The sequence below is a fragment of the Antechinus flavipes genome, chromosome 5 (genome assembly GCF_016432865.1).
Source record: "Antechinus flavipes isolate AdamAnt ecotype Samford, QLD, Australia chromosome 5, AdamAnt_v2, whole genome shotgun sequence".
NCBI classification, from domain to species: domain Eukaryota; kingdom Metazoa; phylum Chordata; class Mammalia; order Dasyuromorphia; family Dasyuridae; genus Antechinus; species Antechinus flavipes.
Genome location: NC_067402.1, coordinates 222,906,770 through 222,976,826, shown reverse-complemented (window position 1 = coordinate 222,976,826; position 70,057 = coordinate 222,906,770). Strand labels below are relative to the sequence as shown.

The window sequence follows — 70,057 nt, the reverse complement described above, 5'->3', positions numbered from 1 at the left end:
AATGGGAAGGGCTGAAGAAGAAAGGAATGAGTCTCCTTTCAAAATCAGCTAGTTCCTGTTGTATTGGGAAAGGATGTTATTAAAGAATGGATGTATTCCTATTCTGGAGTCCCTTTTACCTCTCCAAAAGAAAAGTCTCAAAAGATCAGACTTTTGGGGATTAGCTTTAAGGATGAGGTTTTAAAGTTGAGAAAAATGGCCAAGAGATGAGAGATAGGAAAGGAGAGGGAGGGACAGAGGATAGGCCCCTTGCCCCCTTATAGAAGAACAGAAAGGACAAACCACCTGCAAAAAGGCATTAAAGTACAGTCCAGTAGTCTAGCTTATTCTCCACCAATTCTTTTCAGTGTTGTTCATACATTTGTATATGTGATGGGGGGGGGGGGGTGGAGCAGCATCTATAATAAACAAGCTATCTATCTACCTACTTTCTCCACTTTCTCTGGCTTTTCCCTGGACACCATGTCCTTTGGATGAGGAGAGTTCAAAATAAGTTTTTTTTTTTTTTAACATAAAAAAAAAAAAAAGAACACCCAGCACTCCTTGTGACCAAGCAAAGGGACCTCCATGTTTCACCCTTGGAAATAGTCTTACTGATCTTCCCTTTACAAAGGGTCCCAGCCCTTTGAGAGAGAAGGAAAGAGCTCAACATTGCACATGACCAGGGGATGCAGGGTGTGTATGTCAGGGATAGGGAGAATTGAATGTTGTAGTCACTGCTTTCTCCCTATAGTTACCCTGTTTAGGGGATCATCTCTTTAGGACTGGGGGGGAGTTGGCTTCCATCTCCTGGTGACCTGTTTATTCCCTCCCAAAGCTTCTGTACCTGTTGAGGTTGCCTAAACTGACCTGGTGACATACATGTATTTCTCTGTCCCCGGGAAGAAGCTGAAGGGAAAGGAGAAAAGGGGTGGAGGGAAAGGCACCTTCAACTAGGAAATCGCACCTTGAAGCATCAACCCCTTGCTGCTAGCTCTGGTTTGCTCCCCCCCCCCCAACACACACACACACACTCACACGTCTCCCCATCCGTCCTCCACCCCTCCCTTCCTCCCTCCCCTTCCTCCTTCTAGGTCCCCCCAACCACGAACCCCCAACTCTCTCTCTCTCTCTCTCTCTCTCTCTCTCTCTCTCTCTCTCTCTCTCTCTCTCTCTCTCTCTTTCTCTCTCGCTCTCTCTTGCTCTCTCTCTCTCCCTCGCTCTCGCCTGTCTTCATGTCGTGGATTGATGAACGCGAATCGCGTGTAAGCGCCGCCACCGCCGGGAGTCTGAGGAATTCGCCTGGGCTGTTAAAGGAAAGAGCGAAGTGAGAGAGAGCGAGAGCTCTACCTACCGACAGTAAGGAGAGACGCCGGCAGCAGCCAGCCAGCTTAGCTCCTCGCCTTGCTCTCCCCTTTAGCCTATGGAGCTGCCCTGAACGAGGGCAGAGGCAGACAGAGACAGGCACCCAGGCGCGTCCCCAATCCTCCCCTAACCCCCAGCTCAGCCTAGCCCAACTTAGGGGAGCCAGTCAGCCTGGGGTTTGCATCTGCGGGGGCGGTGATTCGGGGTATCTGGCAGGGGGTGTCAGGAGCCATAGGAGAGGGGGCCGTGGGGTTTTCATGCTCCCAGCATGAGCTCCTACTTTGTCAACCCCCTGTTCTCCAAATACAAAGGCGGTGAGTCCTTGGAGCCGGCGTATTACGACTGCCGGTTCCCTCAAAGTGTGGGTAGGAGCCATGCCTTAGTATACGGCCCGGGCAGCACGGCGCCCAGCTTTCAGCACGCCTCGCACCACGTCCAAGACTTCTTCCACCACGGGACTTCGAGCATCTCCAACTCCGGCTACCAGCAGAACCCGTGTTCCCTCAGCTGCCACGGAGACGCCTCCAAATTCTATGGCTACGAGGCGCTCCCCAGACAGCCTCTTTATGGGGCTCAGCAAGAGGCGAGCGTCGTGCAATATCCCGACTGTAAATCCTCCGCCAACAGTAACAGTAACGAAGGACAAGGGCACCTAAATCAAAACTCGTCTCCCAGTCTCATGTTTCCATGGATGAGACCCCACGGTGAGAAGTCTTTTCTCTTCCCCTCTCTGTCCCTTTCTCCGTCTATCTCTGTCTCTTCCTGGGTCTCTCCCCCCCCCCACTTTCTTTTTGTTTGCACTCCTTTTTTTTTTCTCCTGGTTTTGGGTCTTCCCCCAAACCCCTTTCGCTTTCCCCACCCCGCCCCATTTGTTTGGGTGGGTATTCGTTCTTTTTCTCTGGGCCTGGGAGTAGAGGAGATTTGCTGGGAGGGTTTGGAGACGATGGAAGGGGGAGGAGTGGGGGAAGTGGTGTCTGGGTGAAAAGGGTTAAAAATCCCCCCCACATACACACACATATACCAATCTATAAAATAAAAGTTGGTTTTAGGGCAGAAGGTAAAAAGACTAAACTCCTCGGAGATTATTAGCATTGAGAAAAGCTCTAGCTCTCTATACCGCTTAGGGCCCAACTCAGGACGGGAGAGACACAGGGAGACCAACAATGTTGTCTGAGGAAGGAGGTAAAGGGAAGTATCCTTCCAATACCGCCCCCCGCCCCCAGCTCAGAAGAGCAAGGGAGATCCCAATGATCAGGATTCGGACTTACAGAGTCCCACTTCTCCCCCTTTCAAAAGGGTCTACAAAAGGACTTCTCTCAACTTGGTTCAACTTAATGCAATTGACAGAAGAAGAAAGGAGAAAGGGATGCCCAAATAAAAATTTCATTTTACAGGGATGTCTTCATCTCATCAAACACACAAGCAAAGAATCTGTCTAGCTCCTCTTTCACAGTATTTGTCCCGTACCACCACCCCCATTGGTGAGAAGTACTGTACTCTCCCTCCGACAAGAAATAGTTGAAGAATGAGCCATAAAGTTATCTCAAGATTTTAGTTCTAAGCAGTTCTAAGCTTTGGTATCTAAGCAGGAATAATGAGTCTCATTATCCCATTTCGAAGCAAAAGGGAAAAAGAGATAGAAAAGTTATTGACAGGGAGAGGCTGTGACTGATCTGCTGGTCTCCAGTTAGCAGTAATTTCGAGCCATAATACATTTTAGTTAGATCAATTATTTTCCTTATTGGAAAAGCATTAGGTAAAAAGAGAAAGGATGTAGGGTGATACACAAATCTTGCCACCCCCCCAACTTCCCTTTAGTCCTCTGGTTTCCTTTCTTTTGGGGATGATTATCTCCCCAGTCCTCCTCTCCAAAAGCTAATATACAACAACAAAGCTTCTGAGGTCACAGAGAGAAAAAGCTTGGAGATAGTAATGGTGGAGAGAAGCTTGCCTGGTTCCCCTTTCTCTTAAAAACCCCAGTTATCAAATACTCGGTGCCTCCTGGCCCTACTCCCCACCTCCGTCTCCGCCTTCCAAGTGAAAACAAACGAGACCAAAACAAAACAAAACAAAACCCCAAACTTTCCTTCTTCCTAGTTGCTTTTTCCCATTTCCTTTTCAAGTAGAGGGAGAGCAGCTGGGAGGATAAGAGGGGGAACCTTTTGAGAGCAATAGGAAAGAGACACCCATCCCCCTCCCTCCCGACTCCTAGAATAACAGGTTTGGGGTTTTGTTCTGTTCAGCTCCTGGGCGGCGCAGCGGACGACAAACTTACAGCCGGTATCAGACCTTGGAACTAGAAAAGGAGTTTCTCTTTAATCCATATTTGACACGAAAGCGACGGATTGAGGTCTCTCACGCCCTGGGACTGACTGAAAGACAAGTGAAGATTTGGTTCCAGAACCGGAGGATGAAGTGGAAAAAGGAGAACAACAAGGATAAACTTCCTGGAGCCCGAGATGAGGAGAAAACAGAAGAAGAAGGGAATGAGGAAGAGGAGAAAGAAGAGGAAGAAAAAGAAGAGAACAAGGACTAAAAGGGGGGAAAGATTTTTTTTTTCTTTTAGCAACTCCCTTGAAGTTTCGTTTTATGGTAGAGGATAAATTGAGAAGTTTACGACTGTCATTCGCTTTTATAGAGAATAGAATGAGACTCACAACTGTAACTACCTGTCAAATACTTGTAACTCTGGTTTTACGATCATTGGACTTCCCCTAGCTTTATTTTTTGGGGGCTGGGGAGGGGAGATGAGGGTGCTGGGATGATTCTGGGTGGAGGCGGGAGGAGGAATCTCAGACACAGAAAAGTTTTGGCTCCTGTCTCAACAAGCTCCCCACCACCCTACACACACACACACACACACACACACACACACACACACACACACACAAGCTCCTCCAGCCTCTCTCCTCTCTCCTAGTATCTCAGATTTGCCCTTCTCCCTCTTTTCTCTCCCTTTGGATATAAACTATAGTCCCACTTCACTGCTTCTTTGGTATTTATTTTTATAGGGGAGTCCTTCCCTCTAGTCTCTGAAAGAGTTGAGGGGAAGGAGAGAAAGGGAATTCCTTACTTTTTCTTCTGTGCTATGATTATATTATTGAATTTTCCCCTCAAATTTATTGTTCCTTTTGGGGGAGAAGGAAGATCCCTATTTAGAGTGACTCTCTTGGCTTTTTCCTGGAACCTTAGGGAGACCTGACTTTTTGCTGCCCCGAACCCCTAGGAAGCAGAGATCAGTATGTAGCCTCTCTCTATAGAGTTCCTTCTAGCCAGGCCACGGTCAGTCCCCCGCCAGTGATCTGTGGTTTCTGTTGTCCAAAAAGACAACAGCTCTGTGTCCAGTTTCCCCAGTCCCTATATGTGTTAGCTCTCTGAAATAATAATAATAATAATGATAATAATAAATCTTTAATGTACTACCTAAAGGGAACCTGCAATAATCTTGAAGAAGAAAAAAAAAAAAGAAAAAAATCCCCATCCCAGAAGGGAGGGGGAAAAAAAGGGGAAAAAGAAAAAAAGAAAAAAAAACCGTTATAAGCCTCCAGCGTATTGTATCACTACCTATAGAAGGAAGCCCTGCTTTGAGAGTATTCGTATTGCGGTTTTGTTGTCGTTTGTCGCTGCTTATTTCATGAAGAAGGTGCCCAACAACTAAAACTGCCTAGCTCACCAGTACTGTGTGTTCCTTTATTGTGCTTTGATATCCAGTAGAGTAGGAACTAAATTGCACTGAATGTATAGTTAACTGTCTTGAACTATCTGTTTATGCAACGTGCTCGAAAGAAAAGGAAAAAAAAAGATAAAAAAATATATCTATAATAATAATTTCTGGTCATTCGTCTTTATGTCGAGCTATGAATGTAGATTTTGTGTGGCCACAGCCCTGTTTCTGGTCCAAGTACTTTGTATTGTATACGTGAATCATAATAAAAACAAAAAACAAACAAAGAAGAAAAGCAAAGATTTGGAGCCCCAAATGAGTCTTCTTCACTTCTCTCATGTGTTCTCTCTTCTCTCCATCCTTTACAATTTCTCTTCTCTCTCTAGTCAGCTTGGGGTGAGGGTGGAGGGAGGTATTTCTGTAAGTTCTTCATGGGTCTGGCTTATGGTGGGAATAAGGATGTCAGATCAAGCAGGTCTTCAGAACTGGGAGACAGAATTCTCAGGTAAATCTGAAGAGGACAGGTGAAAAGAGGTACAGTGTGGGATAAGGGGACCTTACACCTGGGGATGTATGGATAAGTCAATCTAGTGTATGTTCCTTGGACATAGGTAATGATTCATTGCTCGAGTTAGGAGTTCTTTCCTCAGGCCTTGTCTCAGAATCCATGTCCCCTCCAGCCTCTAGCTCATTTCTCCTATCTCTTCCCAAGCCAGACAAAAAAAAAAGTATCTTGTTTTCCTTCACTTTTCTAAGTGAATTGAAGGTAAATTATCAGAGGGAAGAGAGACAGAAGGAGAGAAATGAAGTGTTTTTTGAAAACGCTCCTAGAACACCTCTTCTCATAACCTCCCTCCCCAGAATCTCTTTAATATAACTCTCTGGCATCTGGGAGGATAAAGGATAGTTTTTCTGTAGTTTGATTTTTTTAGAAAGAGTTCTGGGGTTGAAACAATCCCGATTTTATAAAAGGGGTATAGGATTCCTGGGTAGTGTCAGAATGGGATGGAGGAGTTAGAAAGGGATGGGGGGGGGGAAGAATTGTCTAAATCAAAGGTTGATGAAAGTCATAGGTAAGATGGGATAAGGCTTCCTTTCTATCATTCGATGGTGAGCAGGATAAGTCACATCATTTGTGGGGTTGTGTGATCATAACTCCATTTACGGCTTCACTTTGGCAATTGGGCAACCAAGCCTTGATCCCACTTTAAAGTGGAATCTAAACCTTGATGAGGAAGTCTCTTTACCCAACTGTCTGTCATGAACTTTCAGTTCTAGTCCTGAAATGACTCCATGAAATTTGGGGAAATCTCCTGTCCCCTCTTTAATTTCCTGACGATAAAGGGGAGACAGAAGCAAGCCAAAAAAAAAAAAAAAAAAAAAAAAAGGAAAGGGAGAGGGTAACTTAAAGACTCTTGGATCGAGATTTCTGTTTATAACTATAGACTTCTGGTCAAACAATCCCAAATTCCAGAGATACAGCTAGTCTGACTCAGCTGGTACTCAGGGACAGGGGAGACTAGACCCTCCTGGATTTAGAGACCAGATCCCAAACACTGAAATATTTCTAAGTCTTGGAATGGTTTTCTCTTTGTTTTTCCTACTTTCCTTTCTTCCTTCCCTCCCTTCCTCCTCCTCCTTCTCCTTCTTCTTCTCCTTCTCCTCCTTTTTCTTCTTCTTCTTCTTCTCCTTCTTCTCCTTCTTCTTCTTCTTCTTCTTCTTCTTCTTCTTCTTCTTCTTCTTCTTCTTCTTCTTCTTCTTCTTCTTCTTCTTCTTCTTCTTCTTCTTCTTCTTCTTCTTCTTCTTCTTCTTCTTCTTCTTCTCTCTCTCTCTCTCTCTCTCTCATTGGTCGATCATTTTCCTCAGGACAAATTTCCCAGCACAATTTCTGTCAAGGATCTTCTCTAGTCTCTGGTTTGGTGCGTAAAGCGCTTTGATGGGTTAAGGGTTTTTAGATTCATATTCAAAGGGTTTTGCTACTGTTGTTATTGTTATTGTCCCCCACCCTCCCTTTTTTGATAGCACTAAGATCTGGGCTGTTGAAAATGAGATGGTATTATTGGTTATGGAGAGTGGGAATGAGTAGGGAGTTATTATCCCAAATCGCACATGTCTTGGAAATCCCATTCATGCTCTCTTTCCTCCGTTGCAGCCCATTCCCGCATGAAGCCAGGTAATCAGCTCCTTGTGCTTTCGAGTGCGTCTTCCCTTAGGAAAGAATCTTTTTCTCCAATCTGGAATCCTTCCCCAAAATCGGGTGCTCTCTCCAGAAGACTAGGCGGGAGGCATAGTATTTTGGTAAATTTTATTTATTTTTAATGGCAAGGATAATTTAAAATGTTAAGCACCCACAACGAAATCAAGAAAAAGACCAAAAACCCGCATTAAATAGTCTCGGCCCTCACTCACATGGCCTTTAGGAACGACTTTTTCTTTTACAACCCACTCTCCGGTTACCGCCCCGGCCCAAGCACAGCCAGAGTCCTGGAGAGTGCCTTGGGCAGGCAAAGTACCCCTAGGGTGCTCTGGTCCACGGCGTCTTTTCTAGGGGGCCCGTGGGAATGAAGCACCAGTTCTCAGGCTACAACCAGGAGGAACACCTCTCTTCAGTCCCCCTCCCGTCTATCTCCCCCCACTTTCTTGTAGGGAGCTAAAAGGAATCGGATCCAGTTTTATGGGGGAAAAGTAATTGGGAGCGCAGTGCGCTCGCTGTCTTTAGAGCGCCGTCTCGCAAACACTCATTGCCGCTGTATTACCGGAATGGGGACCATTCCGCCGCCTGGAGAAAGGACTCTCCCTCATCCTTTACTTTTTTATTAGCCAATCAAATTTGCTTCGGAGAGCTATTTGTGATTTGTGAAAAATAGTATCTTTCAAAATGCTGAGTTGTAGCATCTTGTTCATTTCGCCCTGAATTTATTATTCTAATCTCCGCTGCCGAGACAGGATAATGCAGCTATTAAGTTGGGGGAAAATTCGTTTTTTCTTTATTATTATTATTATTTTTTAAAGAAAACTCTCCCCTGATTTCTCTGTCTTTCTCGCCCCACTCAAGGAGGAAATTGAGTGGCAAGTGAATGTGCGTGTGCATTTGGTGGGGTGGGAGAGAAGGGGTGAAGATGAAGGTGTGGGTGGGGGAGGGGAGAATGTTGAGGATGGTGAGTTATAGAATTTCGATATCTGGGGTCCGTCTTCACATTTGACCCAGCGCGACTTGGATTCCGCTGGTCTGTGTCTGTCCCTCAGATAACCATCCTGGGGGTTTTAAAGCTCCAAGTCTTTGCCCGTCTGGGACAGATTCCCCTCTACCCCCCATCCCCCAAAAGAGAGAGGCAAAGGGACAGGTTGTGCCCTGGACGGAGGAGCGAAATTTCCGGTGAGCTCCAGGCATTGCTCCCCCATTCTTCGCTCTGTCTATTGTGAGAAGCTGGGCTGGCCGCTTCCTCCTCGTAACTTTTAACTACCTGTTATAAAATTTATGGGTGGGTTTGTAAAGCGAACAAGGTACCGCATCCGGCTGAAAGGGTTGGTCGCCTAGTAGGAAAAGAGTTTGGGGAGGCAGCCAACTCCCCTGTTGCTTGGGGAGCAACAGGAACCCTCTCTCTTCTGCAGAAACAAGGGGAAACCAGAATGAATCCTAGAGAGAAGATCTCCCAAAGTATCCCAAACTAGGCAAAATAGGGAAGAAAAAATCTTCCCCTTCTTCAAGAGGAGAAGATGCGGTTTAGGTAGAGTAATGAGAGATTAAAGAGCACTTTCTCCTCTTTTCTTTAAATGGGGATCAAATACGTTGTGAATTCGCTTTGCAATAAATGACGGGAATCAGGGAGAGAAAAAGATAACATTTTCCCCCCCCAGAGCTGAGCTAGGCCTTACTAATCTTAAACTTTCTCTTAAATAACGAAAGGCAGAAAATTTTTAGTGATAGAGGCAAGAAAGGATGAGTGAGTGAGACTGAGACACGGTACCAGATTCTTCGAATCGTAAGGCCTGGGATGGAGAGGAAATGGAAATTTGGTCTTTATTGGTGATTGGAGGTGGGGGAGAGGGCTTAAAAAAAAAGAAACAAAAAGATGAAAATGAGTTTTGGGGAAGAGAAAGACTCGCTGTTTCGGGATGAGAAACGCTTTTCATCAAAGGATGATGTGGAAGAATTTAGCGAGGGGTTGGGAGTTAAAGAAAAAAGTAGAGTGATCGGAGGCCTCTTTGAGGCGCTCGAATTTGGGGGGGGGTACTCTTCTAGCTTCTTCACCATTCCTCCCTTCTAATTATTTGATCCTAAGGCAGAGCGGGTACCTTTAGGAGTCTTCTTCGAGGGTCGTAACTGGAAGGAAGAGATCTAGATGAAGGAGTCGGAAGGGATAGATTGGGCAGTAGTGGGGTGGAGGAGGACCAAACCATTGACCTCTAATTTCTGGACTTTGAGTAAAGCGCGAACTTTTGGGGAGAATTGCGTGGGGGGCGGGAGAAGACGTTTCCCTTGAATCCCGCCAACGAATACCGTGAAGGAACTGGACCCTCAGTGGTTGTCCCTCAAGCTTTCTCGGGGAAGAAATGAGGGGGATAGGAAGGAAGGAGTCTATCCCATTTTCGTCTTGTTCGTGCTTGTTAATTGAAGATCTTTCGAGTCAGATTATTCTGCTCATTTTTTAAAATTAAGCAACTGCCCTCATTTGTCTTAAACCTCTTCCCTTTATAATAAAAAAAAAAAATCACATAAAGAAGAATATGACCCTTTGAGTTCATTCTCCCCGTGTCCTCCTTCGCTCCTCTCCCCAGTTTCTCCCTCTTGTTCATCCAGCTCTGTCGCCTCTGGGGAGTGAGAGGTGGGTGAGGGTTGGGTGGGGGGCTGGGGGATGCTCCCTCTTAGAGAGAACTGGGTAAACATGGCGACAGCGGCTCCCATTTGCACACGCTACACAAATGCATCGCATTCCCGGTTGTTTGCAGAAAATTTACAGCTGAGTAATAAAAGTTTACGATCGACTCACAAGTTGGATTGGCCACAAGAAGTCATGTGGATTCCATCCATGAACGTGAACTTTTTATTGTGGTTTGTCCGTACGGAGAGCTCCGCAGAAGAGTCCTCCCTTTAAGAGCCTAACCATTGCCAGTGAAACCAGAACTGGGCGCTCCCCCTTATTAATAGTATTTCTTTTATTAGCCTGATTATTCCTTATTTTCTCCCCTCCCCCTTTTTTCTTCCCAGGTGGAGTTGCCAGAAACTGGGGGCATTTGGGGAGGGGGTAGGGTAGGGTGGTGTGTGTGGGGGCGAGGCAAGAGCGGCCGGTACCTCTCTGCCCCCTCCCTGCACCCCCTTCCCCCCAGGGGCATGGAGAAGCCAGGGAAAGAAGGAGTTGTAAACTGAAAAATACCAATGCCTCTGCCCCTCCCCTCCCTTCCTGGCAACCCTCTGATTTTATTCGGCTCCTTTTTATTATTATTATTATTAGAATAATTTTTTTTAATATTCTCGGGAGCTGAGACAGACTCTCAGCAGCGGCACAGAATGAGAGGGAAGACGAGAAAGAGAGAGAGGGAGAGAGAGAGGCAGAGAGAGAGGGAGAGAGAGAAAGGGAGAGTGGCAGCAACGCTGGGTAAGTGTTTCCTTATTGGTTCAAATGTGTAACTAATGATCCGTAGCTGGGTGACTGTTTAAGGATTAGGATATCACTAGATTCTCTTGACTAAAGAACAGGGGGCTGGGTGGTTTGGTGGTAGCAATGGGGAGGGAAAATGTGTGGGAGAGAGGAGAGAGAGGGAAAGGTGGGGAGGAGGGAGGGAGAGAGGAAGAAGGGAGGGAGAAGAGAGAGAGAGGAAGGAAGAGGGGGAAATAAGAAGGGGGAGGGGAAGGAAGGAAGGAGGGAGGAAGAGAGAGGAGGGGGATGGGGTTAAATTAGGGTTATGATTAAGGAGGGGAAAGTATGCATTGTGATGTCACCATCTCTGCTAAGATCTGATGTGTTGGAGAGATAAGGAGACGGAGGTCTTACAATTCACTGGGCAGGCCCGCGTTATAATGAGGTGGGATCTGACGCGGCCTACCGCCCTGGTTTTGAATAGTCTGTTCATATACTTGTGCTTCATGGATAAATGGAATTAGAAAGGAAAGGGTAATAGAAACTCAAACTCCAGAGGAGGGGAAGGGGGAGGGAAATATTCCTTTATTAAGAAATAAACAAGCAAGCAAGCTAGTTAACCCCTCCTCCCCAAAACCCCAAACAAACTTTTCAGCGCCCCCCTCAGTTAAGTGAGCAGCCTGGAGAGGATGCACATGCGCAGTGCGGGTGTTCGGCTCTCCTCCCAAGCAGGAAGCGTATATGCATAGAGCCGCCTGGTCGAAGTTAATTGTCAATTAGGGGGGAGGCTGGTGGCTGGGTGCAAGTCAGCTGATGGGGGAACTTCTTTCCACCTCCTCTCTCCTGTGAACAGAGAATCAAGGGAAGGAGAAGAGAAGGTGGGGAGAAAAAAGGAGACGGAGTTAATAGAGGGTGGGGACTCTGCGATTCAGACGCGGGTAGCATTGGGACGGAAACAAAAATCATGAAATTAAATGAAAAGCCATTTTCCTCTTGGAAAATATAAGTAGTCGTCATCCTTCCTCCCCCCCCCCCTTTTCCCCGCCTTCCCTCCTTTCCCAATAATCAAATGATCTCCCCTGTTCCTCCGGGCGAAAACTGATCGTTTTATGGATTCACCGGAGAAAATCCTGCTGTGTTGGCTCCCAGAGAGGGCAGGAGGGCTAGCGTTAAAGAAACCTTCCCAGCGCCTCGGGGAGACTCTGTTAGAACATGTCTCTCTGCTCTGGGCTGGCCTGGGCTGGCCCGAGTTAGGGTGAGAGGCCTGGCCCTGGCGGGCTCAGGGGCCTAGGAATAGCGTTAGAGTTTTCTTCCATCGGGGATTTGGGGAGGTAGGATCTGAAGGAATCTGTAACTGTCGGTCTGTCGATCAGGAAGTCCAAGATAGTGTCTCTGTCTCTAAATTCGGCGGTTTGAGGCCTCCTGAAAGGGGACAGGCTAGCTGGTTGGTGGAAGGGGCTCAGGGGATTGGGGAGGGGACTTCACAAGTAAACCAGAGGTACTTTGAATACTGGTCATAATTGGTGCTAATGGCATGTTGTATAGTCTTTAACTTAACACATATGGTTTCATAACACAGAGGCTTAATTTCTTCCAAATGTCCATTCCCATGAATGTGTTGAGATATGATATATGGCATCCCCCCCCCCCCATGTTCCAAAGATTGGTAAAACTGGGACATTGCTATATACTGGCTCCCTTATGGTTATGTCTGTGCCCATAAAAGTACTCATCCCCCAAAAGCTTAACTATTGGGGGAACCTATATTTATTTACTAGGATTTCTGGCAATCACTAAGAGCTGGAAGATTGGCACAATCACACACAGGTCTCCTTCAATTTAACTCCAAGAACTATTCTTTCCCCTCCCCCCAACTTTTCACCCCATGTATCCTCTTCTCAGGACCTGTACTGTGGTTTATGTCTTCAGGATGGGGTGGGGGAGGTGTGGCCCAGCTCCTGGTCTCTTTCTTGTTCCCATACATAGTGGTTAGTTCAATTTGAACCAAGGGGGGAAAGGTCCAGGGGAGAAAAATGGTCCCCTTTTTTGGTGAAAATTAAAAATATAAATGCTATTTAGTCTAATTCAATTTAAGCTATTTTTGTTTGTCCAAATTCTTGGAACTCCTTCCCCTAATCCCAAGTGATCCCTTCCCCTCCCACCCCCCCACCCCCAAATATTCTCCACTCTGCACCAGACATAAAGGCCTTTATGGTGGTCTCTGGGGGAAAGAAATGGGATTTTTCTCTCTTCCCCCTTCTCCCCTCCCCATAGGAATTGTGTGTCAGCAAAGGCGTCAGGGCTGAGGGGCTAATTTCTTGTTTCTTGTTTACGAGCTAGAAAAGGGCTAAGCTCTTTCCAAATGGGCCCGAGGCCGCAGCTCTGCTGCCTTCCTCTGCTGTTTCACCCGCTCAGGGTAAGAGAAGCTGGCCGCGCCCTGGGGAGTCGGGCTTTGCCTTCTAGTCTCTATTCCCTCCTTAGCTCCCTAAAGCCTTGGTGTCTTGGGGCTGTGGCTAAGGCTACGGGCTGGCACATGATGGGAACCTGGATTGGCCAGCTGTGGTGGACAGAAAATGGGCCTTTTTCAAGAATTAAAGTGGAAGCTGCATTCCGGTGAGAAGTCTTTCTCTATTTTTCTTTCGTTTGAAATTATTTGTAGGGGCTCGACATTGAGAGGACTCTGAACTAATGTCTTGTGAGACACTGGGGTCACTATCTCCCATTGTTTGGCTGAGACTATTCTCTCTAATCGATGTGACCTGAAGTCCATTGGGTAAAATGGAAATTTACCTGTAAAATCAGAAAACTTCTACTGGTGTATGTGTGTGTTTCCTTCATTCTAGTTCTTGTGGACTTTATCTCCCTATCACTGTCTGGATGAATATATTGGAATTGTAGGTGTGTGTTTATATAAAGGTGTCTGGTTGGTGCCGTGAGGGGCATAGAGAAGGACTGAAAAGATACCAAAAGGCTGCAGGCATTTTTCCCTCCGTTGGCAGTGATGCCGAAATTCTTTTTGAATCCGTTGATTTTCTTCTCTGTCTCTCTCCCTCGCTCTCCACCATTTCGGAGTTGCTTATTTCCTCCCTCCCCCAACCTATTTCGAAGTCATTCTGCAGACTACCGCCCCCCAACCCCCACCAGACTGGGTGTTAGGAGGAGGGAGCTGGGAAATCGAGGCAACTGTGGCGATTGTTCAGCCCTTGCTTTGGCCTCTGAACTAGGGGGTATAAACTCGGGCCCAACAGCCAAGAAAACGCCCCTCTGGGCCTTTTTTCTACCAGCCCTCTTTTGCTCTCCTTTTCTATTATCTTCCACTGCTTAACACATGAACACTTAAATATCCGGGTCCTGTGGTTTAAATGTCCTTTGTCGTCGTAAAAAGAGTGTATACAGAGCACCTATGTAGCGTGTAGATGTGTTTATCCTATCATTTTATATATACATATATGGACATGGTATTGATGCAAAAAATTAATTAGAGAATAGATTAATGATATGTTTATAATATCAAAAGCTATGAAGATGAAATAACACTGTAAGTGAAACAACTTTTGTATAAATGCATGTAAAGACCTGTATATATTGTGTCTGTTTCGGAGAACACGGTACATTCTTTTGTAGGCGCCCATATATTCTGTTTATTATAAAATGCTTGTACATAGTAATAGAAATATATTACTATAATCAAGGCCTATCCTGTTATAGGCAGGTCTTCAAGGGATTATCGTCATTGTTATACTAGTATTTAATTTTCATTTGAATTTGTTAAAATTCTCTTTGGTGCAGAACTGTGTAAAGAAAAGAATTTTTTTTCCTACAAAGAGAACATTTTATTATTATCTATATTTGAGATTATATATTTTTTGTATGTTGCTTTCTTCTGATCAGAGAGTATGATTATATGTGAGTACAAATGCACACACCTATGAAGATATATAGACAGACAGATAGATAAATAGATAGATAGATAGAAGCAGGTGTGCATTTCTTCCAAGGATAATTATGAATTTTGATCTTATATTCTTGTGCTTTTGTTCTGTATTATGTTTGTAACTTATATTTTGTATTATGTTATATATAACCTCGGCACAGAATGCTTGGCACATGGAGAGATATTCGTGTGTATTGTATAGATATGTGTTTATATGGCTAAACATATGCAGACATGGAATAATACAGAAGTATATCCAGTTGTCCCATGAATATAGAAATATCTGGATATGTTCTGCTTCTCCAAACATTTTCTGGATTATTTCCTGGCTTTTATATTATTTTCTAAAGAGAAACAAAATTAACTGGAGGGTTCCCACATTCCTGATGAACCCTATTTTGTTGCAAATCTCTTATTTTCTTCTGGGGTCGTTGTGCAAGCTGGCTAAGGGGACTGGTACTGGAGCAAGGGAACCAGTTGGACAAATATTTCAGCTTTATTGGGAGTTCTAGCTGTTCAAACTTGGAGATCCCTACTCCGTTGGAGGGTTGACATGGGGATGTCCGTAGTGATATTGCTACTCTTAATGGTGTTGATTGGGGCAGTAAAGACTACTCTGAATGGGACTTTCAGTCTGGGGTATTTGGACTCTGGCTACCAGAACAGTAGGCAGGTCTTTGAATGGAAATTGGAATAGGCAAGAAAGGGGAATAGATAAAGAGGTAGCCAGTTTGTGGAAGGAAGAAAATAAGTCTCCCTCTCTCTCCAGATTTGCTGCAGCAATGAGGGGGATTAGGGAATTTATGGAGCAGAGCTGAAAGACAAATATCTTGTTACTGCTGTGGATACCATTTTAATCCTCCATAGGAGGCTGTGCCAGTGCCAGGGCCAGAAAGGAGAGGCTAGCTGCTAGAGAACAGGGGCTGGGACCTACTTCTTTCAAGAGACTTCTGGGATTCTGGTATGAAAGAGAGTTGAGGGATCTTGTATTGGGAGACCCTCCTTGGCAGAGTGCTGGGACACTGAAAGAACCCCTTCTCTTCCTTTGGGCCTAACAGAGACTAGGGTTGGAGTTCGGGTAAATAGCAGAGGAAGAAAGGAAATTATATATTTCACTTAAAACACACACAATCACAGACACACATAGACATACATTACACACACACACATACACACCACATAAAGGCACAGCTTAGCTGAAGGGCCAGGATTTTTCTCCCCCCACTTCCTGGGAAATCCTGTTTCTCCCCCTGGCTATCATGTTGAGACACGTTGAAGGAGCTCCCTTCAGAATTAGAAGTTTACTCTTCCGAGAGCTAGCTATGGAGACCTGACAGGTTTTCAAGACTTGCTTCTCAAAAGAACTGGGGGTACCCTGGCTAACAAGGCCTCCCCTCTCCATGGTCCCTAACCCAGGCCAGCCGCTACTGAGAACTGCTTCACCTCCCCTGCTGTTGGCAGCCGCCCCGTTTTTATTGTGTCTGTGTTGTTTATTTGTTTGGTCTGCTGCCACCCTGTGTTAGAAACCCGCCAAACCAGCGGCTAGCTTGGGAGAACCTTTGTGCCGCAGTGACCCTCACCACCGTCAGGGCCCACTTCCTTGAAGTGGGTGAGATCACTGGCGCCCTAAAAGCTGTAGCTGTTTATAGGATTGAGGGAATTATTGGGACACAATAAACCTCTGAATGTACAGAAGTTGGAGGGGATAGGGAATAAAGCTTCCGCCAGCTGCCCCCCCCCCCCCCATCTCCACTTTCTTTTCTCTCTGCTAGTAACAAACCCTGGAACAAGATCGAATCATTGAGAAAGTTTTATTTCTCTACCCCACCTCCCATTCCCCCATTACTTTTGGCAGGAATTTTCCCTGAGATGCAGGTTGTTGAGTTTTAAATCAGGGTAATGTCGGAGGATTCATAAAGCTAGATAAAGCGTATCGTTCTCCCCTCCCTTCCCTCTTTTCCCAGCCCCCCAAAATAGCAGTGAATTTAAGCAAATCCTACAAAATTAAATTGCCCCTTCGCTAAAGATCCAATAAATCTCCAATCTCGCCAGGTGTGGAGTCGGAGAGCCCGCTCCTCGCCTTTAATTTTGCTCCTAGCTATCAAATCTAAAAGAGCATCATCGAAGTAAGTAATATTCTCGTTTCTGGAATTAATTCCCCCCCTTCCCCATATCTCTCCCCCTTTTGCCAGCGCAGATTAAATGGTTCTTTCAGGTCTGCAAACAATAAAGGATAAAATTATTTATAGGGAAATGAAGACGATGCTTCATTGTTGGCTTATCGTTCCAGAACATAATAACATTTTATTTTCGAGCAGCAAAACTTAAGACCAAAGAAAAGAAAAGGGGGAGAGGGGGAGTAGGAGGATGAAGGGAGGAAACACATACACAAAACTCCCGCTGTATATAACTTTTACGACATTTACAATTTCCTCATGACAACTCACTGTGACGTCATAAACGCTGGGTTCTTGAATTTTATAATTCCCATAAACCCTCCTGAAATGGGGACAGGCGACACTTGCATTCAAGGGAAGTCATGAAAGTCACCGGGACGGAGGGCGAATACTAGGATGGGGGGGGGGGTGGCGAGACGGGTAGTAGTGAGAGTTGGCAAAGAGCAGAATCAGAGCTGCCTAGCTCCCCAAATTTTTTTTCCACGTTTGAGTGATCCCAACCTGAAATTAGGTTGGGATATGGAAATACCCGGTGATTTCCCTCTTTTCTGTGGTTAGGATGGAAAGGTCATTTTCCCTGATTCTACATAGCGATTCCACTGTCTCCAAGCTGTTCTCTCTCCCCCAAAACGGAAGGCGGAGTGTCATGATAAGGTTTCCTATTTGTAGATTCATTCTATTGCTGCAGCCGCCACTCTTACCTCCCCCCATTATTATATTATTTAGATATAATAGGCAAAAAAAGAAGTAGAGAGGAGGAAGCACAGCTTTATTGTGGTTTCCAGGAATCGAGTATAAAGCGTGGATATGTATGTGAGAAGAAAGAGTGAATAAGTCTCTGCTATATTATATTGTTCAACTGGGAACCAGAGAACTAAAAATGTCTAAGAAAATAGAATTCTGAATTTTGGGTAGAGGAAATTTTATGGGGAGCTATAGAGAGAGAAAGGAAACCTGGATAGAGAAGAACTGGAGGTAGGGGGGAGCAGATAGAAGGGAAATTTTGTATACTATGAGAGGTTCTTCATTAAACCCTACTCTGTTTAGTTGCAAGTAAAGCAAAAACAGCTCCAAGATTGCTCTTCCCTCCCCCCCTTTGCTCGAAATAAGGAGCAAATTAACGAGGGCCACGGAGGTGTTTCCCGATTTCCTGTGTATTCTGACAGGATCCAGAATTCAGCCTCTCCCTTTACCCATTCTCCTCCAAGTTCCAGGAGATCCTCATCTCACACATTGATGAGATGGGGAAATTAATTGGATAAAATCACTGAAGAAAAGGCTCCATTTCTAGGTTAGGGATGTCAAAGTTCCACCACATTTTAACTTCTCATCTCTTAAACTGGGGTAGGGGGGAAGGTGGAGAGGGGGAGGAAGGGAGAATTTTAATTCCCCCAAATGGAATGGGTGAGCTAGGGGTTGGAACGTTCTCCTTTATTTTACTCCTATACTTTTAAAATCCTGAATGTCCAATATGTAGGTATTAGGACGCCAAGGTTCCGATTTAGTCTCCCTCCTCTTTGATTCCTAGCTGCAGCCTCAGGATGATCTTTTCGATCTTCTCTGAGCACTCGGATCAAAGGGATTTGTGTACAGAACTCAGAGGACTTCGGTAGGCCTTTTCCCACCTCCTTTAAAAAAAAATCACATCATATTCAAATCGAGTCAGCTCCGTAGAAGCGCCAAGAATAGCTGAGCCTTAAGCAAATAATGAAATGCTGAGATGAGCCTGAACAGTTATTGATCTGGCCGTTCTCTAGAAGAGGGATTTCAGTTGCAACCCTGTGGCACAAAAATAGACTTGGCCCGTGGCTCCTAAAGCCCTAATAAGAGAGGATTTCGAGGTGGGGCTCATCTAGGGGGTTAGGAGAGGGACACCTCCGGTTTAGCCTTAAGGATGAAAGCAAAGAAGCTGACACCCCCCTCATTACTGCAGCAAGTGTCGAGGGAGACACAATACAGTTTTGCAGAGGCTCTGAGGCTACGGCAAGAGGCCCTCGGAGGAAGGGAGAGAGTGTGTGCGTCTGTCTGTCTGCCTATGCTTAGGGAATTTACAGTTGCGAAGATTGTTACATAGTTTAGTAATGGGAGGGGGGAGGCAAGCTATAAAATACAAATTCCAGAGTTTATCTTGAGTAGATTCAGAAACCCTTTAAGCCTCAGCACCCCTTAACTTCATCGCTGGGGGTCCTACTCATTAAAAAGAGAAGCCAAAGGCAAACGGATGCGGGAAACCAGGGAGAAAATACAGTTTGAATCAAGTTTGCTGCATAGGAATTATCCTCTTTGGGGTGGGTGTCGCTTCTGACCCCCTAAGGGCTTTCCAGTCTCTTGCCCCTTCGGCAAATCTCAAGTTAAGGAGAAGCTCAGTACTATTAACTACCTTTCTGTTGGACAAATTCGGGCAAAGTAGATTGAATTAGTAGAATTCAAGTGCGCTTGAATTCAGCCTCGGAAAGACATCCCTCTCCCCCAATAATATCCACATTTACCTATATGCATAAAGTTCAAACTGAAAGACTTGTTCTCCAATCTCCAGGCCCAGGCGTCTAAAGTTAGCTTCTCTCCTATAATTGGTGATCATAGAAAGCATGTGGTTTGGAGATTGAGGGGGAGGTTGTGGGGAAGTGAGAGATTTTTCTCTCTCTTTTCCCTTTTCTGGGTTTTTTGAACTCAGCTCATCAATCCGCTAATTACCGCGGGGAGAAGGAGCCAGCTTTGAATGTGTTCTACTCCGCACGTATTTCCCCAGTGAACGCCTATTTGGGAGAAGTAGGGTAGAGGGGAGAAGGACAGGGAGAAAGGGGACCCTTTTTGGTGAAGGTTATTTGATAATTTTTCCCAGTCTGGTTTGTAGCAACAAAGAGCAAATTCCCACCCCCACCATCGCCAATTCCAATACCCCCCCTTTGTGCCCACCCCTCTCTTTCCGGGACTTCTGCATATTTACAGAGCTGAGCTGCAGTTTTAATAAAACATCTGTTCTTGTTTCTGCTGATGAGTTTCCATAATTGTTTTCAGACAAATTTAACGGGGAAAAATAAATATGGAGAGGAAAAACTCAAAATCCCAGCTCTACCCCATAGACAGGTTTTCTTTTGCCAGAAAATTAGAAATAGAATAGGGGGAAAAAAAAGAAATCAGATTAGGGAGAACATCCACTCAAGCCAAAACCTCTCCTTCTCTCTCTGTGAATCCCTCCAGCAAAATTCAGCAGTGTAATTAGAGATGTAATTGGAAGGGGGAGACTCGGTCCCTCAGGAAGCTAAGGTGAAGGAGGTATGGGCTTTTAAATTAATATTCCTGTGACTGTTTAGTGGTTAGGAATTTATTTGTATTTATTTAAATTTTTCCTTCCTCTATCCCCCTTCCAACATTTATGCCTTTTTCCACTCTCCCCCCACCCCATCCCCAGCAGCTGCTTTCTGTTCATTATAAATCCACCAGACCTTTAAGTCTTTGCCCTCTGTTTAGGGATGTAATAAAACACTTAACTTTCCACGACTGAGACTTACATTCTTAACGCTCAGGTCTTCCACCCCTGCCGGCCAGCACCTAGGGCCCAAAGAATCTTCTTTTACTTTGCAGAGATTCTCTCACACCCTCTTTAGACCTGGGAGAAGTCTAGAGTTGGGTGGGGTGGGGGCTGAGCATCCGGGCTGGGAGGTTCACCTCGGAGCTCCCCCAGAAGCCCTTTCAAGGTTCGAGGACTTCCTCCCCGCCCCCATCCATAAAAGGAGAAGATTTTTTAAAATACGTAAAAAAAGCAAGACTCATTCAAAATGAAACCTAATTAAAACATCCAATCTTATATCATTCAATTTGTTGTACATTGCAACAATTTAATATCTTGAAGGAAATATCATTGACATGATTTATCTCTGTTAGCAATCACTCTCTGGAATGGGGAAGAATTTACTCTCTCTTCCGGCCACTTCTACTTGTTACACCGCTGCTCTTCAAGCAGAAGGGAGGGGGGATCCACCAAGTGTAGCCCTACATTCTGAGGGTTCTAAGATCTGTCTCCTGCCTCACCACTAGTCCCTCGTCTCCCCCTCCCTTCTCTCTCTGTCTTTCTCTCTGCCTTTTCCTACCCTACAGGAGCCTGGAGACCCAGCCAGCTGTTGCAAACCACTGCTTAGGCATGCCATGAATTTGGGGGCAGCTGGATACTAGAGAGGGGAACACAATACACGCGTGTGTGCTAGTGTGTTATTAAAAATGAGATAACACGTGTCAACATTTTTTCTTAATTTATAACCCCTCCCTTATCCCATCTTTTCTCCTCCACCTCTGAGGAGAGAAAGCATGAAGGCCATGAGGACATCCCCAAACAATTGAAGTTTCCCCCCTAGTCTAAATACTAGTCAATCGTCTGTCTCTACTATCTGGAATGGGAATGCATTTTTTTTTTTTTTTTTAAGTAGGCAACCTAAGTTACTTCACAGGAAGACACGTCAATCGAGTAACGAGGTACATATGTTAACTAACATGTTCTCTCCTTTAGCTACTACACTCTTTTTCGCTTACAAACTTTATTTTTCCTCCCAGCGACACTCCAGGGAAACCTTAATGTTATAGAAGATGAATTAACGAGTTTTTTTTTTTTTTTTCTCCCAGTATAGTCCCGTTTATGGCTTTATTGCTACCCATTGATTACTTCGCTTTGTTACACAGAAGGAAAAGATCATAAAATCCTTCGACATCCGGGTTCTTGTTATAGCCAAAAAGAGGGAGAAAAATATGGGCTCTTTCCCCCAACCCACCCTCTGCCTCAGCCCCCCTTTTGTCAAATCAAAGAATCTCTGGGTTATGTCGCCGACATTGAATTAAGTTTGACTTAAACAGAAGAGAAACCTCATCACGACACCTTCCGCTATATATGTTCTCTCACTCCTATTCCTTCTGAAGCCTTCGACTCCTTTCCTTTCCTTCCTCTGCCCAATGCACTAAGTTGGAAAGAAAATAGGGGAATAGATGGAGGATGAAGATTGCTGAGAGGGTTTGGAGGGGTATTTTCTACTGGGTTGTGATCCAAATCCTGAAAGCTAGAATTTGGGTGCTTATGTACTGACAAGCAGCAGGTCCAGAGGGGGATTTGGAGCTGCAGATTTGGGGTCGGACAGCCCTTAGCTTTAGCAGATCTTATATTCTCCAAGAACATTCTTCCTAGCTGATTTTCGATGAGCTATCCCACCAGCTCCAACCTTTTCCATATCATAAATTCTCTCCAATATAAACATAGTTGATGTCTCCAGAAAGCCTCACAGAAAGACTCTCTCTCTCTCTCTCTCTCTCTCTCTCTCTCTCTCTCTCTCTCTCTCTTTCTTTTCTTTTCTTAAAACAAAACAAAACAAGACACAACACTAAAACAACCCTATAAACAAATTGCTCCCTTTTAGGAAAAATATTCTTAAGAGTCCCAAGAAGAGACCCTAGGAGAAAGCTGGGGTAGCAGAGGAGAGGCACACGCCAGCTCCCCTTTACTCCAACTCAGCTCTATAACTTCTCATCTCCCTATGAAGTTGAGGGCTCCTAATCTCTTACTTGGGCTTTGAATTGCTCCTCCAAATGCACCCCATAGCCAAGATTGTCATTCCCATTCTACTTCCACTGGCCAGTGTATTTAATAGAATTCCTTTCTACCCCTGAAATGTTTTTGTTTTTTAATCAGTCGAAAGACACATCGTATTCTGTCTGAGCTCCCACTCATAGGGAGCGGGGGAAAATAGGATTGGGTGCTTTAGGTGATTCCTGTCACCTACCAGGGACTCTTCCTTGAATTGGGCAGGGACAATTTTAGGGAAAGAAGTGCGACCACACGTGTAATACAATCAGATAAAAATGCATTGATTTCGTCAGGCCAGTTTCTGGACAAATCTAATCTGGGTTAACACTGGATGTGGGATTTTCCTGAGGGGACTTTCTCCTTCTCTAGCTGGCTCAAGGGCCTACCTTGCCCCTCCTCCCTCTTCCTCTGTTCCCCAAAGCTGGTTTCCTATACCAATATATATTATATATGAATATAATATATATTAAGAGAAATCCAAGTCTTACTTTGAATGCACACACTTAGTCTCAACTAGGGAATCAACAGAAGCAGGAGCGATTTTTTTCCCCCTTCTTGACATCTAGCTTCCGATTGGCTCCGAGGGGGTCAGCTGACTTTGTCATTTTGTCTGTCCTGGATTGGAGCCGTCCCTATAACCATCTAGTTCCGAGTACAAACTGGAGACAGAAATAAATATTAAAGAAATCATAGCCCGACCAGGTAAAGGCGAAGGGATGAATTCCTATTTCACTAACCCGTCCTTATCGTGCCATCTCGCCGGGGGTCAGGACGTTCTCCCCAACGTCGCCCTCAATTCCACCGCCTATGATCCAGTGAGACATTTCTCGACCTATGGAGCGGCGGTGGCACAGAACCGGATCTACTCGTCTCCCTTTTATTCGCCACAAGAGAATGTCGTGTTCAGTTCGAGCCGGGGGCCGTATGACTATGGATCTAATTCCTTTTACCAGGAAAAAGACATGCTCTCAAATTGCAGGCAGAACACCTTAGCACACAACACACAGACCTCAATGGCCCAGGACTTTAGCTCTGAGCAAAGCAGGACTGCTCCCCAAGACCAGAAAACCAGTATCCAGATCTACCCCTGGATGCAGCGAATGAATTCGCACAGTGGTGAGTTTTACAGCTCCAAGATATAAATTAAATAAAGTGAACTGGCGTTATGAGCAGCTTCCCTAGAAGAACAGGCGGAGAGAGTTTTTTTTTTTTTTTTTTTTTTTTTTATAGCGCCATAAAAACAATCACGTTCCTCTCCTCGGCGTCGAGACAGGGCCCCCTCTTCTCCTCCTTTTTCCCCCTCCTCCTTCCCTTTCCTTAGCTCCCCTCTCCCCTGATAGATTGGAGGGGTCGCAGGCGAGCTAGGGGGGAGTGAGGCTAAGGATGGGAACAGAGAATGGGAAGGATTGGGGGAACCCTTGAAAGTGGAGCCCAGGCAGAGTGGAAGAGTGAAGGGGGAGGGGAAAGAGAAGAAGAGAAGGGGAGAAGTTTCTAAAGGGCAGGAGAGGGAACGAAGCCGAGGGAACCTGAGAAAGTAGGGAAAATCAAGTCAAATACACTTCTAGAGGGTTCTCCTCTCTCCCCCCATCCCTTAGCAATTAGGGTTTCCCCCTCTTCAAACTAAGGTTTAAGATTTTTTTCCTTCAGCTTGATATCACTTCACCCTTTTCTTAATCCCCTCACCTCCAGGACAATACCTATCCTCTACATTGGGGACCTAGGAGGAAGTTGGGGTTCAAGTCCCCCCCTCCCGAAAGGCTTCGAGGAATAAAGATGGGGGTGGGGCAGAGGCGAAGAGTGAGGGGTGCAGAGGGAGTTGGGCGGGACAGAGACACTTTTTTTTTTTCCTTGTATGTATTAGTAGGATTATTCCCCTTTACTAATTGTTTTTAGTTTGCTTTGTGTCCGGATCTCTAGGGGTCGGCTATGGGGCGGACAGGAGACGCGGCCGGCAGATCTACTCTCGATACCAGACCTTGGAGCTGGAAAAAGAATTTCACTTCAACCGTTACCTAACCCGGCGCCGGCGGATCGAGATCGCCAATGCGCTCTGCCTGACCGAGAGACAGATCAAAATTTGGTTCCAGAACCGCCGGATGAAATGGAAAAAAGAATCTAATCTCACTTCCACGCTGTCTGGGGGCGGCGGAGGGGCCGCGGCCGACAGCCTAGGCGGCAAGGAGGAGAAGCGGGAAGAGACAGAAGAAGAAAAACAGAAAGAGTGAAAACTGTCTCGCTTCCCCCCACTTCCCTCTATTACCCAGTTCACTCCTCTCCTCTTCCTCCCCAGACCTTTTGCTCCCCTCCTTTCTCACATCCCCTATATTTATCACTGGCACAATTTATATTTTGACTCCCTCTGGAAGAATAGGGAGTCAAATGTGGACCTTCAAGTCAGATCTCGTCCTTGTTCCCTCTCCCTGAACACCCTCTCCTTATTCCCTTTCTTTCTTCGGCCTCCTCTCCCTTTACTTCCCTGATCCCGCCGGCCTTGGGGGCCTAGGTCTCTGAACCTCGATTCGGATACCATTGGGCTCACTTTGAATGAGGACTGGATCTTCCTCCCTCCTCCACCCCAATCCCCACTCTAGGGCCCAGCAGCAAAGAGCCGACCCACAAGGCGCCAATTTCCCATTCAGCCTCCCCAGAGGCGAGAGGGGTTCTAAAGCCGAGTGAGTCAGCGAGGCCCTGCGTAGCGACACTGCTGAGTCTAAAACAACCCATGGGGCTGTTGGAGTGGGCAGGAAGCTTCCCCCCCTTTCAACCCTTGCTGGTCCCAGTTCCACTCCCAGTACCCCAGCTCAGTCCCCCCGAAGCTCCGACATATTTTCCAGCTTAGCCCAATCGTATTTAAAGAATCCTCGGGGGTCATTATGGCATATAACAAACTGTGACAGTTTCTGTGTGAATATTTTTAGCTGTATTTGTGGTCTCTGTATTTATATTTATGTTTAGCGCCGTCAATGTTCCAATCCCAAATTTTAAAAGGGGGGAGGGGAAAACTGAAAGGAGAAAAAAAATATGAATGAAGTTTGTTTAGCCAGTAGGAAAAAAAAAAAAGAGAGAGAGAAAAATACAAAAAAAAGAAAAATGCCCCTCGTGTTACCCTCCTGTATAAATCCGTCTCCCAGACCGCTCCTCGAGTATTTAATAAAACTGATATTATTTTTAAAAGTTTATATCTTGATTTCTGCTCATTCGCTCGCCCCATCTCCTGTACATCGTGGGCGAAAGTTGGTGCTGGCGCCGAATCCTTGCTGCGTCTCTATGCCTCCCCTGGCGGCTGCTTTCCCCCAGCCCCAGTTCCAGTCCCTGCAAACTCCCATTCCCTTCTGGTTTCCTCTCAGAAACCCCAGAAGCAGGATCCCCGAAACATTCTCTCTCGGCTTCCTCTTTGTCCTACTCTGAGCTAAGAAAAGCTCCCTTCTCTCCCTTTCCCGGGAAAAGGCAGTCTTCAATTCCCACCCTCCCCCCGCAAGAAAAATATCGAATTTTTCATTGGAAAAATGCTTTCTAAAAGTCAATTAATTCGGGTTGGAATCAAACCCCATTCCCAGAGTTTCCTTAAAGACTCCAAATCTTGAAGATTTACCTCCTGACCCCACCTTCCCCCCCAAAAAAATAAAATCCGGGAAAAAAAAAGAAGTTCCCTCCAGGCGCAGAGCTTCCCAGAAGAGAGAAAGAGCTGGCAAGCTGACCCCTGAACTAGGGGCCAGCTGAGGCGAAATGTGTCGGAGGCAGAGAAAGGTGAAGAAAAGATTTGGAGTTATTTCGCAAAGGATCTGGCAATTCAAGGACGCTTAAAAAACTAAAGCCTGGACATTGAGTTTTCTTCTGCTGGGACTCAGCTATAAGGGCAAAAATACATCTTTCTTCACTTGCCCCTCATCAGCACCCCAATCCTCCTTCTCTCTCAGATTCCCCTTCACACTCCTAAATCTGGTTGAAGAGCAAAGTTCACCCCGGTCTTTCTCCCTGCTGGGCTTCCCTCCTGCCTTGCTTAGAAATCCTGATCCAAATTGGGGAGGAAATCCTTTCCCCAGTGAATTGGAATGTTGAGATGGGGTCTTCAAGAGGAATGAAAAGCCAAGAAGATTCCCCAAACTCCAGACATCCCAGGCAGCTACCAGAGCTTTGATTTTTCTCAATCCAGGGCAGAGATTCGGGAAGGAAGGAAAGAAGGAAGGAAGGAAGGAAGGAAGGAAGGAAGGAAGGAAGGAAGGAAGGAAGGAAGGAAGGAAGGAAGGAAGGAAGGAAGGAAGGAAGGAAGGAAGGAAGGAAGGAAAGAATGTGATTTGGAGTTGGGGGAAAAGGAATGAAAACCAACAAATACCCTAATGGGATCTCCTCCAACTCAGAAATTATGCCCTGCCCTTCTTGATTTGGGACCTCTTCTGGCTGGCTGCTCCCCCAGATCTCTCTGCTCCCCAAAGTCGTCTCCCTTCTCTATCATGTTCCCCCCCTCTTTCTCCAAAGAAACCCACACTTTGTAGAGTTTGACTTTTAGGGATCTACTCCAGAAGACCTTAGGCCTTAGGAAGTGTCTGCCTGCAGACACCTGCCCCGAAGGGTAGAAAATATTTATGGGGATTTTTGCAAATCCCATTTTCCTGTGACTTCACATAATATCTATTTTCTATGCATATAAATACACATTGAATACATGTGTGTTACATTCACATTGATACCACTTTCTTTATTCAAACCACATTCGTTTACAGGCTTTTGTGTCTGACTTCTCATAAAACACCCATCACCTATAGTACCATCACTAAATTACTCTAATTCCTACTGTGGGTTTGGATATGAGTATGTGTAGAGTGACGTCTAATCAAAATGATTTTCTCCTTACCTCCAAGCCCTTGTTAGACATCCTCTCAGTCTACTTTGGCTTTCACAACACCCACCTCAGCTTCCCCAACTCTTATAGAACCCGGCATTCCCCTTCCCCAAATATCCCTGAGTGGCTGGACTCCCCCTTCCAAATCTTGTCGTTTTGGAAACCTAATCAGCTCTTTTTGTTCCTCCTCCTTTCCCAAGGCAAAAGATTTAGGTCCTTTTAATTAGGAAACGGGGAAATAGATCCACTTCCCCACTAAATGAAGGGTTTAGCATCTACTCCCCTTTCAATTCTTCCCCCTTCTCCAACACACGCACAAATTCCTGTAAACTAGCTCATTCCAGCGAACCTAGAAGGCCCTGGGGAAGGGAGGGGCGACGATCTATTCAGAAAAGCCCCTCTGCGCATCCTAAATGAGGCCCCATCTTTCCTTAAAATTAAATACAATTTAAAAGGCCAACTCAGGGGGGTTTGTGTAAAACAGCACAGCTTCTCTTCGCTAGGGTAGAAAAATCCACCCAGGAGAGGCGAGGATGACAAGCCAGGATGCAATACTGCCGAGCCTACGCCAGGTGTCGCTGTGGACTCGTTGTCCCCGCTACCCCCTAATTCCACCAACCATTTTTTTTTTTCTCCCCCTTCTCTCCCTTTCTCTCGATCCCTCTCCCCTCGGTTGGGCTGTGCCAACATATCAAGATGCGTTTCGCCGGCTTCCATCACTAACCTCCCGGAGGTCATCAAGCCAAATTTATGAGTGGCCGCCCGAGTCACGTGACTCTATTTAAGGATCCCTTATTTGGAAAGCGCGCATAGGATAAAGAAAGAGATATCTCCACCTATAAATTGTGCACTTTGGAGAACAAAAAACCCCTCAACTTCAAAGAGTCACAAATCACCCTTAATCAAAAAGGGTGCAGAAATTTTTTTCGTCCCTCCCCGCCATGAGCTCCTACGTAGCCAATTCATTCTATAAGCAAAGCCCTAATATTCCTGCCTATAGCATGCAAACTTGTGGGAACTATGGATCTGTCTCAGAGGTGCAGCCATCCAGGTACTGCTACAGTGGATTGGACTTAAGCATCACTTTCCCACCGCCTGCTCCTTCCAACTCTCTTCACGGGTTAGACATGGCTGCCACTCCTAGACCTCACCCAGACCGACCCGCCTGTACCACGGTGGCAGCTCCGGGACACGCTCTGGGCAGAGACGAACCGGCTCCTCTAAACCCCGGGATGTACAATCAGAAGGCGGCTCGCCCGGCGCTGGAGGACAGATCTAAGGGGAGTGGGGAGATCAAGGAAGAACAGGCTCAGACTGGGCAGCCCGCAGGACTGAGCCAGCCACCGGCCCCGCCACAAATATACCCGTGGATGACCAAACTCCACATGAGCCACGGTAAACTTTAGGGCTTCATTTTGTGCGCTCGGGTCCGCCTGGGTTTTATAGGCCATACGGGGCAAATAAAAAGAAAAAACCTGCGGCCATAAATTTTACGGTGCAGGCATCAATTGCTCGTAAAACTGTCCACTAAAAGGCTTAGAGGCTGTATGCGCCCAAATTTACGACGACATAATTGGATCATAGGAACAAAACGTGTATAAAAGGCAATATTCAATTTTTGGGGGGGAGGGAGGGAGTTAAAAAAATATAGGGATCTGAAGGGTAAGGTACACCGGCCTTATAGAGAGGGGATCCCCCCTTCAACATCACCCCCATTATTAGAGAAATGATTCTCATTTGGGGGGATTGAGGAGGCTTTCCCAGTCAGGAGGAAGGGAGGGAGGAAGCAGGGGAGGATAAAGGAGGGGGATCCCCTTGTGTCCGGGTCTGGAGGTCTCATTGTCTCTCTGGAGTCCGGGTCTCCCTCCTCACCCCCCCTCACCCTTCTGGGTAAGTGAGTGTCGGAGCGGAAAGTTTCCCTAGCAAGTGTCGCCTCTCCCTAGGATCAGGGGCCGTTTTCATCCCCTCCCTTACCCCCTTTGCCCGCCTGCCCAGTTCTTTAGTTAACTGGGGCTAGTTCTGAGACCGATCTTAGGGGTGGGGAGTGGGGGTGGGGTAGGGAGACGGTGGGACTTTTTAAAAACTATTCACCCGTTCCTGCACTTGCTGGGGTGGGGTTTATATTCCAGAGACAGACGGCAAGCGATCCAGAACCAGTTACACGCGCTACCAGACTTTGGAATTAGAGAAAGAATTTCACTTTAACCGCTACCTCACCCGCCGAAGGCGAATTGAGATCGCCAACAACTTGTGTCTCAACGAGAGACAGATCAAGATCTGGTTCCAGAACCGAAGGATGAAATGGAAGAAGGATTCCAAATTAAAAAGCAAAGAGGCTCTTTAAAGGGAAGAGGGAGATGTGGGATATGACAATCCCTTCAAATAGTTTCTCTAGTTGGCTTGAATCTACCTTGGGGAAACTTTTCATTTTCTTTTTTCCTGTTTTTTTTTTCTTGTTGTTGTTTGTTTGTTTGTTTTGTGTGTGTGTGTGCGTGTGTGTGTGTGAAAATTTTTTAGGAGTGGGAGTAGAGGTATATGTGTGTGTGTTGGAGCTGGGAGGATTTGTCACGGACTCTCCCAACCCTGCAGACAAAAGCGGTTTTCGATTAGCATTCAGCTTTCCAACTGCAGCTTGGCTCAGAGTGTGCAGTTGTGTTCATTCACTTCTTCAGTCTGTCTCCCTAAATCCTCCGGGCGACCCAATAACCCAGTGAAATCTCCGTAGGGGGTCTAACTAAAATTATCTAGACATATCAGACCGGGACTGTCTGATGGCTAAGTGTGGGGAAAGAGAGAACTCTTTGCCTTCGAAATCCTTTTCCCGAATCTCGCCGCCACCAGTTAAGGAAGCAGCCAAGAACCCCCTACCCCCAGCATCTTGTCCCCTTCATCTCTGGCTACATTTCCTGACGGAGAGGCTGGCAGTGGTCTGTTCGGGGTTGGGTGATTTCAACTCCGTCCCTGCAACTTCTTTGGGGCAGAGTCACCTCCTTTGGGCTCGAAATGTGTTAACCCCCCCCCCCTTCAGTCGACCTCCAGCCTTTCTTTGTTCGAGGGGGCCCTGCTACAGAGCTGGCGTTGGGACCAGGCCCAGGCCGTATCTTTTCCTCAGTGCGTATGGGTGATGGTCTGATTGTGTGCGTGAGTGGGTTATTTTCTGGGGGGGTATTTTGTTTGTTAAACTAGATTTTCATTATTTTTTTATGATTTACATATGAAAGGGGAAAAATTTTAATGAACTTTGGACTCCCTCTTTGGGCCCTCTCAATGTCCCTAAGCATTCTTCCTTTCAGTTTTGGGAAAAACGGACACCCCAAACCAGTTCCCCGCATGCCAAGGGCCGTCTCCCCGGAGTCCCTGCACTGTTTGTATGTATTGGGGTCTACTTTCATGTGATATGCTCTCTGACTCCAGTATCAACTCTTGGTGACCATGTAGTCCTTTCCTGGCAACTTTTTTTGGGGGAAATTCCCCCGTCACCCACCTATTTATTGACTCCGGGTCCATTATGAAACTATATTTTGTCATATTGAATAAAGACCAATAGACATAAAATCCGAAGACAGACACGGAATCCTCTCTTTCTTGATCGGGAAGGGAGAGGGAAAATGGGTGAGGAGGTCTCTAAACTTTTTATAGAGGTTTCTTGAGGGGTCCTCTTTACTTTTGGGAGTCATTCCTAAAGAGGGGTTTTTAAGACCAGATTTGGGGATGTTGAAGTTAGCTGGAGATGAGGAAAAAGGAATCTTAGATTGCTAGGCCTTGGGAGTTGGAGAAGCACTCTGCACTTGGCTTAGTTGGGGGCTACATTTGAAGAGAAAAAGATATAAATGTTCTAGCATATGTATATGTTCTTTATGAATATATGATATAAGCTCTGTGTTTATATAAGTACTCTGTATCTGGAGTTACCCTTCCCTGGACCCTGTTGAAAATCTAAGCTCTGCTAAAAAGTAGCTGAAGATTCATTCGCTCTTGGTTTCTTTGAGGACTGGACAGCAGGTTTCTTTTCTTGAATCCCTTGGCACACACTGTTAGGAATGGGGGAAAAGGAGATAGGAAGATCTGGACCTACAAAAGACGTAATATGTCCATAATGAAACTCAGACTGCTCCTTAAATTGTATCTATCTCCTAGGCTAAAGGGGTACACTTGGCACGTTTGTGATAATAAGGGAAAAAAAGAGAGGGTGACTTCCCCTCTAAAATCTTCTTGGGAAGAATATATAAATTTGTGTTTGTATGAAGATGGGGAAGGGAGAGAGATGGGATGGTCTGCATTGTGTCTGTATGGTATAAAATGGTTCTGTTAGGTCTGTCTCTCCATTTGCTGAGCAAAGGGCTATGCAGACATGCTAATTATCTGGCTAATTCGAATAGTACAGGCAAGCCTTCCTGGCTCAAATCTATTTTTTGTTTATTGATGTACATATTGATGCATGTCCTTTAGGGTTCATTCAGGAGAAAGAAGGCAAAATTCCCCCAGTGGTGGTGGCTGTAGAACGGACCAGACAAACATACTGTGGATTCTCCTCCCTAGACAGCAGGGACATGAGAACGGTAGAAGGATGAGGAAGCAATGTACAGTAGAAACAAATGTAGCAGCAGTCTAAGCCCCCATAAAAGTTTATAGCATTTCCTCTTCAGTATCTACAATGGGGGTAATTTCCTGAGTTTGAGCCTAATGCTATCCCACCGTTCCCCACTCGACAAAACTGCCTGGGATGGAGGGGGAGGGGAAATCCTAGGAACTGGGCCTCAACTTGCTAAAGGTCCCAAGGAAAAAGATACAAGGAAGTGAAGGCCAGAGGCAGAGAGGGTTGGGGAGGAGGGAAGGGAAGGAAGATATCTGTGATTATTAATGATGAAGCTTTTTGGATGTATTTTACAATCCTCTCTGTTCACTCCTCTTTCTTTCAGCACAGCCTATCCTGTTTTTGTTTTTAATTTCTGCGAAGGGATCTAAGGGGTCCTTTCTCCTTATGTATCCTTTTCTATGTCCCCTTCCAGGCCATTTAATTCTATCTGAACACCCAGTTCTAAATGAAGGTTTGGCTGGTGTTGTGACTCCCTCCTCTGGGGTTCCTGGACCTGCATTCCCTGCCTGTGATCCTTCAAATTATCTGTCTCGCTAGCTTGCTTTTGCTCTGAAATAAAATGTATAATTTTCTTCAGGGAGTTATTTTAATTTTTTCTCCATGCTGAGTAAAACTATTGGGCGATCGCTGAAGCAAGGAAAATCACTGTTGTCTCCTGATGGGTAGCAGTTAACTAAGAAAGAGGACGCGGCGCTTGCTCCCCAGCCCCTGTCTGTCCAGTGGGGCCCTCCTTAGCTGCCTGGACTCAGGGTCACTCAGGGGAGTGGGAGATGTAGCTCTCAATAGAATCTCAGGAAACCTGTAAGGACTGAAAGTCAAAGACTTCCTCCTTCCAAGTGGTTATTCTTGTTCTACTTGAAAGAACCAAAGTCCCTTTTCACTTTCTTATCCCTCTAGGCCTGCATAGATTCAGCTGCTGTCTGCTCAAGTCAGTTCCAGACTCTCCTTTTGCTCAGCTTTCTGTCATGGTGGCCTTGGGCCTTCCCTCCTCCTAACACACAATCTCTCTATTTCTTTGTTCCCCAGATTAAAATATTCAAAGCTTCCTTCTCTATTCCTTTACTCCTTCCTCTGCTTGCTTGGGGAGGGGATTTGGCAAGCAAGGCCAAGGACTCTCTGCTTCCCTACACTCCTCTCACCAGCCTCAGGGCTAGGGACCAGGGCATCTTGTCAGCTCTAGACAATATCTAAATGTTTGACTTTTGCTTCTCTCTAGAGAGTTGCTTGGAGATGAGGGGGATGCATATGAGTCCCAAACGGAGACCACAGATCACTTCTCTCCCCTGCCCCCTCCCTTCTCCCTGGAGCCCAACCCTTCTGGCAGCAAGAAAAAAAAAGGGGAAGAAGCATGACTTACCTTCCCGAGGGAGTGGGGAGGGAGGGCACGGGCCCATTCTGAGGAATAAGAGGAGAGAGGAGAAAAAAAAAAAAAGGAGGAAAAAAATCACGCGACCACGGAAGGCGACAGGTCCTTATGAAAATAAGTCAGTAAATAAGTAAGTAAATAAATAAATAAGGACCCACCCTCCCCTCCCCCCCCACCATGCAAGGGGTGCGGGGTTGGGGAAAGGGAGGAAGCAAAGAAGGCTTTTTAAGTGTAAGTGAGCATTCGAGAAATAACGCATGGCTTCTATGTGAATTTAGGAGTTTGAAACTTTTGGAGGTTATTTATGTGAATGGCCCGAAGGCAGGCCCGTGAGTGGCTCTTGGGGGACCACGTGATGTCATTAAACCAAGTTTTATGGTGTAGGGAGAGCTGACAAACCCACAATATATTTACATCATATATAATCTTAACTGTCCAGCAACGCAGCTGCTGGTGAGGTTTAATGCTAGGACAGAGAGCCAGGCAGTTAGAGGGGATTACGGCGGCTGGGGATGATGTTAAGAGAGGTTACATCTTCGCAAATGAATCCCAGGCGAACGCTGTAAGTTAATTCTCATATTCTCTCTCTCTCTCTCTCTCTCTCTCTCTCTCTCTCTCTCTCTCTCTCTCTCTCTCTCTCTCTCTTTCTCTCTCTCTCTCTCTCTCTCCCTCTCTCTCTCCCTCTCTCTCTCTCTCTCCTTATTCTCTCCCTCCCTCTTTCCTCTCTTTCTCCGTTTTACCCACAAAATTCCCCTCACTAGTTATGAACACAATTAAAGGGAGATAAAAGGGAAGAGGTCCCCTGAAAAGGAGAGAAAAGGAAGATTGGGTTTGGGGATGGTTAAGAAGAGCTGTAGTACTTGCAGAGTTATAGGATAAGATTGGGGGGGAGGGGGTAAGCTAAGTTCTTTGATCTCCTTCTATCTCATTCTTATAAGGGATTTCAGGAAGAGAAGACATACTTCAGTAAATTTATCTCCCTTACCTAACCTTCCCATTTTGTCTGGGAAGATCGAAAAGCCTAGATGGTGACAGAGTTGTGTTGGCTGCTTGTTGGAATCTTTATATTCTAAGTGCAAACTTTCCTCTTTTCCCCCTACTCCTTTTTACTCCTTCCCCTACCCGCTTTCCCCACCCTGGCCCTTGATTATAATTAGTTGATGTCAAAACTTTGCTGTATTACATTATCTTGAAGACAGAGCACTGGTTGAATTGAGAGGGAGGCAAGAAGAAAGAATGGGAAATTATCTGCTTTTTCCTTTCCCTGGTAGATCTGGTCCCCTAGGAGTGTTTTTTTTTCTCCATCTTCAGGGGGCTTTTGAGGGGGCTTCTGAGCTTTCAGGATGAGCTAAGGAAAAGGAGGTAGAATGGTCCCAAGATTCAGGAAAACAACTCTAAACTCCACTCATCCTTCCCTCTGTATTCTTTAGGCCAAACGAGGAGTTGAGATGGAAGAGGAAGGAGCTGTCTTCTTTCAGAATTCAATGTCATGATAGTCTGAGGGAAGAAGCATGCATTCCCAGCTATTCTCTCAAGCTATCTAAGATATTCTGCCTTCCCTTCTTAGCTTTTAGTGTGGTCAGGTCCCAGGAGCTTGAGGAAATTAGGTTAATTCAATGAAAGGTTTTGTTTTGTTTTGTTTCCTGTGAGCCCTGTGAATCTAGAAGGAATGGATTTGAACAGAGAGAAAGAATCCTCTGCCAGGAACACCCTGCTCTGATGAATAGGTAGTTCAAAGATAATAGTATCTAGCGCTTGGAGTTCTGACCCTGCCCTAAAATCTGACTTACAGGGTCTCTGTATTGGAGGAGGTGAAAGAAAAAAGTGTACAAGTTTGGGTATCGGAGGCACGTGTCCCCACACACCTGAGAGCACATGCTCTCCCCTCCCCCATTATGCGTCATGATATGTTACGTAGCAAAAGCGTGCACACGTGGAGTCTAGGTGAGTTTATGTTCTGGAGGAGTCTCCATCCCAGAGGGATTGGAGTAAGTTGTAAGTGCTCATAAAAAAAAAAAAAAAAAAGACTTCCCCAAATGGACCAGCAGAACGGGTAATCAGAAGGAGAAGGGGAAGGGAAGTAAAAGGGGAGAGACATGACATCAACCTATTTGAAGACAAGGGGTAGGATACTGGATAGTGAAGGTGGAGGGGATGCCAGAAGGGGATGTGTTAGTGCAGACTCAGAGCAAACCAAAAGTTTGAAGTGGGAGAGGGAAATAGATAGAGACCCAGAGAGACAAAAGCAGTAACCCAGAGAGAGTAAAGAAGAGAATAAAGATATAGGCAGGGGGAAAAAAAAAGCCATAGGCAGGGAGATAGAGTCAAAGGGAATTATTTGGGGAATCACTCTAGCTATCAGTCTTAAGTTTATTTCTACAGCAAATGAGTGCCACAGGAATGTATATTTTAAGAATTCTTACTCTCTGCTTTATCCCCACCACACTGCTCTAGTTTATGACTGAGATCTGGTCCACGAAAGCTCCAAATACCCCCTCTTTCCTTCAGTTGGAAGGTTAGGAAACTCAGCCTCTCTGACCCTCAGATTGGGATCTCCAGGCTAATTATCAGGCAATCGTTTCTTCGACATGACTCCTTGGCTAATTTTGCTATTAATAACTGTTTATTGATAATCATTTATACACATGAATCTCTGCCCACTTTTTGCTTCCTTCCTCACCTCTGAGTATACTTCTTCCTCTCCTATTCATTCCTTCTACTCTTCTCTTACTCTAATTCCACCTTTGGGGGGATGTCCCAAAATTCGAAGCGGTAGGTGCAGGTCTCCCGGGAGCGCTGGGCTAGAATCGATGCTTGGGGTATATTACCTATCACCTCCCCCTCCTCCGACTTGCTCTGAATTCGTTGCTTCTCCCCACGTCTTTGACGGAAGTGAGGAAAGGCTAGGGTCAGGAGATCTGGGAGTAAGACAAACATGGGCACCCAAGCACCAGTACAAACAGCCGTAAACATGGCATACCAGCATGTGCGTGTGTCGGGTGTTTTACACACCAAGGCGAGCGAAGGCTCTTGTCTAACTCACCAGGGCTCTTTCTCCCTTACCTGGGCACAGCGGTCCCATTGGACTTCCCTGCCCCCACTCCCCTCCTGCACTTTGCATTGGTCAGATTCACTGTTTTAGTCCTTTTCACCAGGGAAACAGGAACGTGCGAATCGGGACTGTTTCTTGGTCTTTCTACCGCCCCGAGCCACCTCTGCATGAACTTGGCTCCTTTCTATAGAGGAGGAGGGGCATTAAATAGCGCTTGTCCTTTCATCAGGTGCCAAGGTATCCTCAATGCAGCAGGAGGGAATGCTTGTATTTTTGTTCCTAGGTCTCTAACCCAAGAAGAGGTCAAGCAACCAATCAGGCATGCGCTAAGCAGGGTCACATGCCCCCCCGTCAGCCAATCAACAAAAAGTCCTTGGGTCTCTTTCTCTGTTCCCTCCTCTCCCCCCATGTCTTTCCATAGTCCCCCACACTCGCCTTCCCCCCCACCCCCAACATTAATCTACCCTCACCAATGGGCAACACTGGGAGCCATATTACTCCGTGAATGGTGCTGCCTTTCTTTGTGACTCTCTCTCCCATTTGCCCTCATACCATCTTAGGGAGCACTGAGCTCATATTTTGAGAACTAAGGGTCTCTGATCCAAATCAGATTTCTAAAAGGTTATTGAGGCTAAAGGGTGGGTGGGAAGGAATTGTCTGAATGATTTCTAGTGTGGATCTGACCCCTTTGTGCTGGATTGTGAGTTTTCGTGGATTCCATTTTCCAAGCAAGAATAGGTCTGAAACCTTCCATTTCCTTAATCTAAATGCAGACTTTTAAAAGAATAATCTCACAAATGTTCGGTTTCCCTCAAGTTTTCACTTTTGTCAGTGACCCAGGATAAAAGCTAGTTTTGTTCGATGTGGTGATAGTGAGGATAAAGAGAGATACCTTGCTTTTTAAGTAAGACTCTGGTGGCCTTTCTGGTCACTGTCCTCAAAGCTGAGGCAAGGGTTTGTGGTAGAAATGAGTAAGACTCAGCGAGTGGAAATAAATGTTTACAGAGAAAAAGAGAGGAGTGAAGATTTTGTAAAGGTGGGATGTGGTGAGTCTTTGGGGGGTAGAATTAATTAATTAATTGGAAATGGGGGAAACAGGCCAGAAAGTCCAGAAAGGGGCAATAGCCAAGTGGATATTCCATAAACCTCCTGATGTAAACCATCTATCTGTTTGAACTGTTAATTCTTCCCACCTTTTCTCTTTAAAAAACGATTTGATTTAAGGTTAATTTATCTAGAAAAGAATGTGAATCAATATAAAAGAGAATATGTGTATTTGTATATGTGTGTACAAGTCTAACAGGATGCATATGCATTGTAGAGAGACTATCTCTGCATATCAGGGTGAATGATGGTGCAATTAATGCGTTGTGTATGGGATGTGAGTGCACCATTTAAGTATCTATATATTCAACAAGAGTTTATGTGTGAGAGAATCTATGAGAGAAAGGAAAGTGAATGACTCAGTCTGCAAAATACCTGTCTTGTAATAAAAAAAAAACCAGGGGAATACAGAGAGACCTAGGTTCTTCTTTGCCTCAGAATTTAAACTGCATTTCTCAAAATTATGTCACAGGAACATTTCCCCTTGTTCAACTCCTATGGAGGCCACCAGTAAAGGAAAACTATCTCTTTCTCCCCTCATTTCCCACCACTTCTCACTTTAGATATAAAAGTTCAAGTGAAACTGTCTCTCTTCCCTCTGGAAGGAATTCTCTCCCCTTCTTAAAGTTGGACTCTGTAAGAGGGAGGATTCCTAATTGAATAAATGGAGAGAAAGTTGGAGTGTCCATTGGTCCATTACTTGGCTTGTTCCCTGTATTTATTTGCTTTTCTAAGAAGGGGGATGGGGAAGACAAATACCCACATGGCCAGGACCTCTGAGGTCAGGTAAAAAGATTAGGTGAAAAAAAATGGGAAAAAAAGGAGGAGGGAAGGTAAAGGGAGAAATTGAATCTTTAATCCAAAACCTATCCTCTGCAGATCCTCTAATTACCCAAACAAACTCCCCTCTTTACTATTAAGTGGTTTTATTTGAGGGAGGGGGTGAGGGAGGAAGTTTGTAAGGTACTGGATTCTCACTATCTAGCATCACCAAATTGAATTTCGGGTAGCCAAATCTGTGAAAGGTGCGGTTGGAAGAAGAGTACAGTAAATCATGTTGATCTTGTCACAGGGAAATGTTTTATCTGGAGAATTTCAATCCAGTAAAGATAGGCTCTGGAGATTGTTTAAGTTAAACCAACTTTCACTCTCCAACAGGATTAGTAGCTTTGAAGGGAGAGGGGTACAGATGAGATTTTTGTTTGTTTGAAGGCTTTAGTTTATAGATTTTTGTTGTGCCTACATAGACATCTTTCTTCAAGAGAAAGGCTCTAAATTCAACACTTTGGTTATATTGGATGGTAGGGGGTAAATCTAATTTTGAAAAGAGGATATTGAGGGATTTCTTGAGAAAGTTTTGTTGAGAAGTCAAGGAAAGAAAATTGGATGGAAAGGAGATGTCCTTCTCTAGTACCCCTGTTCTTCCTCTTTCTTATGGAGCCTATTTATATGTCAGGAATGTCTGCTCAGGAATTTTCTTTTTTGCTAATGTTCCCTGTTCTTCCTTTTTCTTATGGAGCCTATCTATGTGTTAGGAATGCCTGCTCAGGAGTTTTCCTTTATGCCAATGGTAAAGGTCTGGGAAGGTCTTCCTCACTTGGGGGAAGACTGTTCGAAACAGAGTAGAAAGTGAGGGACACGCTGAAAGGTGAAATGAATTTTTGCTCAAGTGCTTCCCTATTCCTTCAGGGATCCAGCTCTTCCTTTTCCCAATGTTCCCTGGGAAATGGAGAAAGAAACTCAGTCAAAAAAAAAAAAAAGTACATAACATAGTGGAAAGATTTGGAATCGAAGGATATACATTCAAATCCTAGTTGTGCAACAATATGTCCTACTACATGTTTGCTCCCTCTGAGCCTCAGTTTCCTCATTCATAAATTAAAAATGATTGGATTAGATTATCTCCCAAAGCTATTCAGAATGTGCATCTACTGTATCGCAAAACATGATAGATTAACATATTGCCCAGTGTGTACTAGATGGTTTTGGAGCTATTCTGCACTGTTGCTGTCCCAAGATCCTTTTTTTACATCATCCATATACCCTAGGAAGAACTCCATACCAGGCTCAACATCTGATTTAGAACATACTTTAGGAATTTCAGGATAAGGAATCCCAGGTGTAACTGCAGATATCAAACATAACATCTGGTCTGTAATGTAATATATTGCATACAATGTTAATGTATTCCTGTGTGTAAGGGGATGTGTTTATTTATACTTCAGCTCCCAGATGAGTAAAGATATTCCCAGCAAGTAGCACTATATGTTCACATAAAAATGGGTGAATATATCATATATAACTATAAATCTCTTTGTAGCACCAAATGTGTGGTTGGGTGTATACGTTTGAGCAGGTTTGTGTCTATAGATTTGTGTAGGTATCAAAGATTCCAGTTTCTTCAATGGGCAGAAACTTAAACACACCCCCCCCCAACCATTTAAACCAGTCTTCTTTTCCCACCTCCTCTCTCTTTCCCTTCTTACCTATCCCCATTTCCCTGGAAATTCCCAGTCCTTTCTAATTTTGTGCCTGAGAAATCCAAACCTACCTAGCAGACCCCAGTGGCAACAGATCCTTTCCCTTGAGTGACCTTTCATGTCTTATTTCTGTCCTGGCCAGGATTATAGTGGCTAAATTAGGTTAATGGCAAAAGGGAAAGCTCTATTTTCCTTTGCTCTCCTCTTCCTTCTCCTACCTATTGCTGGGGAACTGTCTCATTGGAATATCTGTCATTTAAATCCTCTTGGACTTCTTAATTACACAGACATTGGAGAAAATCTTTTTCAGTAAGTACTTAAAAAAAGAAGAACAAGAGGTAATTTTTTAACCAGTTGGAAAGTCAGGGATAAGGAAAGGGTGAGGAGGGTAACTTACTGTCTATACCGTTTTGAATTGGGCTTCTTTGCTTTTCCATTCTCCTGGTGAAGGAGTGTTGTGTGGGGGTTGGGGGGGAGTTGGGGGAATGTGGTAGGGTGTAAGCTGAAGTTTTATTGAAGGCACTTTTCCGCCAGGAGGAGAGACAGGGTCATAAACGCCAAGAGGAGGTTGTTTTGATCTAGTCCCTTCCCAGGAAATGGCATCTGAAGCTTTGCTTTGTAAATGTTCCTCAGCCTGCTATCTAAATGGCATTTCACTCCCCAAGTCCCCATTATTGTCCCTCCCCACCAAGCTCACCCCCCAATAAAACCCAATTAAAGAGGAAACAAGAAGGAAGCCCTGTGTTCTGATTCTCAGCCCTCCAGCACACCTAGACAGGAAGAGTTCTGTTTCTGTCTCTTGCCTATGTGCCTCTGTGAGTGTGTCTGTCTCTGTCTCTCTTTGGTGGTCATTTTGCCACTTTGTGGCCTACACAAGAGATATAAAGTGGAAAACTAGAACAGTCATGCACGTAATCTTCCATTCTCTCTTGGCCCCCGAATTGGCTAGTCTTTTGTGGAGAAAGAAAAAAAAATCTCCCCCCCTCCCCCCCACTCAGAAGGAAGAGCTGCTCCAACTCTTTTATCTGTTTTTTTTTTTTTTTTTTTGACTGGATTTGTCTTGCCTTTTCCTATCGCTTTACTTCCAAAAGACACAAAAACTCCATACTCATCAAGGCAGTCTTCTCAAATAACACCAAACCTAACAGGGTGGCTGGATGGGAAAGCTATTGGTATTAGAAATCTGGGTGTACTGGGATGGACCAGGAGCAGGGTATATACATCAGCAAGGTTTCCATTTTCAAGGGACTTCTTGTCTCCATATAACCCCTTCCTCCAAATATAAAATCACCCCCTCCCCCCCATATAGGATTTCTGAGGTTTACATTAGAGCTTGTGTGATCAAAAAAGGAAAATCACTGTGGGGGTGAGAGGGGGAGGGGAAATGCAAGCTTCTAGCTGATTCAAGCTAGTGCTCTGGGGCTGTGGTGCAGAGTAATTAAGAGCTGTGTGTGCGTGTGTGAGAGTGAACGAGACTGAGTGTATGTAGCCCTTTTTCCTAGGCGGTTTCGGGCTGTACACGCCTGATGTCTCCTCTCTGTGGAGCTGCCTCCAAACAAAATCATATTTTATACAAATGACCCCATTTCGTAATGTTAACGAGCCTTCCCCTCGTGACACCCGGAGCCCCCTGCTGCCTCTGAGTCTGCCTGAGGAGTCTCTGAGTCCCATGTCGGAAGAGCTTTTCCCTTGGTCTTGTGGTGAGGGGGTGGGAGTGGAGTAGAGGGTGGGGGAGAGGGAGAGAGAGGAGAGAGAGAGAGAGAGAGAGAGAGAGAGAGAGAGAGAGAGAGAGAGAGAGAGTGAGTAAGGGATAGAGCCAGATGAATTCCTCACCTGAGGCCTCAGTTTCACCTTCACCAGAAGTAATGCCATGCTTCCCTGTCCCCCCACTCCCGACTTACCCTATATGGTATAAATGAAGATATATATATTTCTCCATTTCTGGGATCTTTGTATGTCGGTCAAACCCAGTGTCTCTTACCTGGCTTGGAGATGTGTCTGCATTTGATACCTATAGATGTCAGAAACACATTAAGCTAGACATTCGTGTCCAGAGAAAAATGTGCCTTTCTAGAGAGAGTTCGGTATATGTGGTTCTGTATTTAAAGATCCTCCTGGGGGTATACAATCAAAAACTATTTTACATACTTTCCTACTACAACTTTAAATGCATGTTGATGGATCTTTCACTAGGGACTAGATATTTCTCTTTATTATACCTGAGTGTACATTATAGTCCTTTCTATAGTGGATGGGTATACAACTGGGTGCATATTTGTACATCTCATTAAATTCAAATCTATATTGATAGCCTTTTGCTAGTGTATGGATTGTGTATACACATTAATTTGCTGGTGTTATTTATTAACCTCCCTTTAGAAACGTAAATGAATATTTAGTAATCTAATGCATAAAACTGGTAGTTATAGATGTCTGTTTTGTTATGTGATTGGTAGGTTTCAAATGTTCTTCATTATACCTCTATTTGGACTTCTTCATAGTATGACTGCATAATTGTGTATTTAGACTGATTTAGATATGATCCTTATCTAAACATAGATGCCTTGTGGGGGGGGTGACTATCTTTTTTCTTCTCTATTTTGGTTCTGCTATGAAGGGGGAGAGAAGAGAAGTATTTTTCTGGAGTATTTACTCATTTTACTAAATTGCTCCCTGGTCACTAAATATGACCTAACCCAATCTTTGCATTCTTGCCCTTCAACCTCCAGAATGAGTGCTGGAGCCCAAATGAGAAGAGGGGAATGGTTATATTTCCCCCCAGATACCTTCCCGTTCATCCTATTTTCCTATATATCCTTGGCCTAAGCTCTCATTTCACCCAATTGTCCTCTGACCCTAATCATTGGAGTCCTTCACCCTAGCTAGCTTTTTCTGAAAAGATGGAATGATGGGAGGGAAAATCCCGAGATGTTTAGTAAAATCCTAAAATTTTCTTCCTCCCTCCCCTCTCATCACTTGTACCCAAATCTAGTTTTGGACTCCTCCTGGGTATGCAGTAGGGTTACCCTTCTTTTTTTTCTTGCCTCTGGATCTCAAAGTATTTGGAGAAGAGATTCAAGGTGTGCACGAATCTACACGGTTTTCATTGGTTGACCTTTAAAAAAGGGTGCAACGTCTCCCCTTTGGGGTTTTCAATGCCCCCTTCCTCCTCACCAATTATGAAAGGTACCCAGAGCCCAATTAAACACCTTCCCTGCCCCAGCTTCCAGCAGCCCCGCTCTTATCGGCCTGAATTGATGCTCCAGCCGGCTCCTGTATATCATTTCCAAGATTTCTTCTGTCCAACTCCTCGGTTCCTTTGGCTTCCACGGCTTTGACTAATGATCGCTACACATGCCAACGTCTTCAGAATTCTAATAACCAAGAGCAGGCGAACTCTTATTTACCCTGCAACATTTCTGCTCTGAGAAGCGGGACTGGGACTGGGGGATTCAGTCTTAGGGGCGGGAAAGGGGAACAAGATTGTAACTAAGTGAAGTTTCGCTGAAGTTTTTCTCCAGTCAAAAAACCAGGCGCCCCACCCCCAGCCCCCCGGGCTCGGGAAAAGAGCCTCATAAAAATACCAATAATAGTAACTAATGGCTGCGGTGTTGGAAGGGATCAGAGAATGAAAAGGACGTGAGGGAATAAGCGAGAAGCGTTTATTAGGTGTAAACAGATGAGAAATTAAACTGGAAAAATACGCTGATGGCCGATCAAATAGTTTTTTTGTAGGACGAAAGAGAGAAAGTCAGCGCGGCAAAAGGTTATCTCCATTCCCTATTTTATATTCTTTCCCACCTTCCAAAATAATGCAGTTCTCTTCCACCCTGGATTTCTCCCCTCTTTAAATCCCCCTACCCATGGACTGGGTAGATTCAATGACTTCAGGTATTTGTTTCTGCCGGGGGAACACAGTTTCCTGGGGTGGGGGGTGAGGGTGGGGGCACCCAATGAAAGAAAGATCTCTACTCGGTTTTCCTGAGCAGGTCCGAGTACACCTTGAAGAGGTATGGGAAGGCATGCGGGGGGAGGAGGGGAATGAAACCCAGATTACCATCTTTCTGTTTTTGTCTGTACCCGCTCTTCAGTGTTCTATTTACGACTGTATTTCTTTACACCTACGTCTTTTCATTATCCATAAATAATAGGGAGTGAACATTTATTGGGAAGCTGTTTTATCTTCTCTGCAGAGGTGTGTGTCTGCATTTGTGCCTGCAGAGGTCATAGCTGGAGACCTTTTTACTCGAGACCCAACTCCAATGTGTGCTAATGTACACGCTGAACTGTATAGAACACAAGAGTAAACAATGTGTAGGAAAATAACATACTTATGCCAACACTACAAAGGAAAAACCCATATAGATGTGTCTATCTCATCTCTATACTTATAGGTGTCTAAAAATCAGAATGGATCTTCATACACAAATACATAAAATGTGTATCTCTAATCTCCAATACAGGGGCAAATAGAAATGTCTACATTTGCATATATTTTGGGATGACAGAATAACATAATATGAAACACAGTTATAGTCAAACCTGGAAGGGAGTAGAGGGCTACTGTAACGGGAATACAATTTGGGATAATGTAGGATACCCAAAGAAAAGACAGAAGGTGGAATTAATTTTATTTTATTTTTGGACGCTGGAACAAAATGGAATAATTCGGGTAAAAGACAGCGAATTGTATTGAAGGGAAAACATCAGAATGTGGAAATAGGAGTGATGCTAAATAAATTAGATGATTCAGAGCAGAGACAAAAATACTAAAGTGAAATGGGGAAATCTAAGTAGAGGCAGACTAAACTAAAAAACATTTTAAAAAAACATAAAGAATGAATCATCCCCAGTGTACTTCTGGCAAGTATTCTTTCTGTTTCTAAGGTAGGAAGTTTTCGGGTTCAGAAAATGAGGGAGAGTGCTTAAGAGGCAGATTTGAATTCTCTAGCTTGTAGGGAGAGAGGTGCGCACAGCCCAGGCAGAGACAGAAAAAGGAAAGCTAGAGGGATTTCTATCAAGTTGATTAACCGATCACTATTGATTCATTTCCCCGCCTGGCCGGAGAAGACATAGGATGTCTTTTCTCAGAAGTCCGGCTTGCTTCAGGCCTTGGTCTCTACCATTCTTATCCCTTCCCCCTTGTTTTTTTTTTTTTTTTTTTTTTTTGGAGGGAGGAGGGGGTTTGTTTTGTTTTTTGTTTTGGGTTTTTTTTTTTTTTTTTGGTTGTTTGGTTGGTTCTAACGGGCCTGGGTCTTGGGAACTGGGGTACTGATCCCCGGAGACTACTGAGGGGAGATTGGTTTGTCACTGAAAGAACCTATCTATGATCTAAATCGAGCCGGAGCAACCTTATCTGGAGGTACTGGGGGAGGGGGTTGGGGTCTTAATTCTCACTGAGAGAGTGCTTAGATTTGTTCATCTGTCCTCTTTCTGGAAAATGGGAAATACAGGGATTTGGGGATTAATTGGGGGTGGTTAAAGAGGTTATAAAGGTTATAATGACATATTTTAAAAGGGGGACCCTAAGGCTGGGAGAGCTGGCCTAGAGGATCTGTTTACTTTCTCTTCGAAAAGAAGAAAAAACTGCTGCTTGAAATAGAGAAAAATGTTAAGGGAAAAACAGGGTGCTCTGATCTACTGATAGAAAAATGCTATTGTTACTATTATTACCATTAATAATAATGTTGATAGAGATGTAAGTTGGTTAGACTGGGGGTCATCTGTGAGGGAGATAGAATTGCAGAGAGCTTAGAGTGCAATACATTATCCATTCTCCAGTTATATTTCTGCAGAGAGCCTAAGACTTTCCCCACCAACTTTTCTATTTTTTAATTTTAGAGGAAGCTTAAGGAATCTCCTTTCTCCTGATGAAACCTAATGCAGAAACTAGGTCCCCTCCTCAGATCCCATTCATTTCTCTGGGCCCCCTCTGCATCAGTCTTATTGAGCCTACTAAATTTCACCTTTTCCTGGGCTTCAAGGCTTCCCCAGGAGAATGCAGTGATGGCTAAGAAAAGGCAAAATTCAACAAATGGATGACCCCCCCCCCCCAGCCAATTCCCAGTCAGCAAGTCGCTGGAAAGAGTCATTTTGGCACTGAGGCCTTGAAAAGAAGCCGGTTTCCCTCCCTTCCAGCGCCTCCTTTAAAACACTCCCTATCCCCAGAACCCGTCGGTTTTTCCCTATCAGAAATGGGGCCAAAATTGATCCTGTTTCGCAGTTTTTGCCATATTTAATGGGTAGAAAAGAGTCTTCAGCGAGCTCGCTACATTTTTCTGCTTAGCTGCAAGAGCCAGCAAAGGTTAGGAGCATCTGTACTAAGCTGTTCTAAAGCCAAGCTTTTTCTCAGGCTTTTAAAAGACACAACAGCATTCCCACCCCCCACCCCCCCACACACACCCTTTAAAAAGTAAAAGTCTTTCTCATTCCAAGAACGAAAGTTTGAGTTACAGACCTCCAGTAGCTTCAGCTTCCTCCTTCCAAGTGTCGGAGATTTTAAAAGTAAAAATGAAATTTAAAAAAAAAAAAAGTAAGGGAGGGGGGTCAAGAGCAGAAGCTAAGGTTAAAAGGAGGGTGGAATTCAGTAGACCTGCATGGGGGAGGGGATAAAGCTGGAGGGGGGGAAGGGGAAAAAGCAGAAATCAAAGCCCAAACCAACAATTTCTCCAGCATAAAAATGAAACATCAAATTCGTTAGCCCAGGGCCTTCATTTTTCCCTTTCCACATTATAACTAGTTATTGAACTCACTGGAAGATCTAAAGGCCATTTGCGAAGAGACAAATTTCAATGGAGTTTCCCCATCAATAACTCTATGGCAGTGACCTATTGGAACAAGTCAAACAACCGAGGTGAAATGCGGGTCACTCTGTCTAACCAATATTAAAATGCGTCCACTTTTTAAAAAGCCACTTTAAACGAGATTTGAAGAAAATTGAATTCCGGGGAAAGGAATGGGAAGGGGGAAACAATCCAGAAGAGGACCTTGTCCGTGATCTCCAAACAAACAAGAGGAATTCATCTTTAATATTTTAAAAGAGGGGAAATGAACGGGTCCATAATTGGTTTTTTTTTTTTTTTTTTTGAGACTATAGGCGATTGTGGGGGGTGGGGAAGGTTGAGCATTTTCTAGTGACATGTCCGGGTTATTAAAATCATTTTAGACCAATTCATTACTTTTACTGACAAGAGATTTAAGAAAAAATCAATTAAGCATTTGCATATTCCTTTGCATACATTAGTTCTGTCTGCCAGGCGTCATAAAGGAACAAAACCAGAAGGGGACCTCGCTTCAGTTTGGAGCTTTCAAGTTGTTTGGGGGGGGGGGAGAGAGAAATTAAAATGGAATTAATTACATGTCATCTAGAAGTCAACTTATTTGGAAAGGAAAAAGAGGGAGGGCTGTGGAAGTCTCTTTTCTTTCAAAAAATCCTGCAGTTTGTGGGGTGGGGGAGGGGATGACCATGATCTTCTCTCCCATTCTTTTCCTCCAACCAAAAAAGACAAAAAAAAAAAAAAAATCTTGAAATACACTCCCTGCCCTCACATACACACACTTTCTCCCCTGGAAAAGGAGGGAATGGGGCAAGTCTAAGGACTGAGATTTTTAAAAGCATCACAAAGTCTCAAGAGCTACTTATGTTCTCCGCCGCAGATTGTTAATGGGAGGGGGGAGCGAATATAGGTTATCCAACGGTCAATATGGTAATGCCGGACACAATAACGCCACACACACAATGAACACTTATTTTTCTTCAGTACTGTCAGAAGGGAAGCGCTTTGTACTGAAACATGTTTCCGAAAAGAGAAACTAGATCTAGACGTAGAGAAAGGCGACGGAGACGGGGATTGGGGGGGTGATACAGACTAAATGCGGGGGGAAATGCAGCAAACATAAAAATAAAATTAGGAAATAGTACGATGTGTTTATGTATGGCTGGGGTGAGAGATAGCTGGGTTAGGACAAGGCAAGGGGGGGAGGAGAATGAATCTAGCTGGCCATGGGGGTAGGAAGACAGAGGGGGGGAATACAAAAGGATTGAGGAGGTTAGTATAGAAGTGTTTTTCACACGCCTTGGAAACCCCAGTGGCTCCTCTATGCAAACAGGAAATCTATGGAAGGGAACAAGTTAGAATATATAGAATATTCTATAGATAAAATATGTATGATTATTAGAAGTGAAGGGCAGATATATGTGCTTTCTCACAAATAATTTTGGAAGGATAGGGAAAGTGTGTGTGGATCTATTTAAATACACACACATATACAAAAGTCCTATGGAAGTCCAAGTGTATGTGTATAAGCACATAGATTCCTTTTCACATCCAAAAATTCAATGAGATGTACAAATATGGTATTAAATCCCTGTGTGTGTGCATCTTTATGGCACACATGCTGGCATTTAGCATTATGTTTGTGTGTATATTGTTAGCTAACAAGGTAGTTAATATTAGCTAAATGCAGAGTTAAATTCAATCCCTGGCTCTGTGTATAGGGTAGTCTCTATAATGCAAACTTACCTGCATAAATAGAAAGCTTTGAGGTTGTGCATCTGAGTGGTCCATGTAGATAATTAATTCTATTTATTGGAGGCTATAATAGAGGCTAATCTTTGGAAACAGGAAGAAAAGTTTGGCGGACAGAAGGCTGGGACTAGAAAAGCAGAGTGACAGAGATTCCTAAAGGATCTCTGCATTTGTAAAGAAGTTTCCTCACTGAGAAACTGAATGAAATCACAGGTGAAGAGGAAAATATTTATACATACATATATTTATGTACAGATACATAGATATATTATTCTGGATGCATATATCTGTATATGCAAAAAAAAATCTATCTGTGTACGTTTGTTTGCGTGCATGTATGCATGTATCCAGAAGGCTGACAAAGATCAAGAGGCAGACTACCAGGCCTAGAAAGGAGATTCTAAATATTTGTGGATACTTTCGCCTTCACTTTTCAGTCCCACTTGGTATCTTCCTGACTTTTCAATGTCCCAGTGGAGAAAGCTGATTTCCAGATCACATCTCTGCCGTAACTTGGAATTATATTGCTTACCTCCTCCTTCCCAAACCAGTAGTTTTAAATCAATAGGATCTTCTTTTCCCCAATTAATTTACATTACCTCCCTACTCGGGCTTAAGCAGCTCAAATCAACTTCCTCACTCCCACCAGTAAGTACCCCCAGTTAGTTTTCAACCAAGTTTGGAAACTCAGGCTCTAATTTCCCTAATGGATTATTCACTGTTCCAGGGGATTCAAACATCCCACCCCAATCCCATTGAGGGTGTGTATGTGTGTGCACAGAAAGGTGCTTTCTCTCTCCATCAGAGAGAAGGAATGTGCTCTTTTCCAGGAAGGTGTATATATATACACACTACACCCAAGTATAACCAAAGTTCCTTTTCTATAGTATACACAGCTTTCCTGCAGAAGAATATAGATTTAGTTGTGGTGGGGCAGTTTGGTAGAGATAGATTATAAAACTCCTTAATTTGAAGTCCTAGACTAGACTAAGAAGAAATAAAAAGAGGAAAATTGGAATGGTTAGCACTTTAAAGAAAGAATAAATTTGGCAATCAAGAACATAGCAGTGGATAGCTGCAATTCAGAGGTTTAATTTGCTCTCTTCTTATTCTCCCCTCTCTCCTCCCCTTTTCTCTCTCAATCTCTTGATGAGAGGGAGGGGGCTTAATTTGGGGGGAAGAGGAGACTTTTCACCCTCCCCCCACCCAAGTTCTAGAAGCAGAAAGGATGAGCCCTGAGTCTCTCTGCTCTAGCCTCTTCCTCTCTCTCAGCTCCTCTCTTCTTTTTCTCCTTCCCATTCCCTTAATTGCAGATGTTCTAATTAAACCCTCAAATAGTTGTTATGCTGTTTTAAAAGGTACTAATTCAAGTGTCAACCAGGCCGGGAGGGGAGGGGAGGCAGCGGTAGTGGCGGTGGCAGCGCAGGGTGGCGAATTAAAGGTAGATTGACTAATCACGGCGGCGATCATAATAAAATCAGAGGGGGAAAAAAAATCACATTATGACTTTTCGTGGAAAGAAGGGAGCAGGCAGCGGCCGCCAGCAGCACGCCTACTCCGACACAAAGAGCCTCGGCGATTCCCCTAGACTGATTTATGACGTTTTACAGCCCTATAAAAGCTGCAGCGACGAGGCAAACGCTCCTACCACCGCTGGCAGATTTAGTCTAATAAATAAAACATAAACAGTTAACTTTATGTGTCACTTTTATTGTTATCAAGTAAAATATAGCTGGGCCCGGCAAGCTATGATTTTAAACTATAATTGTTATCAAGTACAACAAGGGGATCCGGCTCCCTCCCTTCCCCTGTCTTCTCCTCTTCCCTCCCCTGGCCCCTGCCCCCTCCCCCCTCAAGTAAACTATGACTTATCCAGGGGCAGTTAATTGTAATCGATGTCAAGAAGTGGCTTCTTTAGCTCTGGCAAGGGTATGTTGTATTGGGCCCTCATTTCTCCCTTCTTGGTGAGGTTTCCACTTATCTCTCCATTCTGCCTTCTGAAAACTATCCGGGATAGTCTAATTTGGGGGGGGGGGAGAGAATGTGACTGGATAAGGACATCAGCAGGAGTATATTAAGGTCCTTCTCCCGGCTCCTAATACCTGTCTCCCTTCTGTCTTCCTTCTTATCCCTTCCCTTCTCCCTACAGGCCCAGGCAAGTTATAACTTAGTCTTGGAGGAACAGAATCTTCACCTGTCCCTGTTTTCCAATTCCCACTCTCCAAAGGAACCCATTTCTCTACCCCTCCTCTACTCCAAAACTCTGGCTGCTGGGAGGACAGGAGGAAGTTTTGCTCTTGTGACTCAGCCTTAAGCTAAGGGTGTTCTGGGATGTTTGTGGAAGTGTGTTTACACAGTCGTACCATAGATATTGCCTCACACCTAACAGTCAGGTTTACACATAAAACAACACACACAGTGAGCAGAGACAAGCATTCTATCACATCAAAAGTTACTTATCTCTACTTATAGAGATACCCTACATCTACTGGGTAATAGCTATGGACATAGGTCAGCAATGGAGATATGGTCAATATTGATAGAGTTCTGTAAATGTTATCAGTTTTTTTTTTCCTTCCAAAATCCCAGATGCAGTCCTTTTAGATGATTTATTTTCAAGAGTTGGAAAGCCAAGGTAGGTAGGACACTGGAAAAGTCCCAACAGTGAGAATGTAAAGGAGAAGTTCTGGTTCTAGGGGGGAGAGGCTGAGAGAATGGCAAATTGAAGAGGAAGAGTTCTGAATTCTGCCTTTTTCCAAAGACATAGCATCTCTCTCCAACCAAGTTAAGGGCATCCAGACCTTCAGGCATGACAGTCATTTGCATACAGCCAGCTCTACCTGTCAGGTAAAATTCTTTAGCTCATCTTCTCTCCCAACAGTCGGAGGAGAAGTTGGGGGGGGGGGGGAGAGTGGGAAGGGGAAGTTTGGAAGAGTGTGTTTTAAAAGCGGGGCAGAAAAGGGCATGGGTTCTGATCTTCTTAGACTTGTGGTACACCAGCGTCTTGCTCAGCTTGGTGCCCTCTCCCAACCCATGCTCTTGCTCCAACTTCACTCCTCATTGGTTCTCGATCTAGACAGACTGAAACATACAACCATTAATGGCTTCATTTGGGAAAAAACACACACAAACAAGGAAACACAACATGATTGGATTTGGGGGCTCTCCCACACAATCTTCCAACGCCCCAAATCAGATCCTACTTCTCTCTGAGAGGGACTGGGGGGAGGGTACACTTGCCTTCTCAAGCTGAAGAAAACAAACTCACTGAGGGGTTGAAGGAAGACATCCTAGCTCCAGTCAGTCTGGGTCTAGTCTCCCCTTCACAAAGCCCCCCACTCACCCCCACACCACCACCACCAGGAAAAAAATTGGATACATTTTGAATAAAGCGATTCTGTTCCTTATCCGGGGACTAGGTTGCTTGGCGTGATTGGCCGGCGGAGTCACATGGTGAAAGTAACTTTACAGGGTCGCTAGCTAGTAGGAGGGCTTTATGGAGCAGAAAAACGACAAAGCGAGAAAAATTATTTTCCACTCCAGAAATTAATGATCATGAGCTCCTATTTGATGGACTCTAACTACATCGATCCGAAATTTCCTCCATGCGAGGAATATTCGCAAAATAGCTACATCCCTGAGCATAGTCCGGAATATTACGGCCGGACCAGGGAATCAGGATTTCAGCATCACCATCAAGAGCTGTACCCACCACCACCTCCACGGTCTAGCTATCCCGAGCGCCAATATAGCTGTACCAGTCTCCAGGGACCGGGCAATCCGAGAGGCCACGGGCCGGCTCAGGCGGGGCACCATCACCCCGAGAAATCGCAGCCGCTCTGCGAGCCAGCTCCTCTCTCCGGCTCCTCCACTTCCCCCTCCCCAGCCCCGCCAGCCTGCAGCCAGCCAGCCCCAGACCATCCCTCCAGCGCCGCATCCAAGCAGCCCATAGTGTATCCATGGATGAAAAAAATCCACGTTAGCACGGGTAGGCAACTTTGCTTTTTTGCTCTCCTCCTCCCTCCCCTCTTCCCCTACACTTCCCACCCTCCTCAGTCCCCCTCCGGCTCCCGTCCTCCTTTCTCTCCTTCCCCCTCTCTCTCTCTAGGAGCGTCTCTGGGTTAGCACAATTGAACTGGATTTACGAGCGAGAATGGGTAATTACATCCCCCATAAATTTTATGGCTTAGCTACTCTGGGCAGTCCGAGCCATGTGCTAGGATCTGTTATGTATGTGAGAAAACTCTGCTCGCTTTCTAAGGGCGCATAAATAATTCAGTGGCGTTACAATGAGGATTCCCCTCTTATTAGACTACAAAGTCTTCAGCGTCCCTCAAGTTCTTTATAACCCATTTAGTTCGATGACTTTATTATTTTCCCCCTCCTGCTCCTCCGAGCTGAGAAGGGGGTGGGGGTTGGGGGTCAGGAAAGCCTGCTGCCTCTGAACCCCCTATCTGCTTTTCCCCTCCCCCACCCCTCCCCCTAGTGAACCCCAATTATAATGGAGGGGAACCCAAGCGTTCGAGGACAGCCTACACCCGCCAGCAGGTCTTGGAATTAGAAAAAGAGTTTCATTACAACCGCTACCTGACCCGGAGGAGAAGGATCGAGATCGCCCATTCGCTGTGTCTCTCCGAGCGGCAGATCAAAATTTGGTTCCAAAACCGTCGGATGAAATGGAAGAAGGACCACCGACTCCCCAACACCAAAGTCAGATCCGCCCCACCAGCCGGAGCGGCGCCCAGCTCCCTGCCCGCAACCACCCCCGGCCCTACTGAAGACCATTCCCAAAGCTCAACACCACAGGAGCAGCGAGCAGAGGACATTACCAGGTTATAAAACATAAATCACACCCCTTCGCCCCCATACCCACTCCCCCACCCCCCACACACAAATTGACTCTTATTTATAGAATCTAATATATATATATATATTTTGGTTCTTTCTTCTCCCCATCTCTAGTCCTTTGCTTATTCCAAACAGAAACAACAGATACATGGAAACAAGCCCCCCCCTCCCCTTTTCTCCCTTCCACTGTTAAGGACCCTTTTAAGCATGTGATGTTGTCTTAGCATGGTACCTGCGGGGCTTTTTTTAGGCCGTTTGGGGGTTTTATTTATTTTTTAAGAAAAAAAAGCAGCAAAAAAAAAAGATTATATATTGCAAGGTGCGATGGTCCAGTTCTGGTTAATTTTCAGGGGGAAAGAGGGAAGAAAAAGGAAAGAGACATTTTTAGGCCAATTCTTCTGTTTCTTCTTTTCCTTTTTTCCCCCTTAGGCCTTTTGCATTGAAAAATGCATCAGGGGAGGTGAGGGAGGGGGAAGTCATTTTAAGGAGAACAAAGCTATGAAGTTCTTTTGTATCATTGTGGGGGGGGGTGGGAGGAGAAGGGGGGGAAAGGCAGCAGACAAAGCTAAATGCATCTCGGGAGCCTCTCCTAGCTGTTCAGTTTGAGGAGCCAAAAGAATATCAAAAAGAACTTTCAGTTCTGAGACGGAAACTCCAAACCTTAGGTAGATTTTTCACCCCCCTTGTGATCATTGTGGTTTTTGGACTGAATTTACTTGGTTATTGTAAAACTTGCAATAAAGAATTTTAGTGTTGATGTGAAGTGCCCCGTGATCAATAATAAACCAGTGAATGTGAATTAGTTTTACTTAATGTCTGATGGTTTCTTTTTTATTCCCCTTCTCCTCCAGTGGACTTGGGCTTCTGCTGGTAAAATCCCACCTTCTCCCTAGTTGCTTGCTAAGTTTACTCTAAGCAAACATATGAACCTTAACTCTCAACTCCAGTTTTCCAGTGTCCTTAGGACCAGGAAGGGAAAGGAAGCAGTGTGTGTGTGTGTGTGTGTGTGTGTGTGTGTGTGTGTGTATGTGTGTGTGTATGTGTGTGTGTGTGTGTTTGTGTGTCTATGTGAGAAAGAGAGAGAGTATGTGTTGTATGTGTTAATTCAACTAGAAGGTTTAAGTGGGACATTAGGATTGAATTTTCTTTTCACCTCTCCTCAATCTGAGTTTTCAGAGAGGAAGGCATCTTCTGGGGGTGAGAACAGAAGAGTTGGGAGGCAGAGGGTGTCTTATTTTCAGACAGCAAATGCCTCCACTTGGTCTCTCTCCTCCCTACCCTTGTCTTAAGTAGAGCTTGGTTTCAGATAGGCAGACTTGGACTAGGATAGTATCCTCAATTTTTGCTTTATTTTGCTTTTAAATGAGACCTGTAACTTTGAGAGAATGGAGAACTTCCAGTAACAGACTCCTAACAATGCAGATAAACCCTTAGAGCATTGCTTGGGGACAAGTGATTTACCCAGGTTCACTCAGTTTGTATCTGGGGCATGTACCTAAACTCAGTACATCTCTAAACTCAATTCTTTCTGAATTCAAGGCATTTATTGTGCAATTCTACCTTCCATCTCTCATAGGGTTATTTTGTGACTGAAGGGGCATAAGGGAGATGTGCCTCCAACAATCCCACACTTAAAAAGTCATTTTAAAGGCAGTTTAAGGGAAACTTCAGACTTTTTCTGTTTGTTTAGACTAAGAATGGAGGGGGAAGGGAAAGACAGAGGTTCAAGAGGGCTTCCTTCCATGGTTAGGCCTCAAAGCCTTGTGTTGGACAGTAATGGACCTCCCCCCCCAAAACTCCTCTCACAGACCAGCCAGGTGTGGGGTAAAGGCCCACAGAGAGAAAGATCTCATTGCTCTCTTCTCCCCCACACCAATCTAGGCCATGGCAGGCTTGTGGGAAAAAAATGAGCAGTTTTCTGTTTATAATAAAATTAGAAATTCAAGAAGAAATGTATGAAAAATAAATAAGCATTTTCCCCTCCCTATCATATGAATAATTTTAACCAGTAATTTTTAGTATTGTAGACTAGGCCCAAGAAACCTCCAAGCACATATTTTATTTACTTATTGGAAGAACAGTATCTGAATTTACTTGGTTGTTGTGACAATTATCTTCCATAAAACTCACAGACCTTTCCTTGCCAGGAAGCCTGTCGAAATTTTAGGACATTAAGGGATCTCAGAAGCTGTATTCTTTTAAAAAGGGAAGGAGAAGAATCATTCTGATTTGGCTTACATAAAAATCTTGTTCTCCTTTACCATATCTTAGGATGAAAGGTGACAGGACCAGATAAAGGCCTCTCTGAATAGAGAAATCAAGTTGTAGAGGAATATATGTGTGTGGTTGTTGTGGTTTTTTCCCCTCTGTCTCCCCCCCACCTCTCGAATCCACTTGCTGGTAGTAGGGTGGTTGTTGAGATGTAGGTTGGGTGAGCAGAATGGTCCTGGAGGCCTCTTTTCTCCACCCTTGATCATACTCTAGAGATACCAAAACTGCCTCTTTCATCCAGCTCCAGGAGTGCAGACTAATAATTATTCTAAGTTATTTTTATGTAATCAAGTGAATTTGCAACCAAATCACAGCAGAAATCTCGTCATTTCGAGGCAATTGGTTTGGGGTCAGAAGGGGATAAGATTTGCATGTTCCACAGGGTTAGGCAAGAGAACTTGTGAAGAGTGTATAGGAGTGCCTTTTAAAGCTTATAATAAAACTAAAGTGAAAAGCATGAGTGCAGGAGTGGTGGGGATAGAGAAATAGTATCCCTAAATCTATCTAGGAGAACATTATTCTTTGGGAGATTTTTTTTCTTTTTCTGAAAGTTAGAGAAAGGAGATTAAACCCCCCCACCATAATTCTCATTTCTGGCTTTGCCTGAACTTACTCAATGAAGATCATTTCAGCACAGGGACCTCAGTTCCAAATAGGAGGAGATTTAGAATCAAATAGGGACAGAAGTGGGGACATTTATTTTTTTCTTTCACTCCTTTGATCTCTTGTTTCCTCTTCCTTTTTTTCTCTCTGTTAGGATCAGAGGAGAAACATCATAGATTATAATAATAATAAATATTATTATCATCAATAATAATATCAATTATTTTAAGTTTATGCCCAAGGTAGCTTTGGCTTCTGGCCCTATTTTTACTAGTTTGCCTGTCTTCTTCTTGTTGTCAAATTTCCCCCTTTGCATTGGACATGACCAGCAGGAATCAGGAAGAGACTTTCCCGAAGGGATAGTGGGTGAAGGAATCGGGAATGGGGCTTGGAGCTCCAAGGCTGGCTCTTTCTCCTCACCAATGGAACTTTTTCATTCTGGTTGCCTTCCCGTTGAAGAGGAAAGCAGTGGGGTTTTATTGAAGTTGGGTGGAGAAGAGGGGAAAGGCAAAGGGGAAAATGCAACTCAGGTTCACGGAGAGGACACATTTTCTCTGCCATCGCTTTTATATTCCACAGCTGCCCTGACCTCTCCCCCCTTCTCTGACCCTCTGGGCTCTGCACCATGTACCATCCCCGGGTCTCGAAGCTTTTGTAAGGTTGTGGATTTTTTTCCCCTCATAGTAATGGGGTGGGGTGGGGGGAGAGCCAAGTCGAGCTGAATGCATATTATTGCATTGTGTCTCTCTCGAATGGCTAAATAAAAAAGAAGATGTGGTTGAAGCGACGACCAATTCGTCCAAGGTCCTTCTCCAAGAGCCTGGTGATCCCCAACAGGTCAAAAATTCGCTTGACATGTAAGTAGTTAGCATTTAGATTTGTTTGAGGGTGGGATGGAAGCAACATAAATACATTTTTCCCCCTCCAAATTTCATCGCTACTCCAACGAAAGAGTAGAAGGATTAAGAGGGAAGAAGAGAAAGAGGGAATAGAGAAAGGAAGTGTCCGATCAATGTGGCAGAGCTCGAGCCACATCCCTTGTCCCCAGTAATAGAGAGAAGCATAATTCTCTGATGTTAAAAGTCATCAGGAAAATGTTGAGAGAGGAAGAGAAATAGAAAGAGGAGCCCTGGCTGGCTGCTTCCCTCCGGTTGCCTCTGGTACTCTTTCTAAGGATTTCCCTACCAAGCTTCCGTCTCCTTCTGTTTGGGCCAGCCTCCTTCCTAGAGGCGCTAGAACAGAGGGAAGCTAGAAAATCTTCCATTTCTTGAGAAAATAAAGGAGGGCAGGGGTGAATCAGATGGAAGCTGGGGCTACCCATTCCAGGTACTCATTGCTTTCTGTTGCCTCCTTACAATTAAAGGAGAACTGAATATTTTGACTTGGATATGGTTTAATGAGAAGGTTATATATTCCTGGAGTTGAAAGAGATTAAGGAAATCATGCTGGTATAGGAGGAATTAGGTTCTCACATCTTCCCTCCCACACACACACAATTGCCCTTTCTATCTTATTCAGGGAAAGCCTTACCTCCTGTCTCCCCAGTTTACCTTTCTCAGGTATTTCCTGATCTTCAGCAGCTTTCTTCCCCCATCCAACCCCATACCTTAGAGAGAGGTTAACTTTAATTAAAAACTGATTCTCCCCACTCAGGCTAAGGACCAGAGCACTGTTACCCACATTTATCCCCACATACATGCACCACCCCCGACCACCAGAGCTAGAGGGGATATTTGTTAGCACTCTGAATGTCATTATCCACAGATAGAATTTTATGAACTTCCTAATCTGTCGTCTTGATTTATCTGGATGGGCAGGGGCCCAAGCTAAACATTTGGGGTCTTTGGTGAAAGGAGAATTTTTTGCCAAACAATTCTCCTATTAGAATGAGTCCCACTTGAGTCTGATTCTATATCCCCTTTTTCCCACTCATGCCCCGGGTTTTTTTTTTTCCTATTTTCTCACCCTCAGTGAAGGCCTAGATCTCTGATTGCCTTGGACTCCCATTACTTTTTTGGAGGAATTAAAAATAGAGAAAGATGATTGTAGCAAAAGACTGAAAGAATTGCTTTCTCTAAATCAATCTTCATTCTCTCTCTTTGACCCATTTCTACTTTGGATTGCCATAAGAAGAGAAAGTCAAAAATCCTTACTTTATTGCCAGTTTTCTCCACCACAGGAATCTCCCTCTAGGTTCATTCTCCCCCTTTCCCAACTTCTAGGCTGCTAGTTCCCTTAATTATTTCAACATCCCCAGTGGACCGACCAGCAAGCAGTTTCTTTCTAAGTCTTTTGATCTAGGTTTTTCTACTCTCCTTTTCCAAACCAGCTCTAAGTCTCCCAGAAACAGACAGAACACCTCCCCTTCTGCATCTTATCAACTCCCATTCCATTTCAATATCTCCTCTGTCAGGCTATCATGATTTCATCTTGCTCCTTTCTGGCCCTCGATGGTGGTCCAAAAAGTTGATGGTTCAGAAAGAAGGGAGATGATGTAGTAAAATTCCTTTTAAAATCATGTGGAAAGTACATTGTAGGACACTGCAGAGAGGTTATAGGGTCAGATAGAAATGTGGGGAATAATCTTAATTCTCAATCGATGTTAGAAAATGCCCATGATTGGAAAAACACCCTCTTGCTTTGTCCAGCCTGAAGTGGAGACCTAAATGAGGGGAATCAAGAAAAACAAAAACAAAAATTAAAAAACAACGGTATCCAATTCCCTCACTATCTCTGGCCTTCCGTTTATCCTCTCTTTGTCCCAGGATAGGCAGAGGGAGAGAAGGATCTATTTTTGTTTGTACTGGTAGAAATACTGGTACTGAAAACCGCACCTGTAGGAGGCAGGTTCCTTCCTGCTCTTGGTTCCTTCTAAATGGTGACTGATTTCTTGGGGGGAACCTTAGGAGGGAAAATATGACAGGATATGGTCTCTCTTGATTAAATTAACATTGCACTACCTTCCTTAGGGGTATCCCATATTTTGTAAGATTGGAGTTTAAGAGGCCCAGGGCTAAGAAGGAAGCCTGGGGATTCTCCAAGTGCTTCAAGATGAGCCTTCTTCTTAGATTCCACAGGCTCCTCCTCCAAAGTTTCTGGGGCACCTACCTTCCATTCCAGTGTCTGCTGGGAGGGCTGCCTTTGCATTCTTCTGGGTCACGACCCCAGCTTTGGACAGCAGGACAATAGTGAGTTGAGCAGGGGCAGCCGAGGTGGGTGAGCGGGAACAGGCGCCTAGAGCAGGTTCGTTGAGTGGTGAATTCCATTGCCTGTGAATCCCATTGCATTCAGCCCTGGGGTTGAGCCTTCTGCAACTCCTTTTACTTTTCTCTGATGCTTAAAAATATGCTGTCCATTCCCCCCCCTAAAAATGGAATAGGCCCTTTATCTGCAGTCTCCCCATCCATATATTGCGATTTTTCCCCCCTTATATACATAAAGGATGACTATTAGAGTGGCTGTCAGTTGAGCTTTCTCCCTAGAGCAGAGCCTAAAGAGGAAGTTCGATTGTGGATTATAGGAATCACTGGATCCCCTTGACCATAGGTTATACCTAATATAAAGGGACTGAAAAGAATCTGGATAAATCAGGACACCAGATAAAGCATTTTCTTGATCTGGTTTATATTAGTCATAAAAGAGGCTAAGAATGAATTATCCAGATAATTACCCCAACCTTCCTGAGTGGCCAAGGATTTTGTCAGGAAAATGGGACTGAGACTAGAATTCTCTTGTTTTGAACAGTAAAACAAAAATAAAAACTAACTAAAACAAATATAGGGAAAGCATGATAGATTTGTGTTGAGAGGGGGACCAGAGTGGAAGGGGATGTTATCATTTAGAGGAAGCCTTCCCAAATAGCCTTTCTCTTCGGAAAGGATTTTATTGAGGGAATCTTTCTTCTGCCCCATCAACCATCACCCATGTCAAAGTAATACCTCCACCTTATTTCAATCTTTTTGGCCTCTTTTCTAACTTGTGAATCAGATCAGCCTAGCCTGGATGGAACTTAGTTTCGACTCCCCAGTCAGCCTAAAAAGCCTGGTGCCTGAGCTAGAGGGAAAAAAATGTAGGTGTGATCTGGAGAGTTACAAATGAACAGTTGCATTTGGGAACTAGGAAATTTGAGGGGATCTATAGAATTTTGAATTTTGGCAGAGGGAAGGGTAAGCGATGATTGAGGATCTATTGGATTTGGGGAGGCAAGGACTGAAAGTGTGATTGTGCCAGAGTTTTTGAGTAGTATCTATCTCATTCCTTTCACCTTTTTTTTTTTTTTTAAGAGATCAGAGTTTCAAAAGGAAAATAATAGGAGTAGGGCTTCCTAAATGCAGAAGGATTCAGAGCTCAGAGCGAAACCTATAAGTTATTGGTCTCTAGGACCAAGGAGAACACTGTAATTGAGGTTCAGCCTCCAAAGCTTGTGTTGCAGATTGTTCCTAGCAATTTAGGGGGAAAGTTTCCTTCTTCCCCTTGGTGTCTGCCAATCTGTCCTTGTCTCACTTTGGCTTACTGCTTCTCTTTATATCTCCTGAATATTTCTTCTCATACTTTTTTCTCTCTGAGTTCCCATCCCAATATTTTCAAAAATGCTTCTCTATTTCAGCCTTCTTCTTTAGACCCAAGTTGGGAGGGCGCAATATCCTCCAATACCACCTTGAAAGCAGAGAAAGAGGAGCCAAATGGCTTGGGATTGGGGTGTGTGAAGAGAGAGCTGGCCTGGTTGGCCTCAGGGTCTGCTGAGGTTCAAAGGTTCCCAGGCTGGAGTGAGGGGCCAGAGCCGCCCACAGAACATTTTACTGGGGGATTGGGGAGCAGCGTGCTTTCCTGGGGCAAACAACACCATTTTATAGCCCTTTCAGCAGATGTTGAAGGAACCACTTTCTCCCGGGATGCCCCTTTATCTTTCTGGCCGCCCCAAGGCCCCAATCTCCTCTGCAGCTTTGTTCTCTCCCTCTTCCCCTCCTCCCCCTTCTCTTCCTCCGTTTGATCCTTCCTCTCCCCCCCATCAAATTGTTTCTTTAGATCTTAAAGCATCTGCTCCTCCCTGCCCCTCCCCCACATCCCCTCATTCCACACCAAGGGAGGCAGAGAGGCCCCCAAAATGGAAGAATATTGAGGGGGGCCTTGAGTGACCATAAATAGTGCTTTCCTTCCTGCCTCCTTCAAGCCCTGCAATTAGACCAAAGAAGTATTCTATCTTGTCTTCGTGAGAGTCCCTGATTCTGTAATTAAGATTGTTTTTAACCCCTCCCTCAAATTCCTGAGGAAATTAAAGCTGTATAGACCAGATCTCACTCTTAAGTATTTGAGACTCCTCTGGGCACAGATAATTATTCACCTAATTCAGGCAAAAACAATTTTTAGAAAGTGGCTAATAGTTTTTTTTTTCTGAATGATTTCAATAATTGGTCCACATCTCTGTTCTTTTGGAGCCCTACAATATTAGATTGTAACTTCTATTTTAATCTTTAGAGAGGTAGATTAGCTTTTTACCTAACTTGGAGTGGAAAGCACAGGATTTGGAGGAATACCCAAGAGCCTACCCAGAATCTTCATACCCCTACAATTTTTGGACAAGTCACGTGACTAGTCTGGAAATCAATGACCTCCTCTGTAAAGTAGTGATTTCTAAGGTTCCTTCTAACTCCAAATTTGTGATCATATCAATCCCACTCTATCTACTACTACTACTCCCTTCTGTCCTATCTTTTTTCTTTGAGGCCCCTCTGGAGCAAATAAGGGGATAAGGACATACTCCCTACCCTGACCCTGACTTTTTCCCTAAAAGTGATCATCACCTAAGAAAACCAAGGCATTTAAAATGAAATAGATTGCTTGCTACCACATTTGTGTTGGAGGTAGAGAGAGCATGTAGGTTTGATTAATGTTAACAGCGTAGGTAGGGCAGCTAGGTGGCGCACTAGATATTACACTGGTCTTGGAATCAAGAAGACTCATCTCCTGAGTTCAAATTCAGACTCAGACACTTTCGGTGACAGAGGGCAAGTCACTCGATCCTGTTTGCCTCAGTTCCGCCTCTATAAAATGAGCTAGAGAAGAAAATAGTATCTTTGACACGCAAACTCCACAAAAAGTCACAGTCAGATTGAAAAATGACTTACGTGAGAAAGGGAGGTTCTTGCTACACTTGTAGGTCTGGCTTGGCTTTCAGAGATCTTACAAATCTCCCCTATTTCTTCAGAGCCTGAATAGATTGGTTCCAACTATCCCATAGAGATGGAGTTTTCCTTCTGGTACCAGTTTTTACCTTGGGGTTACCCCTTAGGGTTTTCCTTTCCCCTCACAAATTGTGAACTTAGCTATAGCATCTGACTGGAACCTAGAAATTGCTCTACAACTCTATTTTCTTTCTCCCAGAATTACTAGGGGCTCCACAAGCTTTGCCTTTCCCTCTCTCAAATCCGGTCATCTCTCCAAATCCAGTCATCTCTCCAAAGATTATTGAGGATCCTTGAAGAGCGGGCTATTGGCCACAAACCTTTGATTCATATCTGTGGTATTTCCTTGATTTGGTCTCCATGGCAATGAGAGAGGTAACAAGGCTCCTTCCCTGCCCCCAGCACTATCTTGCACTCCCTTCCCTACCTGGCCTCAGAGTCTGGGCCAGCAGTGTGTTCTGGGAGAGCCCAACCCAAGAAAGGGGTGGAGAAACACTATCTTTATTATCATATTACAACAAACTCAAAAGAAAAAAAGAGGAGAAAAGCTTCAAATGAGGCTTTACTTTTTATCTATGGTCATTGTTCCTTACCTATGCACATGCAAATGACACATGTATATATCACATATGTATAACACATATTTATGCAATCCATGTATGCAAACACATTTCTGATATTTGGATATTTATATGTATTGTTGACATTCTTTTTGAAGGTTAGCTCTAATAATGTACAAGGAATAATGTGTGTAATTGTGGGAAGGGGAAGAGAAGGAGAACCAAATAGACAGATGTATGATGGAGTTCTTCATTCAGAATACTATGAAGTATTCTTTGACTTAATGACTTCAGTCCTTAGTATACTGCTGTTGCCATTTTTTTTTTAGGAGACATTCCAAATCTAGGGTTTGTGAACTTAATTTAGAAAATATTATATGAACTATATTTCAATATAATTGGTTTTCTTTGTGATACTATGTATTTTATTTAATGCATTTAAGAACTTACTTCTGAGAAGGGCTCCATAGACTTTACCAGATTGCAATAATTGTCTAGCATACAAAAAAGGTAAAGAATTACAATTCAAGTACTGATCCACAAAGAAATCCACATACCTAATGGAGCCATAATTTGAACACATATGGCTAGTTCTGACTCTGTTTTTAAGAAGAATCCACAAACTACCCTCTACTAGTGGTTTCCTTTCTTTATAGTTCCACCACAAATCAAATAAACAGATATTTATAAGTCATTTAATATTGTATTAGGTACTAATACATTCATATTCCTCCTTAGAGCAGTGGGATCAATGCTTATGACCTGATATCACTGTTGTTATCATTTAGTCATTTCAGTCCATTCAGTACACCTCTTTGTAACCCTATTTGGCATTTTCTTGGCAGAAATACCAGAGTACTTTGCCATTTCCTTCTCCAGCTCATTTTACAGATGAGAAAACTGAGGCAAATAAGGTTAAGTATCTTGCCCAGGATCACAAGTTAGTAAGCATCTGAGGCCAGACTTAAACTCAGGAGTCTTTCTGGTTCCAGTCCTGGTGCTCTGTCCACCATGCCACCTAGATGTCCTCTTGACACCATTAACATGGATTTAAGTGACTTCTGCAGTGTTGATATTTTGTCTCATTCATCCTTACTTCATCAGTGGTGATGGTATCTGCCAGTTGGTATTGCTTTGTTATTTGATGCATTTCCCTTTATTAAAGTTACTGACTTTGATGGGATCCTTTTCTGCCTATTTTCCCCTCTGAGGCACTTGGGGTTAAGTGACTTGCCCAGGATCACATAGCTAGGAAGTGCTAAATGTCTGAGACTAGATTTGAACTCAGGTCCTCCCGTCCACTTGCCACCTAGCTGCCTCCTAGAAGTCTATTATTAATGGAGTGGATTAGATCAGCGCTTCTTAAACTTTTTCCACTCATGACCCTTTTTGCCCTGAGAAATTTTTACATGACTCTGAATATACCCGTACATAAAACAGGTGTACAAATCAAAAATTTATGATAATAAATCAGAATTTTGTGACCCCAACATTTAGTTATAAAACACCATATAGGGTCAAGAACCATAGTTTAAGAAGCTGGGGATTAGATGGCTGCTAAAGTTTGCTTTAACTCTCAATCTCATCACCTTCATTAATACCAAATTCTTATCAACTGAGCTAATAACATTCTATCCATACACAACATGATAATAAAGTAATGACGTACATTTGTAAGGTACTTTACTGTTTTCAAAACAACCTTGCACATTGTAATTTGATCATTATAAGGACTCTTCAAAATAGATAGGGCAGGTCTGATTATTTTACTTTTATGGATGAGGAGAGGGCAAATCATTTGCCTGAGATCACAGGGCTGGGAAGTGACTAAATTAGTACTCCAAGCCAAGACTGGTGACTTATAGATCATTGCTCTTTACCCACATGCTAACTTCAGATCTACAAATGTGTACTTGTGTTTAGGTGACTGGACAGGAAATGAATAAATTTGGTTGTTTATCTGAACACAGAAAGGCCAGCATAGGCAGCAGCTTGCCTTAGTAACTTTGCAAAGAGGTACAAGATGACCAATATGTCAGTGTTTTCATTAACTCATAAAACTATACTCTTCCTATATACTGATATAGGCATGACATGTCCAGTTAAAGCCTGCTTTTTTTTGATTTCCATATTAATAAAGATACAGAATATGCATATAATTTGGCCTTCCAGAGGAGTATGTGAGTGACAGTCTATAAAATTTTCTCTTAACACTTTAGTTTTTAAGTATACAAATAAGAAACATAATTCTGTAAATTTTTTTTTACCAATGTAAATATGAGACCACTGGATGCTTACATATCTGTTGTTTTGATATACACAGAACTTTTTTGTATCAGGAACTTTCATTCACTAATCTACTGGTGTTTTAAAGCAGGGATTACATATATCTGTGTTTTCATGACAAGTCATGATCCAGTACAAAGAGTCCTAGAATGAAGTTTAAGATATTAGGGAACAGGTAGGAGAGGAAGAAGAAGGCCCACAGGATACCATAGGACTACTTAATCAACCAGGCCATTTAGTTAAGTAAGCAGTTTGGTGCATCCTCCCAATAAATATTCCCTTCAGTAAACTGACCATATACATACTCTCACACCCACATTATATCATTATATACATACATACATACATATATATGTGTGTGTGTGTGTGTACATTATATATATATATATAGAGAGAGAGAGAGACAGAGACAGAGACAGAGACAGAGACAGAGACAGAGACGGAGAAAGATAGAGAGACAGAGAGACAGAGACAGAGAGACAGAGACAGAAACAGAGACAGAGAGAGACAGACAGACAGACAGACAGACACACACACACACACACACACAGAATAGAGAGACAAAGCACACATTTCTTAGGATTTACTATGTGCTAGATACTCTCCTAAGCATTAGAGATACAAATCCAAGGAAGCAAGTCAAAGTTTGTCCTCAAGGAGCTTACATTCTAATGGGAGAATCCAAAAAACCAACATATAAAGGAGAGTTGTGGAACAGAGGAGTAATAATGAACCAGCTCACTTAGTGTGTTGTGGAGACTTATTCCAAAGGAAGGTAAGGCAAAAAGCTCACTTCTCAGGGCTAGGTATGCCAGAAGTGTAGTCCAAGATCTGGATGGTGGAAGATGATAATGGTAGCTGAAGGAGGAACAGCATGATGTGGAGCTGGCCACAACTGGGTTGACTTCAGTGCTTATTGATGTCTCAGTGCTAATAGATATAATGTACTTCAGGGATCTGTCGTCCAGTAGCCCCTTTACTCCAGGCCTCATTCTTTTATCCCCTGGCCCTCTCATTTTACAAGGTGTGACTCCCTAAGTGAGGCATCCAGTATAACAAGTTTTGGATAATGTAGAAAATGGTTGTGACTTTGAGATTATGTGCATATTTGTGAATGTTTTCTTGTGTTCTTGAGAATATATACTTATTCTCATAATCATTTATCATAATTCATAAATCAATTAACCAACAAGCATTTATTAAATTCCTATAATATTCCAACCACTGTGTTAGGCACTATAGATACAAATGCAATAAATAAAACCACTCCTAAAAATATTATAGTCTGATACATATTAGCATTATAGTCTGATACATATTAGCATTATAGTAGTGATAATAGTGGAAATTTGAGGACATGCTGTTTTTATAACTTGCCAAATTTAAGAATTGAGAGGTGTAAATGTCAATCAATCCACTGTTTTTCTTTTCTTACTCTAGTCAGTTTTCAGCCTCTTAAATTGAATTGAGCTAGTGTCTTGGCATCTAGGCTTACAGTTCTATTTTTTAGTATCTTCACGAGTCTATGTGAACAGTTAGGTTTACCAGGTTAATTGTTTAATCCCAATGTACAGAGCAATTCAGCCAAAGAATTTATTTGATCAAAGTTTTCCCCAAAGTGAACTATGTATTTTGGTCTCAAATAGACTCAGTCATGATGTGAATATGAAGCTTTATTCATAAGAGTCAAGAGAATTGGTTGATGCTCACAACCCAATTGGGGAACTAAGTTTTAAATGGACTTGAGTGGGGGAAAATCAGGCAACTCATTTGGCCTTGTAGAGATCAGACCCAACTTTTCCCTTTTGAATAAATTATAGTATGCTAGAGATGCAAATCTTGAATTTGGTGGTTTTGTGTGACAGTAGGTTATTGGGTAGTTAGCATTAGGATTAAGAGATTGAAGCAATGTTCTTGAGGCTACTCCAAATCCCATCTATTTAAAAAGCTTCCATAATTCTAAATTGTGCATATATATGTATGTATATAGACTCATGATATCTGAAACTGTATTTATAGGAAGCAAACACAATTGGTTGAAAAGTGCCATGTTTATTTGAACCATCAGGGTTTTTTCCTTTATATAAAACCATGAGTCTCAGAGTTGGAAGGGACCCTAATAACCATATTTTTCAATTCTTTTAGTATTAGAGATGAGAAAACCTATTTTCAGAGAGATAAATGGCTTGTTTAACATCATACAGTGAATTGTGGCAGGGTGGAACTAAACAACTCAGATTTCTTGATTCTATTGGTTTGCACATTAATCAAATTATTGTTGTTGCTTTCTTGTTTTATTTTTTATTTTGCAAATGCAAAATTCAAACAACTTGAAATGTAAATCCTTAAGTAGATATGAAGCAGAAAGCATGTCATAAGATGGTGGCTGTAGAGGGCTGGAACTCTGAAAAACTGTACTTGAATCTAGATCAGCATGGTGCTTATAATCAAGCCCCTACTCAAGGGGAAATAATGGTTCTCTATGGTGATGTAATGGTTGCTCCTGCTCAGTGTATTGTAGTGATGTAATCATACTGAGCTTTTTAAGGGAGTCTTAGACACAGAAGGCTCTCTCAGCCACAGACACAGAGAAGACTTCAGGCTCCAGACTTCAGACGCTAGATTCCATCTTTGACCAGCCTCGTGGTGGCTCTCCTGCCTCCTTCGCTCCTCCACTAAGACCAAAGACGCGGGCTGATCCCAAGGTCCTCCTGAGAGCTAGTCCAGACTTTACAGGTGGTCTTGAGTTGAAAAGGCCCACTAAGCTAAAGGATCTTAGGAAAGGGGATCTGTATTAAGGACTAGAACTTGATATTAGGACCTGAAAGGATCCTTATTTTGTTTATCCCCTTGCTTGTAGTCAAAGCTTTCAAGTGATGGGCATGCCTTGGGGATCTCTGGAACTACAAAAAAGAATTGCTCTAAATATTTTTGACTGTGTTCTCTGCCTATTTTGTTGATTTCTTTAGGAAATATAGGGCCCATTTGTGATCTTCTTGGATGAAAGGGTAAGCACCCAATAATGATTGTGAGGTGATAGTTATAAAATATCTTTCCAAAATGACTGGGTCAATTCAGTGGGCCACTAGCAGTGAATTAGTATCAACATATCCTTTAGGAAATCTTTTTGTATTTTCTCTTCTGCCCAAGATTTGCTGCTTAGGTATTTTCCAGGCATGTTCCCACTCTTTAAGGCCCTTTTTGTGATTTTCTTGGCAAAGATACTAGTCCTCTATCATTTCCTTCTCCAGCTCATTTTACAGGTGAAGAAACTGAGGCAAACAGGATTAAGTACCTTGACCAGGGTGATACAGCCAGTAAGTATCTTAGGCCAGAAGAAGATAAGTCTTTTAGAATCTAGGCTCAGTTCTCTATCTACTTTGCCACTTAGCTGTCCTCTCCCCAAGACTAGCTAATATCCATTCTTATGTACATGTTGTCTTTCCAGGATAGGTTAAAGCAATCATCTCCTTCTTTTATGTTTGTCTTTGCATACCTCTCACTTAGTACAGATCCTGGAATGCAGCAGGTACTTTATAAATGTTTATTGATTAATCCTGTCTCTGTCCAAGTTCTGTTATTCCAAGCACAAGATTGGAGAGGAAAAGCATCCTTTATCTTTTTAGTAAATTCAAAGATGGATTATGTATCTTTCTCTAACTTGAAACAGGAATTGAAAACCCCTTCTCTTCACTCCATTCAAGGGGACTATTTTCACCTATGGTGGATTTGTATTTGGCATCCTACCTTTTGAACAAACACCGATGGACGTGCCAAGAGATCATGGTTTTTTGTTTGTTTGTTTGCTTTCTGGAAGGCTCAACCCCTAGACAGAAGATGAAGGACAGTGGGATTGGGAGATAGAGACTGTGTATCATCTAAATGATGCCCATTATCCAGATGAAAATGAAAAAAATCTCAGCCTATTCTCAGTTTTTCTCAAATTCAGTATTTTCCTATGTACAGATAATAAATAGAATTTTATAGCTTTTGTTTGGCACCCATTAGAACCAGTCTGAGGTGAATGAATTACAGTGAATCATCTATTCAGGGAGATCTGAGGATCCTTGGTAAAGTTCCAATTCTGCTGAAATTCTCCTCTACTCAAGTACTACAGGGGCCTGAAGCTCTACCAGTAGAGAGTCATTAATTTTGGTTAAATTTTGCCTTTCAGAAGCCTCTTCTTACAAAATAATAACTCACATCTCTATTTTTTATTTTGCAAATTTGCAAATATGCATTTGATCCCCACAACAACTCTGTAGGGTAGATTAGCTTTATTTTACAGATGAGGAAACTGAGACTTAAAAAAAATTAAATTATTTCCTCAGGGTCACATGGTTGGATTTGGATATAGGTTTAGTTGACTGAAACTAGTGCTCCATCCACTCCACTATACTTACCCTAAAATGCAAATGGTCTCCCAGCAGAGTCATTGAAGGACAGGCTAGTATGAAGCAATGCTTTTCCGTGGGGATACGTTGGTTCTCTGAGTATGTGTTCTTGCTGAAATGACTCAAGGAATGGAAGATGAGGAAGAAAAGACAAATTGTTACTTTCTTAGTTCCTCGAGTATTGATTCTAGTTAGGAAGGTGGGAGATCAAGAGATCAGGCACTAAATGCCTGAATGTATCACCAAAAAACATTGTACATTCTGCTCTATGACAGAGAGGTGGATTCCCAAAGGAACAACTTTCATGGTGTCAATCTGGGAAGTTGCTCACCAGTCCAGTGACTAGGATGTCTGGATTGTCAGAGTTCCTGAACCTGAAAATCAGGGCATTGTTCTTTTATGAAATTATAAAGGTAAAGAACTTGGTAAAGAACTCAGACACCATCTAGTCCTCTTCTTTCACAAAGGAGGAAACTGAGGCTTAGTGAGATGCAAAATATTTTGCTCAAAATTATGTAGCTCATGAATGCTGTCACTAAAACTCTGGTCTGCTGACTTTTTTCCCCATATAGTAGAAAGTACATTGGGTTTAATTCCAGAAGATTTGGGTTTAGTCTCACTTCTAATATTTACTAGCTACATGACCAGAGGTGAATTACTGAACTTTTCTTGAGTTCGGTTT

At 43.8% G+C, this 70,057-nt stretch overlaps 4 protein-coding genes and 1 long non-coding RNA gene across 6 annotated transcripts; 4 read left to right on the top strand and 1 right to left on the bottom strand.

The window, feature by feature from the left end:
• Positions 1–1,572: 1,572 nt before the first annotated feature.
• HOXC8 (homeobox C8) lies at positions 1,573–4,214 on the top strand. Its single transcript, XM_052001440.1, has 2 exons — positions 1,573–2,048; positions 3,588–4,214. The coding sequence occupies exons 1-2, from the start codon at positions 1,613–1,615 to the stop codon at positions 3,878–3,880; spliced, it is 729 nt and encodes a 242-aa protein (XP_051857400.1). The 5' UTR covers positions 1,573–1,612; the 3' UTR covers positions 3,881–4,214.
• Positions 4,215–22,024: 17,810 nt separating this feature from the next.
• On the top strand, positions 22,025–25,443 carry HOXC6 (homeobox C6). 2 transcript variants are annotated; one of them, XM_051963663.1, is made up of 2 exons: positions 22,025–23,380; positions 24,182–25,443. In XM_051963663.1, the coding sequence occupies exons 1-2, from the start codon at positions 22,981–22,983 to the stop codon at positions 24,487–24,489; spliced, it is 708 nt and encodes a 235-aa protein (XP_051819623.1). In that variant the 5' UTR covers positions 22,025–22,980; the 3' UTR covers positions 24,490–25,443. The 2 variants fall into 2 exon arrangements, with proteins under 2 accessions (XP_051819623.1, XP_051819622.1); XM_051963662.1 differs by having other exon boundaries at positions 24,158–25,443.
• A 90-nt stretch (positions 25,444–25,533) lies between these two features.
• On the top strand, positions 25,534–30,673 carry HOXC5 (homeobox C5). Its single transcript, XM_051963664.1, has 2 exons — positions 25,534–28,499; positions 29,234–30,673. Exons 1-2 carry the CDS (start codon positions 28,046–28,048, stop codon positions 29,446–29,448), a joined length of 669 nt encoding a protein of 222 aa, XP_051819624.1. The 5' UTR covers positions 25,534–28,045; the 3' UTR covers positions 29,449–30,673.
• A 20,398-nt stretch (positions 30,674–51,071) lies between these two features.
• LOC127539446 (uncharacterized) lies at positions 51,072–62,300 on the bottom strand. The gene is made up of 4 exons (XR_007947925.1): positions 62,079–62,300; positions 59,062–59,222; positions 55,964–56,100; positions 51,072–51,312 (listed from the first exon to the last, which is right to left on the bottom strand). It is a non-coding gene; the product is annotated as an uncharacterized LOC127539446 (long non-coding RNA).
• On the top strand, positions 51,747–53,887 carry HOXC4 (homeobox C4). The gene is made up of 2 exons (XM_051963660.1): positions 51,747–52,219; positions 52,718–53,887. Exons 1-2 carry the CDS (start codon positions 51,781–51,783, stop codon positions 53,068–53,070), a joined length of 792 nt encoding a protein of 263 aa, XP_051819620.1. The 5' UTR covers positions 51,747–51,780; the 3' UTR covers positions 53,071–53,887.
• Positions 62,301–70,057: the final 7,757 nt, after the last annotated feature.

Excerpts from the sequence above, each read along its gene's own strand:
- HOXC8 (XM_052001440.1), top strand. The coding sequence starts at position 1,613 with ATGAGCTCCTACTTTGTCAACCCCCTGTTCTCCAAATACAAAGGCGGT. Across the intron at positions 2,049-3,587 it reads TCCATGGATGAGACCCCACG|CTCCTGGGCGGCGCAGCGGA; the intron begins GTGAGAAGTCTT and ends TGTTCTGTTCAG.
- HOXC6 (XM_051963662.1), top strand. The coding sequence starts at position 22,981 with ATGAATTCCTATTTCACTAACCCGTCCTTATCGTGCCATCTCGCCGGG. Across the intron at positions 23,381-24,157 it reads GCGAATGAATTCGCACAGTG|TTTGCTTTGTGTCCGGATCT; the intron begins GTGAGTTTTACA and ends AATTGTTTTTAG.
- HOXC5 (XM_051963664.1), top strand. The coding sequence starts at position 28,046 with ATGAGCTCCTACGTAGCCAATTCATTCTATAAGCAAAGCCCTAATATT. Across the intron at positions 28,500-29,233 it reads CAAACTCCACATGAGCCACG|AGACAGACGGCAAGCGATCC; the intron begins GTAAACTTTAGG and ends TTTATATTCCAG.
- HOXC4 (XM_051963660.1), top strand. The coding sequence starts at position 51,781 with ATGATCATGAGCTCCTATTTGATGGACTCTAACTACATCGATCCGAAA. Across the intron at positions 52,220-52,717 it reads AAAAATCCACGTTAGCACGG|TGAACCCCAATTATAATGGA; the intron begins GTAGGCAACTTT and ends CCCTCCCCCTAG.